At 34.7% G+C, this 72,089-nt stretch overlaps 3 protein-coding genes across 3 annotated transcripts; 2 read left to right on the top strand and 1 right to left on the bottom strand.

The window, feature by feature from the left end:
- Positions 1 to 2,988: 2,988 nt before the first annotated feature.
- LOC117332691 lies at positions 2,989 to 15,930 on the top strand. Its single transcript, XM_033891689.1, has 8 exons — positions 2,989 to 3,198; positions 6,825 to 6,982; positions 8,543 to 8,662; positions 9,055 to 9,273; positions 9,625 to 9,903; positions 12,289 to 12,930; positions 13,692 to 13,862; positions 14,339 to 15,930. Exons 2-8 carry the CDS (start codon positions 6,832 to 6,834, stop codon positions 14,455 to 14,457), a joined length of 1,701 nt encoding a protein of 566 aa, XP_033747580.1. The 5' UTR covers positions 2,989 to 3,198; positions 6,825 to 6,831; the 3' UTR covers positions 14,458 to 15,930.
- An 8,110-nt stretch (positions 15,931 to 24,040) lies between these two features.
- LOC117332171 lies at positions 24,041 to 27,872 on the top strand. The gene is made up of 9 exons (XM_033891055.1): positions 24,041 to 24,135; positions 24,341 to 24,479; positions 24,666 to 24,830; positions 25,040 to 25,222; positions 25,416 to 25,537; positions 25,710 to 25,848; positions 26,028 to 26,097; positions 26,257 to 26,610; positions 26,798 to 27,872. The coding sequence occupies exons 1-9, from the start codon at positions 24,041 to 24,043 to the stop codon at positions 27,052 to 27,054; spliced, it is 1,524 nt and encodes a 507-aa protein (XP_033746946.1). The 3' UTR covers positions 27,055 to 27,872.
- A 7,715-nt stretch (positions 27,873 to 35,587) lies between these two features.
- Positions 35,588 to 43,034, bottom strand: LOC117332172. Its single transcript, XM_033891056.1, has 10 exons — positions 42,908 to 43,034; positions 42,538 to 42,566; positions 40,997 to 41,145; positions 40,215 to 40,455; positions 39,775 to 39,903; positions 39,167 to 39,385; positions 38,145 to 38,253; positions 37,731 to 37,851; positions 36,770 to 36,812; positions 35,588 to 35,766 (listed from the first exon to the last, which is right to left on the bottom strand). The coding sequence occupies exons 1-10, from the start codon at positions 43,032 to 43,034 to the stop codon at positions 35,704 to 35,706; spliced, it is 1,230 nt and encodes a 409-aa protein (XP_033746947.1). The 3' UTR covers positions 35,588 to 35,703.
- Positions 43,035 to 72,089: the final 29,055 nt, after the last annotated feature.

The raw sequence follows: 72,089 nt of genomic DNA on the forward strand, positions 1-72,089 counted from the left end.
TTATGTTCTCTCTCATTACATTCATCCGAACATAAAATAATTAAATTCAAATGAATAACAAACCATAATGGGATTACAGCTCGTTGCTCATTTATTCACATAAAACAACAATGCCAACACCCTCTTACACAGAACAAACACAATCTTATAACCCTGCTAACCAGATTCCCCTGTGTTTCTTTGCCAGTCCTCCCGACGGCGATTAAAAGGCTATATTGTTGCTTCGTTGATTTTAAACGTGCTTTTGACTACATAGATATATATAAGTTATGGTGTAAGTTATCTCAACTTGTTTTCAGAAGAAAATTACTTAAAACAATAAAATCAATGTACATGTATAGTCAGGTGAAATCATGTGTCACCTTAATGGGAGATGTACTGATGTTTTTGTTAATAACATGGGCCTAGCCCAAGGCGAAATTATGTCGCCAATTATGTTTTCCTTATGCGTAAAGGATTTTGAAAATTATTTTATCGAATCTGAAGCGAAAGATTACCAGTTTGGAGAGTTAAGACTTTTTCTAATGATGTATGCTGATGATTTGGTCTAGCTTGCTGAATCTGCGAGTGACTTATATGTTGGATAAACTTGGAAACTATTCCCAAACATGGAGCATAACTGTAAATGTAGAAAAAACAAAAGAGTTGTTTTTAGAAAAAGTGGCAAATTACATAAAGATGATAAGTGGTTTTATAATGGTGAGCAGCTCCAAGTCGTAAACCAGTTTACATATTTGGGAGTTGTTTTCAGATTCCACAGTAAGTTTAATCCACTACAAAAACAGCTATCTGATCAAGGGTGAATAGCTGTATTTGCACTGTTTTCAAAATGTAATTCTATGCAATTGAACTATGTTACACCTGTTTGATCCATATTTGAAATGTATTCTATGCTATGCATCTGAAGTATGGGATGCCTGCAATGCTAATGCCATTGAACAGATACAACTTGAATTTTGTAAAAGGATATTACATGTTAAAAAATCAACATGCACTATTTATTTTGAACTGGGTAGATTTCCAATTGTATATACCCAGCAATATAATTTGATTAAGTATTGGGTTAAGCTATCAAACACCAAGAACTGTATTCTCAAAGCTGCATACGAGGAACTAATGCGTGCTGTTCTTATCACTCGATTTCTTAGCTGGGCAGCTATAACTTACAATAAACCTTACTAGTGGAATGTACGAGAGGCATTGTAAGGGTGAAGATATAGTACCTTAATATACAATATACACATTGTATGAATACTAGGAAACAAAATTGCAAAATATATGTGAATAAGTCTGAATATAGAATATTAATTAACATAATTGCATAATATCTGTTTTGTCAATCTATGACTCATTAGCGATGCTAGGGATGGATACTATATATTGGTTTAGTAGGTTTTAAAGACCTTTAGTACACTCCTCGGTTGTCACCACCCTAGTTCACATTTGGAGGATGTGGCTTAATTCGGATCTGACCTAAGTTTGCATGACGGATGTCCTTCTTGAAATCCTGGTTTCAATGTTTGATTGATTTTGAGTTATAATTATGGTTTCGTTGGTATCTCATGTTTTATTCTTAAAACTTTTTCATTCCTCCGGCATTAACACATTCTTTACTAGTTATTTCACCAATATATATAGATAACAACTCCATCACTAACAATGCCTTGTAGCGTTGACTATAAACAGGAATCACTCTAGGGTAAGGCTTAAGGATCTTCACCCATGTTTTGTGCTGGATATATCATTCATTGAAATTCTCATAATGTGCTTTACTATAAAAGAAAATCCCATTCACTTTCTTCAACAAATACCAACAGATGCTTTTAGATTCAATATACTCCATCAAGGTTCAGTGATATTTTACAATTTACCTCAATATCTGCGGTTGAACTATGTTACCTAAAAACAGGCTTCTTGCTATGTTCTCACAGGGTCTAATAAGAGCAATTTTGATGATTGAAATGCCTCCCTATATGCCATATTTGTTTGATATTATTCACAAACGTCATTTGCATTTATGCTTTCATAAAGTCAAAGCCGGTCAAAAAATGTTCCCACTACCTGCTGTATACACTTGTGAGCTTTACGACATGGCTATTTTGTGCAATATACGTGATCCACATTAACATAATCCTGTAGTTTACACATGTTTTGCCGAAATTTACAGGCAGCTTAACAAATGACATGTCAACAGCAAGACTCATGGTTAGTCATAATACAATAGACTCAGTTACGTCTGTTTAATTGGACCAGAATAGTGATTTATAGGCTTGTGAAATATCACTGGATTTTCTATTTACACGAACCTTAAATTTGAAACCTTAATTTTGTGTGTATAAATATATTTATATGAGAAATTGTGCCTGAGATTTGTACAAATGTGAACAAGTAAACTAATAGGTGGTAGCAATCATATACTTGCTGGTAGTTAAAACATCGCAACTTGTTTGGTCTCATATAGTATATATATGTTATACGCTTATTAGAATATGATACCATCTCGAAAAATATGAAAGGAATATAGAATTCTCTGACATTCATTTTTTATCTGATAAACCGCAATCATCGAGTAGTATTAGCCTCTTCGTTTTACAATCTTTTGAACTGGGGAAAGTGAATTTGCGACGCTCAATATGATACATGTATACATTTATTGTATGTGTTTATTTGTTTGTACGTTGTAATATGTAAAGTATTTCCAATTTTGAACCATAGTAATAGATACACTGCTAATTTTACATAACTATTCTCCGAAAATGAAATCGAAAGTGAAAGTAAACATCTATCTCTATCAACCAAAATTAGATAGCTCTACCACAACTCTACTATTCCTCATTTCAGGACAAGGCGTGCAATGTGATCTTGAGTAGATTTAGATGTCGACTCGTTTTTCAAAAAAAATAAAAATCAGACTAAGGAAAACACAATGTATACGTACTTCCTGCAGATACATGTATATGAGCATGCGTACAACAAACATTCCACATTCCAAGGCGCGATATTAATTCCGGTTATAAATTGAAGCGATTGCAAATACCAATTTATGATATATATACATATATATATATAAGTACGGTTATATATATATGTATATATATCCTAAATTTGTCTTTGGAATGAATTTTATTTGGGGGGAAAGAAAATTATATTCAAGACGTCAAGCTTAGCGAAGTGTTTTAAACGTATCTGGATAACAAGGTGAGTAAACTGAACATGCTGGCGTGATCAGTAACGTAGTTCAGTATTAAGTATTTATTTTTTCTCTATGAAACGTGAATATACGTAAAAGGAATATAAGCAGAAGAGAACCATGTTAACATGTTTTGAATTTACGTATTGTATTAAGATATCTTCTATAAAAAATACCATTGAACCACGACGGCCTCGCCAGTGTTACACAATCACTGTGTGAATCATGGTAGAAAATATCTCAAAACAAAGGGTTTTTGTTTGGTTGAAATATCAACATGGTTCTACCGCCCTATTTGAATATATGTATTGTTACCAGCGAAGTTTAAAGAATTAAGAAATATTCAGTGAAAATACAAAACAAAAGCTATTTTCAGATTAAAAAAAATAACACTTTAACAGCCAAACATAAAATCAACACGGAATAGAAATGACTGTATGCAATTGACCAATCAGAAACGTGGATACAAAAGCAAACTGATCTTATCTGTAGTGAGAATTTTTAAACACACTCGTGACATATAGATGTTTATAAAGAACACGACCCTTTGGGGCAGAGGGTTAGTGGGTTAGTACAATCCAGCTCAAGGAATTGTCTGTTAATTTGGATGAATTAATCAACATATTTGCTATTTTACTACTCGTATAGCCTTAGGATAATATTCAAGATTTTGCTATAAAACATTGAATGCATACATGTGGTAACGAAGTAAAGGTCAATACAGAAATCGTATTAAAATACATGTGTCATCAAGATTCTTTATCCCATAAAGACGCGATTTTTGTGCAAATGCACGTAACTTCACTTGCATTCAATTTAGATATGATTTAGAGTGAATATTGCTATGATAATGCCAATCTATCATGAGAGAAAAATGTCGATTTCTTTAACCCCATCATTTAATTTTTTTTATACAATACATGTATAAACTGTCAGTTATATATCCAGAATACCATACCCTAACCATATTTCTACTGTGTGATTGTAGTCCTCAAAATATGTATCTGAAATGCTTAACATGTCGAAAAGACGTAGGAAGAGTGCCAATTTGGGCTATTCCGTGGTCCCTCATGCAGTCATCATCATCATCTCTTTTATTCCTCAAATTAAAGATATATATAAAAGATTACAATAATATCTGAAAAAAATAATAGTGTTTGGCATTTTCTGCTTAAGAAATTGATTTATCAAGTATTTTAAAAGTTCAGTTGACAAAATGTCAAAAACTGAAAAGGGAGTCACCGTGACCTAGTTTTAGGTATCTTTTGATATCAAATGTTTTAGAAAAAATGACCGGAAATTTGCATTTTGAAAATAACTTTGTGTGTACAACAGGGGAATATTGAAACCCTGATCCTTCTTTAGCAGAAATTGTTTAAAATATCCTCTATACTTTAACATTGAATGTGTATGATTTTTAACAATAGCATTTTCAAATTTAATACCTCCCCCACAATGTTAACATACCATGTGTAGCTGACCTTTAAATATCATTGAGTGGCACCCCTTTTTATAATCCTAAATCTTATTTTTTTGCATGATTAAGATAAACAAGCCCGCTGAACCGAAATATAGTCACCATAAATATCAACTCGTTGAACTTATATTTTGAGACTCTATTATTACTTCAATGTCTCCGCTAAGGATTGAACCCAGGACCCCTGACATACTTGTCTTATACATAACCGATCGAGCTAAAGAGAAGTTGTCCCTAGTCGAGCAGTATAATGCGGCTACTATTTACCAGGGTTAAACTATCAAAAATAGAGATAAAATATTCAATTTTGATATTATAAACATTTTATTTATCTACTCTAACTAGCCCTCCAACTCTGGGTTGCAAGTTCGTAACCTACGTGGGACAGTTGCCAGGTACTGACCGTAGGCCGGTGGTTTTTCTCCGGATACTTCGGCTTTCATTTAATTTTAATTTAATTTATCTACTCTAACGACAAAATTCATGGGTGAACTTGGGTTGTGTGGATCTTGATTTATATTGATCCAAACACGGAAATTACATAAAATAAAATTAACATGTTTAGTCCTTGTATGTAATCAGTCAAAATCTGATATTTTTATTAGTTCATCAACCTTATGCCAGTATCTTAACTACCGAAAACATACGCAGTTACGAAATTACTTCTATCTCAAGCCTATTCAGCAAATGATAGCCACGTCATGAAAAACTTGAATGCAACTAGAGTAGTTCGGGGACGTAATGCTTCTTTGGGTGGTTAACAGTTACATTTGCACAAGTTGTAATTGCAATGATTTTTCGGCGATGTTTATAGAATATCTTATTACAATAAAAAAAAACAGCTTCTGATAGGAATTTTGTTTATTTGTAAAGTTAGGACGCAGTTCAAATTTACAAACTTTAAATATATCAATAGGTAAACATTATGTTTCATATATCAAAATGTGACCACAGGTTAAGTCCAATAACTAATTATGGTAAAGTAGGAAATTGTTTACTTGAAATAATTAGCATCATCAATATGAATCATAATTGAATATAAAACACTTTAAACGGGAAAATATAATTGCGATAATTGTAATGAAGATGTGATATTCATCGGTATACCAAGCGTGAGATATCATACTTTGTAAGCCAGGAAAAAAGTATTTTCTTCCTAGCAATAAACAAAATTGTACACTGTAATTTCATATATCATGCTAGCGCTGAATTTTTCGGTGAGTTGACTTCTAACTCCATGTCTCGGAGACAGATCTTTTTCGAATTTCGATAGGCCATGTATATATATCAACTTGGATTAATTTAAGATTTTAAAAGCATTTTGGCTAGTTTTTACAGTTTATTTAGAGGCCAAAACATGTCATATTCAAATATCAATTTTGTATTAAAGGATATCTCATCAAACCCTCGAAAAATTCGGAACTAGTAATTGATGACCCAACTGCATTTTTTTTTCATAAATAGAAGTAATGTATTTTTAGAGCATTAGACTCTAACGAGTTCATATTTCTTGCGCACTCCAGCCCAAAAGCTAGTGAACTGGAGTCCATATTTTTGTACACTATAGTACACTAGACTACAGCGTTTAGTTTGCTTCCAACTGTACCTTAACTCGCGCTTATGTCTATATACAAAGCTACTACATATTAGCTGTATGCAAAGACCGAAATTCGTATTCGAGAAGACAGAGGTACCCAGTGAATTGCGAAAGACTGGCAATGCGGCAGTTCTCCGTAAAGAGTCGATACTCCTGGTATTATTTTAACTTTAGCTCTGCACCATGTTAATATATCATGGCGAAATCGAAGGGAGAATTATAACCAGATATCTAAAATATATATTTACAGGTGAAAAAATCCAAACGCCTACCACAATATCGCAAATAGAAGCAACATCGAAACTTATGAGTCAAAATCTGATATTTTTATTAGTTCATCAACCTTATGCCAGTATCTTAACTACCGAAAATGAATGACAAGCATTCCAAATTCATTTCTTGTTTAGCCCTATGCAGTTTTTGGGAAGCGTTAACCATATATTCGGAAGCTTGTTGTCTACCGCAGCCAATGCTGCAACGTATTATGTACAATACTTCGTGAGATGTATCATTTTAAATGACATATAAAACCCATGTTTAATATATTTTAATCCGTACAGCCTGACGATGCCTAAAGACAAAACACACACGTCAACAAAAATGAGAGCCGTGCCATATGAAAAAGTGCCCCGTAAGGAATCAACATCAAATGGAGCAAGCTCTTATCAAGCCCGGACAGAAGTGAAGTCGATTGAGCAGAACTATCAGCATGTTCAAGGTTTTAATATCACTTTAAAATAGCTCTTAGTCGTATCAATCTTATACTGTATAGTTTTGGTACATTTCATAGGTATTAAAGTTCAACCATGCCTTGTAATCTTTCTGTTGTAAACACTTCTATACATTTCGTAACTCATATAAACTGTCTCTATGTATTTATTTCCGCGCAATACTAAATGACCGCGAATAAAGTGAAATTATAACCTCCGCGAGTATTATCGATTTTACAGACAGATATTTGCCAGTTAAAAACGTCTCCATCGTTATGAAGGAAATGCAGTTACGTGACTAATAATCCGGACCAGGAATTCAGGAATGCAAAAAAAAAATTTTTTTTTTTTTTTTTTTTTTGTAAATGTATCCGGCACTGGAAATAATCAAATTAGCCATTCAAACTCTTTGATTATTTTTTGTATTAAAAAAAATATTATTGTAATATGCTAAAAGAATTTAAATAGACCCTATATATATATTAATGAAAATAAAAGAAACTGAATTAAATTGATAAAAATAAACATTGTACTACATATGTAGAAATGGGGATATTTTTATATATTGTCCATTATTATAAGCATTTTATTTCATTAAGTGAATAGTGATTTTTCTTTTTTTTTTTCTCTTTCGCTTTCCTCAAGAGGTCTCTTACAGATTTGATTATATTCATAATCTTAATTGATGACTGAGGTAATTCCTTTTCATATATGTACTAATACTTGTAGCTGATAGATTACTTATTTATTTGTAACTGAGCAAGATCAGGTTACTTTATCACGAGTTAACATATGATGAAGCACTCCATATTTGACTTTACCTTAGTGGGATCATGTTATGAAATGACCACTTTGCTACCAGGTATTTTTTTTTATACTTTATGCAAAACATACTGTCTTAAAACACCGTTACATGTTAAATTTAAGATGTTTCCTCTTTCTTCTAGTATGGTGATACTAGGGACCAAAAGTGTGGAAGCCCAGGGGAAAAATTAGAAAAATGCAAATTGAACCAAAACACGTTTTCAAATATAAAAAGGGAGGCGTTGTACCTTATAGTTTAGATTGGGCTAGGATAGATTGGTGTGTTCAGAACACGCTTTGTTCAATTGAAAATACGTGATGTGTTTTGCTCAGGGTTAGCTTTGCGTTTGAAATATATCGAATAGTCTCTATAAGCAACAAATAGAGTTATTTTTCGACCTGTAGATCTAGTTCAGCTCTGGATGACGAAAGGGGTAAATGTCAAAAATTATTTTGAGTATTTAAGAAAAGTGCTGACGATTTCGTTAACTATTATTAGTATCGGCGAGTGTTATTTTGCGATTTTTGTTTCGCCGATGAAAGGTTCTGAAAATAAGACGGTCTCACAAATAAGCCTTACTCGCCTTACAGGATACATGACTTCGAAAATAAGACGGCCTTGAAAATAGGTCTGCTTCGAAAATAAGCCTTTGATTCTTTACCAATAAAAAGAAAATAAGCCGCGGCTTATTATCGAGATTTTAGGGTATATATCCAGATCCAGGATGATGTCTTATTCGTTATTTTCTTTTAAACAATTTCAGAATCCAACATGGACGACGACTTAGTCATATCGACCGAGTGGAAATTGAATGTACTATTAGACAAAATTTCTCAGTCCCTTAAGGAGGAGGACTTACCAAGAATGAAATTTTACTGCAGAGGTGAGACAAAACAAAAACATGATTAATTTCTATAGATTTACATAGATATATGTGTCAATATATATATCACCAAAACCTGGCACGTCCTTAAATGACCCTGGCTATTAATAGGACGTTAAACAAAAACAAACAAACAAACAAAGTATCAAAAGTACAAAAGAAGATAGATCAATTATGTTAATCAATTTAAATTGTTGTCTATAAATGTTGTGGAACATATTCATTAGATGTATATAAAAGACATTATCGGTTAACTTACGTTTCTTTCATTTTTTTAATCAATAGCACATACACTAATATTTGCTCCTTAAGTTCTTTTTCTTAGCAGGAAATGATGAATGACGATGGATTACGTAACGCATGTATACATATAACCATGCTTTCAATTGAAGCCGGAACTATTGGACGAAAAGCATTGAGCGAAGCAGTGAATCCACTCATGTTCTTCCAGTTGCTGATGGATAACGAGTTTTTAAATTGCAACAATCTTCTACACTTGCAAGCAATGATTTGGCATATCGGCAGGAAAGATCTATACAAAGATATGGTAGCATTTGCGAGAGAGTGTCGTCGACAGCCATTGTATTTTTTCACACCCAAGATAAAGCCAGGTATTGTATGCAATTTTTAATTTGCGTAGTCGGTCCGGATTTGGTAGTTATATACGACACAAAAAGCGTATCGGCGTCGTTGTGTACAAATAACTGAAGTTGGCGATAAAGTTCGAATCTTGAGTATTGCTGCAATGTTGAAATAGCAGTGGCGTGAATAAACAACGCCGCGAAAATAACTAGGTATACAGAATGTTTTTCTGTTTCAATTAATTCTAGTGCACGAAAATAACGTAATCTACAAAAGACGAGGGAGGATATCAAAACACATTGGTGAATGCACCTTTAGTTCGCAAGTTTATTAATACAAAATTATGGCACATCTTTCAAAGAATCTCATTAATGTTTCAGTCAATGGGTACAAACACGTGAAATTCCATATCGGAGGGTCAGAAACAAACAGGCGAGAAGTAGAAAATCTGAGAGGCGTTGTAGCAGAGCTACTTTGCGTACAACACGAAGATGTGATGCTGGTTGGCTTTGAACCTTCAAACAGCATCATCATTACCTTTATGGTACCTGAAGAAGCGATTGAAACGTTGTATGACTTAGAACCAGAAGACAGGAGTGTGCTTAAATCCATGAAAGTTGATTACATATTTCAAGATGAACAAGAGATACCCTTAATTGGTACGTATGATTATGATATAATTAATATAAATTTATAACTTTAGCTTCATAAGAACAATGCAGCAAAGAAAAGAAAAAAAAGAAGGAAAGAATAATTATTGTAACATAGATCAAATTCAAAATGCCAAAAGATATTGAACCCTTGAATAATCAGAACATACATGTATAGGGTAAACCTGGACAGGTTTTCTTGCAGTTTTGATCAAACTAAACTCTGTATCTTTGTTAAAAGGCAGTGTACTAGACTAAACATTGTAGTGCACTACGGTGTTAACTTCAGTGCACCACGGTGTTAACTACAGTGCACTACGATGTTGTTCATTTCAGTACACATTCATGGTGTTATGAGATTACTAATCCGAGTGAAGATTTGTATCATACAAGGTTACCCAAATCCATATAAATGTAAGAATAATAAAATGTGACCATTATATGGACAATACACATTATACTTTGTGTAAATAAATACAAGCATTTTTTAATTCTGTTTAAAAAGAAGCTGATTTTATACATCTGTACCCATATATATTACACATATATTAATTTCTTTCAATTCATCTAATTATTGTGGTTATGGTAAATACTCTTTACATATCTACTGCAGTTATCTGTAATATGAATGTGTCTGCGATGGTATTTTGATAAAATGTTCTGAATAACAAAGTCTCCTTTAGGAATGTAATGACAGAAGCATTTATAATATGGTTTACAGTCGGCGATCAGTGGCTAGTTGTTCAAAAGGTGATTAGTTTAAAGATTTTTTTAGTGAAAATGTCATTTCTCCTTTACTTCAAATCATATGTGAGTGTATCATTCAAATCAAAATCAGCATGTAAGAAGAGACTGGTAGGTGTTATATTTAAAAAAAAGTTTTACCAGAAACCATTTTATCAGGATTTTCAGGATTTTAATATTGTTGGTTAACTATGATTAGCCTAGCTAATCACCATTGGAACAACTGGGCGCAGACAAAAATACTTAACAATTGATATATTAATAAGTGAATTCGTTTATAGGCCTGGTGTGTATATTTCATTTTATCATTGTAACATAAACACAACTCTATATTGAAGTAGAGGACTGAATAGCATAATAATAAGATATATGTCTGCTATTGAAGGCTATATTATTTTATTGACAAATTTCAGCAACTGAAATTTTAACTCATCTAATTGGAATATTTTCTACAAATTATACATACGCAGTTACGAAATTACTTCTATCTCAAGCCTATTCAGCAGATGATAGCCACGTCATGAAAAGCTTGAATGCAACTAGGGTAGTTCGGGGACGTAATGCTTCCTTGGGTGGTTAACAGTTACGTTTGCACAAGCTGTAATTGTAATGATTTTTCGGCGATGTTTATAGAATATCTTATTACAATAAAAAACCGCTTCTGATATGAATATTATTTATTTGTAAAGTTAGGACGCAGTTCAAATTTACAAACTTTAAATATATCAATAGGTAAACATTATGTTTCATATATTAAAATGTGACCATAGGTAAATTCCAATAACTAATTATGGTAAATCAGGAAATGGTTTACTTGAAATAATTATCATTATCAATATGAATCATAATTGAAAAAAAAAAAACACTTTAAAAGGGTAATGAAGATGTGATATTCATCGGTAAGCGTCAGATATCATACTTTGTAAGCCAGGAAAAAAAGTATTTTCTTCCTAGCAATAAACAATATTTTACACTGTAATTTCATACATCATGCTAGCGCTGAATATATTGGTGAGTTGACCTCTAACTCCATGTCTCAGAGACCGAACTTTTCCGAATTTCGATAGGCCATGTATATCAACATGGATTATTTTAAGATTTGAAAGTATTTTGACTAGTTTATACAGTTTATTTAGAGGCCAAAATATGTCATATTCAAATATCAATTTGGTATAAAGGATATCTCATCAATGCCTTGAAAAATTCGGAACTAGTGATTGATGACCAAACTGCAATTGTTTTTTAATAATTAGAAGTAATGTATTTTTACAGCATTAGACTCTAACTGGAGTTCATATGTCTTGCGCACTCCAGCCCACAAGCTAGTGAACTGGAGTTCATATTTCTTGTACACTATAGTACACTAGACTACAACGTTTAGTTTGCTCCCAACTGTACCTTAACTCGCGTTTTCTTAAAAAAAATGTCTATTTAAAAAGCTGCTACATATTAGATGTATGCAAAGATCGAAATTCGTATTCGAGAAGACAGAGTTACCCAGTGAATTGCGAAAGACTGGCAATGCGGAAGTTCTCCGTAAAGAGTCGATACTTTTGGGATTATTTTCACTTTAGCTCTTCACCATGTTAATATATCATGGCAAAATCGAAGGAACAATTATAACCAGATATTTAAAATATATATTTACAGGTGAAAAAATGCAAAAGCCTACCACAATATCGCAAATAGAAGCAACATCGAAACTTTTGAGAGATCGAGATCAGTTGACTTCCAAGTTAGGGAAACTGCAATCTTTACTTCAGAAAAGAAATGAGGAGTTACGTCAGGCAAAAGTGAATGAAAAACTTTTGCAACAGAGTAGGGACCAAGCTTTCATTGCTTTTATGACTCTCCTGAACAACCATCGACCGACTACGACGGCTATCGATTCTCTTGTTAACAAGAGTGGCATGGTATACTTCCGACATAGCCTTCAAACGTTTAGGTCGAAATTTCCAGACGAAATGGATGCCATTGAAACATTATTAGAAGCAAAGGAGCTACTTGCTTGCAAGGCTGAAAGAGATGCATGGAGGCAACATACTGAATCTATACGACTTTTGAATCAACTTGAGACAAATTCATTAAGGATTCAACACACAATGGCCATCACCAAGCTTCAAGGTATAAGCTACAATCAGAAACCACCAGTACTGTATCCCAATGGACATGTAACCACACAGAACAGAACCATTCAAGTTGATGTAGCAATGGTGACAGAACAGGTTCAGACAGGAGACTTACCAAAAGACATGCAAATTGAACCAGCCAAAAAAGTATTTAACTCAAAAGGTAATTTTATTTTTCTGTCTTTACAATTTTAACTATCAATGCCATTATAATAACTATTAAAGTATATGGAACTTAACGATGTACATCATAAAAATAAATGCACATACAAGTGAAGCCTTGGATAAGAAAGGAGATATCGATTCATGATGATAACACGAGAGAGATATCTCATTAACAAAAAACATTCCGTGTACGTTCAGAATGAGGATTTGCCTTGATTTGAGTATAACCCGGTTATATCATTTCTGAAATAATTATAGGGAGACCTATGATTACAATAGGGACATTTTGGAACTATTACACAATAAAATAATCAATAAATCGGTAATTTGATGTGTCCAACTTAAAAACATGTTCGTATTGTGAGGAACCACAACATAAAACATCTCCATTGTTATGTTGTTTATACCTTGCGTCGTAAACTTTTGACAATGACAGTAAACTGGTTGATATTTGCTCTATAAGTACATTTACAAAACATAATTTTATATACAATAGTTTCATTTCTAACAAATATGTAACAAGTGATAGTCGAAACAACGAGCATTATACACGTCCAACTTTATATCTTATATATATGTGATTTTTTAATGAATTTTCATTTCATATGAGATTCCATGAAACGACGTGTCTTGAAAGTTATTTTTGCGAGTCTTAGCGAGCTGAAATTACAACCTGAGACGAGATTTACTACGCTATTGGCATATATTTACTGTATAATAGGCCGATTGTGCGCTGAAATGTCTTTTTATTTATTTTAGTCATTAGAGCTTTTGAAGACATATCCAATATGCTGAATCTTGCACAAAAGAAGAGCCTACTCAGACAGTCGGGGATAAGCGAGTCGGACGAACATAAATATTTGAAGAACAATGGGCAGTTCATGCAACACTTGTATCGTGCGAAACCAGCCGAACAAGTGATAGATGAATGTAAGTTAATTATTACTGTTGATTTCTGTATATATCAGTATTCCCTGAGAAAACACTACATTAGTACTTTTGTTTTATATAAATTCGGGTATATATCCATTTTATATGAATAAAGAGTCAATAAATTATAATTATCAATCTATTAACAATCGCAAAATATAGTTATTTAAATATTTCTGTAGAAATAATTCGGGGTAATATTCATATAATCATTAAAGTCGAAAGGAAAAATTTAACTTGTATATCACGATAGGTCTTGTTCGTTTCGGTTCCTTTTCGGTGAGTATCTGTCCTTCGTCGTACGAAAAGTATTTGAGCCCGAGCATAAATATGTATTCGAGTACGACCCAGCTCTCAATGAGGTTGAAGGATAAATGATAAACATTTTCCTTTGATGAACAATTCCCTTTTAGTTCAGTTTTTTGTGATTTTCTTTTACTGTAAATGTTTCCATCTTTTGTTTTTCATGACATCAGTGGAATTTGCTCTGAAAACGTGTCGTCAATTGGACGATAAGAAGCTAGACGAAGGAGTCTACAAGGTTGTGATGAGTGTTGTCAAATATCGCGACGAGCAATGTGCCATGTTACAGTGAAAAAACGCTACCTGTATAGTCGTCGCGTAGATACTCTTCAGAGGAACAACTATCGAAACCTGGCCTATAGACAATGAATAAATAAATCTAACATTAGGAAGTATCGGTACATGTAACAGAAATTCAATCATCATCATTCGAGTAAAAGTCATTCATATGGAGGTCTGGAATATTCAAGATCAGGAATTTTAAAAACGACAGATCTTAACAGAACATGATAACCTTATCATTTTCATATTAACGGCGCCAATGTAACTATAGAATATCATAGAGGATTTCTTATGATAATATGTTATACGTTTAGAGAGGTTTGGGTAAGAGTTTGAACTCATACTAGAGTTCTCAATGGATTTGTCTCGGGATACAATACATGATAACAAAACTGATTATAACACTATAATGTAGAACTAACTAATCTATATCAGCTACCGATCATATTTTGGGTGATGTATAACATTTCGTTATTTCCGATCGTCTCATTTTTTTTCGCTCCACTAAACAGCGTATTTTCCTGGCAATCACATCCAAAACCAAAGGAACGAAAGCTTTCTATTTTTCCTCTGTAGTCAACACTGAAATCGTGATGATAAATCATTCAATATCAAATCACCGTAAAAAGGGGAAAGCAAGGATGTTACTATCCAGAAATGGAAAACGATTGGGAAATTGGAATCATCACGTTTATCATACAGCTTAGTCGTAAGCTGTTCCTAATGTTTACGTTGTAAATAAAGATCGAGGCGATACCCTAAGTATGAAGTTCCAGTGACAAGCTGTGTAGGAGATAGAAACCTTATTTTGGTGTTGTCCAAAAGGTCAGAATGAGAAACTTTTGATATATGACACACTGCCTCATTAAGGTAAACCCATATACTGAGTATGAAGTTCCATTGTCAAGTAGTGTAGGAGATAAACGTCAAGACAAAATGTTTGATGTTAGCCTTACGTCAAAATGTAGGTCAGAGTGACCTTATTTTGACCCACGACTCACACCTTACCTAAGAGAACCCATGTCCAATGTATGAAGTGGCCAAGGCAAGTAGTACATGTAGGAGATACAGCCAGGACATGTTTTCCTTTGATGTACAGGTCAAAGGTCAACTGTGGTCACAGTGACCTAATTTTGACACGACACAGCGCCTCACTTCGGTAAATCCATGACCCCAAGTATGAAGTGCAAGTGTCAAGAAGGTCAAAGGTCAAAATGCAGAGTGACATAATTTTGAGGCGTGTTTATTATCTACTTATGTTAATAATGAGTTATTTAGACACAGGGTAATGAATTGAGATTTGTATTTTGTAATATTAGTAAAGCTTTTGATAGGGTATGGTGGCCGCCAATTTAAATAAGAACCATATGGTACCAATGGAAACAACTGTCATCATTTAAAGACAATCTTTCTGAAAGAAAACAAAAAGTATTCACTAAGGTCACTATTCAAGTTTTAATAAATGTAAATTGATACACCAAAACGATTTTTTTTACATTGTGTTCCTTGATTGAATGTGGTTCTGTACATGTCACGCCAGCATCTGCCTTTGGCCCACGAATGCCGAAGGATTCATGTTTTTTTTCTCCAAATACTATATAGATTACTCTAACTGTATCTTATTAGTACTGGACCATCAATGACCTTGACTCTGTATGGTACACGTGGAGTAATCATGTGTTCTGCACATCAACATTTGTATATCAAATGACCATTGCTTTTAATATAATATAACTTAACTTAAATAAAAATAAAAACTCATCATATACAAAATATTTTCGTAAATAATTTAGGTAATGCAATGCATATAATTATATATTTATACAAAAATATGTAATACAGCATATGCAAGAATCAACACTTTAAGAAACTTCAAAACTGTAGAAGTAGAAAGAAAAATTTCTCTTATCATTATGCATTGTAGCAGTTATTATCTTAGGTCAGCCCTGGAATATACTAGGGAAGTATATATATATGTATCATTTACAATGGTGAACAAAAGCTGTAGAAAATGACGCATGTTATTTATATTTATTCTAATGCATAAAATATATCACATTTTGACTTTGTAATGCATTTATGAGATATCATTAGCCTATTTATTAATGATATTTCAAATACTCCATAACAGTTAAAGGAAAATAAAATATTATCAAATCCATCTCTCTATCAAACAGATAGTTATATGAACAGGTTTTCCTCTTCTAAATTCAATGAATTTAATCAATTATACTCCACTATTTCCAACTCCCAATCTCAACACTGGTAGTTAGTGATGCCAAAAATGATTTGACGGATGAAAAAACGAGATAGGCAGTCAAAGATGATGGACGGGTGGATAAAGAACTTGGACAGGTAGCAGGTAGTTAAGGAAGAGAGGCGAATGTTGGACAGGTAGCAGGTAGTTAAGGAAGAGAGGCGAATGTTGGACAGGTAGCAGGTAGTTAAGGAAGAGAGGTGAATGTTGGACAGGTAGCAGGTAGTTAAGGAAGAGAGGCGGATGTTGGACAGGTAGCAGGTAGTTAAGGAAGAGAGGCGGATGTTGGACAGGTAGCAGGTAGTTAAGGAAGAGAGGCGGATGTTGGACAGGTAGCAGGTAGTTAAGGAAGAGAGGCGGATGTTGGACAGGTAGCAGGTAGTTAAGGAAGAGAGGCGGATGTTGGACAGGTAGCAGGTAGTTAAGGAGAAGAGGCGGATGTTGGACAGGTAGCAGGTAGTTAAGGAAGAGAGGCGGATGTTGGACAGGTAGCAGTAGTTAAGGAAGAGAGGCGGATGTTGGGACAGGTAGCAGGTAGTTAAGGAAGAGAGCTGATGTGGACAGGTAGCAGGTAGTTAAGGAAGAGATGCGAATGTTGGACAGGTAGCAGGTAGTTAAGGAAGAGAGGCGGAATGTTGGACAGGTAAGCAGGTAGTTAAGGAAGAGAGGCCGGATGTTGGGACAGGTAGCAGGTAGGTTGAGGAAGAGAGGGGATGTTGGACAGGTAGCAGGTAGTTAAGGAAGAGAGGGAGGATGTTGACAGGTAGCCAGGTAGTTTGAGGAAGAGAGGCGGATGTTGGACAGGTAGCAGGTGTTTAGGGAAGAGAGGCGGATGTTGGACAGGTAGCAGGTAGTTAGGCAGTAGAGGCGGATGTTGGACAGGTAGCAGGTAGTTAAGGAAGAGAGGCGGATGTTGGACAGGTAGCAGGTAGTTAAGGAAGAGAGGCGGATGTTGGACAGGTAGCAGGTAGTTGAGGAAGAGAGGCGGATGTTGGACAGGTAGCAGGTAGTTAAGGAAGAGAGGTGAATGTTGGACAGGTAGCAGGTAGTTAAGGAAGAGAGGCGGATGTTGGACAGGTAGCAGGTAGTTAAGGAAGAGAGGCGGATTTTGGACAGGTAGCAGGTAGTTAAGGAAGAGAGGCGGATGTTGGACAGGTAGCAGGTAGTTAAGGAAGAGAGGCGGATGTTGGACAGGTAGCAGGTAGTTAAGGAAGAGAGGCGGATGTTGGACAGGTAGCAGGTAGTTAAGGAAGAGAGGCGAATGTTGGACAGGTAGCAGGTAGTTAAGGAAGAGAGGCGGATGTTGGACAGGTAGCAGATAGCTAAGGAAGAGAGGCGGATGTTGGACAGGTAGCAGGTAGTTAAGGAAGAGAGATGAATGTTGGACAGGTAGCAGGTAGTTAAGGAAGAGAGGCGGATGTTGGACAGGTAGCAGGTAGTTAAGGAAGAGAGGCGGATGTTGGACAGGTAGCAGGTAGTTGAGGAAGAGAGGCGGGTGTTGGACAGGTAGCAGGTAGTTAAGGAAGAGAGGCGGATGTTGGACAGGTAGCAGGTAGTTAAGGAAGAGAGGGAGATGTAAGGAGTTGAGCGTTTTCCCATCACTTCAGATGAAATATTGTTTGCTAGTTTTCAAGTCAATATTTTAAAATATTTGCTAAATTTTTGGCATGTACATTCAGCTGTATATAACAAAATCAAGGTAAACTACAGCTGCTTGGATACATTTGTGCTGTTACTTAAACTCTAAAAAGTACAGTTAATTTAACATGACATGTAAATACATAATGCTAATCGTATCATAAAAACACCGTTTATCGTATCATTGTAAACGTGAAAATTTACACGAGGGGGGAATTTATGCTAATTACACAGAGTTCTTTTGATCGTGAAAAATTCCCCCACATGTATCATTTTGATATCAATTTGCATACTCTTGAACTACAAATGAGTGGATCGAATGGGAAAATTACTCCCACACCTATAGTATACATATCGAAGTTGCAAAATTACCCCCCCCCCCCCCCCCCAATGAAAATAACCATGTTTGCAGTATAATAGCACCATCATATTTCATTCGATATCTTTTAAGACCTTTCATTTCAACATCTTTTATTGTATAACATTTATACAAATTGGTTAGACAGCAGGCTTGGCCTAAATAAGTCTTCCCCAATACAAACATAACAATAGTAGAATTAAACTAAAACAATTGAAAGTGAAAAAGTATAAGAAATGTGTGTATAAATTAAGTCAATGGAGATGAAATATCTATGGAGATGATTTTTGTTTTATGAATATATTGATTTTTATATATGGTCAAAGGGAGGTAATTAAAAAAAGAACTAACAATTAGTGGAAAAGGGAGGTAATAAGGTTCTATCTAGTATATCCTTTGTCAAATTATGATCATGTTACAGAGTTATAAAAAGATTTTGTTCTCAGTTAATAGCTATTGCTTAGATACAGGATTGGCACCCAGCCTTAAATCCAGCAGCACTATAGATGTTCAGGCATAAAATGTCTTACTCCTCCTTCTGTAGCCATCCATCTTAGTGTGCTAGATTCAGACTGAATGCCCCTGCATCCAAGCAAAGCTTTCATATGTTAGATATAACAAACTGTGTAATTATACTCTGGAATAAAAAGATTCTAGTTGAATATACTAGTTTTGAATTAAATAAATCAATCAGAGATATTCAGGGATCAGCTGACTTTTGAAGCAGGTCGCAGATTCACCACATTCTTATATCAAGAATATGAACAATATAGAATATATGTAAATACAGGTAAAATAATAATCAAAAACTAATTGAGCGAGTATGGGTCTAGAAAATAACATTTGAATAAGTATGGTTAATTTTGAGTTTAATCAAATCTCTTACTATCTTTAATGTATTTTTGAACGGCATTCAGAATGTTGATATTAATTTCATCAGACAACAAGTAATTTCCATGTGTTAATATTATAGTGGTTAGATGATGCTGGTTATTGATATTTTGTTTCAACTCTTGCCTTTGCTGTTCATATAAGCAGCATTCAAAAAAGTAATGGTATGAAGTTTCATCCCCTTGATTACATCTGCATAATGGTGAATCTATGAGATGATCATTAAAACGGTCAAAATTTAAATTACTTGCATTGTTTCTAAGTTGACATAATATAATATTTTCTTTTCTATTACCTTTATTTTTAAAAATGTACGTTGTACGGATTAGACCCTGGTCTAAATTGACGGGAGTGATAAGTTTCTTAAAAACACCTAGGGATGGTGAATTTAGAAGTTTAGTGTCAATGGAATTAAATTCACGTAGCATAGTTGGGAAAAAGCTGTTATAATAATTTTCTGATCTACATAGTGGCTGATTGAATAATCGTTGCCTACGGAGATTATGTACTGTGTCTTCATTGTCATTTAAGTATTGAGTGACTATATCAATTAGGTATTGGGGTGCATTATTATGTAAGATATGGTACATTAGTATAAGTTTATGTTTTTTTCGACGACTTTCTAAAGTTTCCAGTCCAAGTTCTCTGTATAATATATTATGTGGAGTTCCTTTCCTAAGTCCAGTGATAATATGTGTAGCTTCTAACTGTATTGATTCTATCAATTGTTTACATGTATTATTGCAATTATCCCAAACTACAGATGAATATTCTAGTATTGGTCTTATAAATGCTACGTACATAGTTATTAATGTTTCTCTATTTAATTTGTATTTTAAACTTTTTAGAATGTTCAATCGTTTGTAGGATTTTTCAAAGATATTTTGTATATGCTCAGACCAAGAACCATCTGAATTAAATGTTAGACCTAATTGCTTATGAGTATGTGAGTTATCTATTGGTGTGTCCAGGAAAAATAACTGGGGAATAATTTGTGTTTTTTTCCTGGAGAAAAGAACAGACTTTGTTTTATTAGGGTTGAATTTGACATCCCATTTATTGGCCCAAAAACTAAGACCTTGAGAGTATCAATTTCCTACTTTAGCCATTTATCAGCTCATTCACTTGAAGGGAGGGTTGGATTTCCAATGTCTCCCATCTTCAAATTGTTTTCATAAAAAATCAGTTTTGACCTTGCCTGGGCGAAAAAATCTGCTTTCTTTTCTGGGGCTTGCATTGCCTTTGTTAGGCCACTACACAAGTACTTATAATTTATAACCAACCAGGAAACAAGCCCAGCATGAAAATTGATCTTTTTTCTCCCACACGTCCAACAAAAAGTGATATTTTAGAACTTTCCAAAAGAACATCAAGTGTTGAATCATAAAAGTAGAAAACTAAATCAGTCTTTGAAACCGCAATACAAGGAAACAGGAAATGGACAATATCTGGATGACGGTGCTTCTGGAGAAATGAAAATACAATGGTCTCTGCGATTAATTGTTCCCGTTTCAAATTAAAAGGCAGCTAATTAATTAGCTTAATTTATGCTTGCGAGAACTTATTAATAATTTCGTTTGAAAAGTTAAATATTAAATTTCGATTTTAAATATTGGCCTGATGTCAGTCCGTATGTAATTTTGTTGAGTTGCGATAAGTAATGGGTAAGCATGAGAATAGTGGTACTATGTAAGGGGTAAGCATCTTTAACTGGGTAAGCATGAGAATAGTGGCACTATGTAAGGGGTAAGCATCTTTAACTTTGTTAGTGTTTGTAAACAAAGAGGTATATATTTCTGGACAATTTGATTGGTTGAAATTCTAAGTTAAATATAAAAATCATCTTGCGCATGCGCACTGCATATCAAGAAAAGAAAATCCTTTGTTCGCGCCAGTTCTTTTTCGTTATTCTTAGTGCTTTCTAGATAATTTTGAATTACCCACCCACTTTCCAACCCCATTACTTAGAACTTACATTGTACATTGTTATGTACGTGTTTAGAATTTATTTAACTTGTTTAGATGTTACTGGCGGATTTTTACATCCCCACTAGGGCGAAATGTTGTATAACCTACTTGTAGGGGAAAACATTGTACTTTGAATTTATAATGTGTTATGTAATTGATATAAGTTGTTCTATGAATATTATTAAATGTCACCTAGGGTGGCCATTTTCAATGTCAGGGAAAACATTGTACTTTGAATTTATAATGTGTTATGTAATTGAAATAAGTTGTTCTATGAATATTATTAAATGTCACCTAGGGTGGCCATTTTCAATGTCAGGGAAAACATTGTACTTTGAATTTATAATGTGTTATGTAATTGATATAAGTTGTTCTATGAATATTATTAAATGTCACCTAGGGTGGCCATTTTCAATGTCTATATGTATTGTGTTATTTTTAAGTTTGAGGAACATAAAAGGTTTTACTTTAATTTCTTCTGGTGATTTTACACCTGGACTATCATCGTGCTCGAGATTCTCTTCAACAGACTCACCAACATATTCAACAATAACGGCATTGTTGAAGAGGATATCCAATTTTCCATGCCAGACTTCTTCATTCCCTGCAAAAAACAAATGTATACAAACAATGCTTATATGGTTTTATATATTGTATAGTCAAACTTGGTAATCTTGAACTCTGATAGCTCAATGACTCTGCTTCACTCAAAAGTTAAAAATACTATTTCTGCAGTAAAAATTGTATATAAAATAGTTTTGGTTACTCAAATAAGCGGGATATCTCAAAGTTTTGTATGACCCCACTGCCTCGATATAACAAAATTTAAATGTATTTATATAGTCTTTCAACATTTTATCTATTGCTAGACAGCTTATATCAATTGCTAAAAATATATAGAAAGTTTAGCGCAGTCAAATCATGGTCAGTATGTTTTTTGGGAAATACAAACAAAATTTCACATTTAATGAGAAATATTTCTGCCCTACTTCAGATCTGTTCCCTGATTTAAACACCCTTTAATGTTAATATGCAAAATATGAGGGGTAACTTATCAGAATTAATATCCAAATTCAGAACAGCTATCTTTCTATCTCCTGATCATGAGAGTCAACCCTCTATTTAAGCACAGACTTGTCGACAGGCGTTGCGCTCCACCTTTCTCAAAACCGGCATTGGACCAGCTATGGTGGAGTTCAGTAGTTCAGTATAAGATATACACTACAGCAAGCCCAACTCAGAGTTTCTTTCAATGGTTTGACTATTTTTGTTTTAAATCAAAGATCGGACCATCGAAAGAACCTTTGTATTGGGCTTGCTGTTTTATGCACACATTACCTTATGCTTGTGTACACCTGTTTCCATGGCAGATTCATCTGGATTTCTATGAGTCATTACCTTCTGGGATGTTATATGTCCATCCCCCCCCCCCCCCCCCCCCCCCATAATAACAGACCTCAGGGACGTTTAATTAACTAATGGTCCACATGTATCTTTCATTCATACCCATACTTGTGTCTCCATAATGCCCCTTTAATATGCATCCAACAATATGGCATGGGCAGTCAGTGGACATATTCTTTGAGCCTTTATCTAGTAAGGTGAAGTTCAGAGATGATGTCAGCATACCAAATAGGTGATTTGCCAAAATAACAGCTAGTTCAGACTCTGAAGCGGTCATTGCATTTTCCACCACAGCTTGTGACTCTGAAACAAAAATAAAACAATTCCTGTAATTGTATTTAATTTAGTTGGTAATCAATAACACAAACAACAGATTTGAAAAGAAAGATTCAACACACAGAATATTGACCCCTAATACCTTTTAAAACAATGGTTTCCATGGAGCTTATGGACCCCATTGGAAATGAACTTTACAGTATATAGGCTTTATGGGTAATCCAGGGCCAATGGAAATAACACTGATCCCTGTAAAACATGTTTGATATACATGTATTTGATTATTTGTGTCCTTATGTCAGGTGTCAACACACTCAATTTGAAACTTTTTTCACTGTTTACCCATTATATACTGTAGCTTAACCAACAAAAATAAGGCAAAAAAAGTGTTTTCACTAATGTGCCAAAAAAATGTGGGAGGTAGATAGGAAATACTTTTTATTTTATTTTGCTTTTTTTTGTATCTTAAATTTGGTTAAACACTGGGATATGATGTTATATATGCATAATGTAACATGTCAATGTACATTTTATATTTATATTTAGACTGCTTCCCCCCATGATTGTTTTACACGATCTAAGTAACTAAAGACGCTTGAATCGCATATATGGGCCGTTTTATACAAGTACAAAGCGTCCAGATGATACTTTTACTGGCATTGTCTAAATCTCTCAAATAGGATCTGGATTTCCTGACTGGATTCATTCTTTATGTATTTTAGTCAATAAAATCTACAGAGTTGGGGGTTAAAAGAGGGAGGGTTGGGTTACCGGAAACAAAGCTATATTGTTGTAGGCCTAATGCAGAGGTGTCAGCTCCAGGTTACCAACTTTAATATCCTTGAAGATTCCTTTGACATGTCCGATGGGGAGAGACCGGAGGAAGCAACGGAGCCGCAAGAGGAATAAGTTAAAAACATATTTAAGTTCAATTCAATAATAAATTCATTAATAATGAAAATACATTTTGAATGATGTTGTTATATGCTTTCTTTAAGATATTGTGCTCACATCGAATGATCCAAATGACTTATCACATTTTTTAAAATTTAATTTTATAACCTTTTTAAACAATTTCATAAATACAATTTTGCTTAATAGGTCATTTGATGCACATGGGGAGCCAGCAGAGGACAGCATCCTGGACGACCAGCCCACCACATACGAGGTACTTGCCAAAGGAACTACCCGCGGGAAGCCTCTACTGGTGTCAAGTGATGGGTATACATATACAGTAAAGGTAAGAGTCAATAGGTGTTCATATCATCATGATTACTTATATTAATTTTACATGTATGTGAACTTTATTTCATCATGTAATATACATTGTACATCATACATGTACATGCAGTATTTTAATGAAGCCACTTAATTTATTGTTCCTTTATTTATAAACACAAATTTAACAATATATATTGGTTTTCAGAGGACCAACAAGTCGACGACCATATGGACTTGCAGCATTAGATCAAAGAATATTCGTTGTTATGCCTCCATTGTTGCAAAGGGCACCCAGTTCAACCGAGGACCACAAGAACATGTTCACCCACCGGAGCCCAGGAAAACAGCAAAGGCTAAGGTTACCATGAAGGTGAGATGAATGAAATGATACGATGCATTGACTAGCATTAATGATGAAAACATTTATTTTATTCATTAAACATAACGGTATATTATAATAAAAGTATTAGTATAGATGATTAGTCAAGATATATTGAACATCTAAATAACATTTTTATCTCAATATTCTTTGTAGTCATTCTTATATCATGAATATAATGCAAAGTTATCTATTTACAGGCCAAGCAGGTAGCTGAGGATAATCTTTTCCGGGCGTCTATGACGATAGTAGAATCAACCATAACGGAAGAGCTGGAAGCACAGCATCGTTTCTTGGCGCCCAAGAGGAGCAACCTGAAGAGAGTTGTGAACCTCTACAGAGCCAGGCGAAGACCAGAGGAACCAGCAGATTTGGCCTTCGTAGTAAATAATGGTTGACATCGTCACTTGATGTTAGTAAACTAATAGTTGTAATTCTTTTTAGTGGTAATGTTACAGATGTCAATAATGTATTATGACACTCTATTATGGTGAAATAAATTACTATCATGATCATTTAAATGTTAAAATCTGTAGTGATTTAGTTTATTCATTTTGTTACTTTATGTTAAAACAGTTGAACAGGGAATTCCTCCAATGCGACGACTTCATATTAGCAGATATCACCTCCGATGGCCAGAGGCATTTGGTGTTTGCATCGCCTTTCCAGCTCCGGATTCTACGACAGGCTAAACAGTGGTTCTTGGATGGCACATTCAAGGTAAGTTCAGCTAATAGTTAAATACATACCTTATAATGATAGTTAACAATAATTTTGTGATAGCTTGACAACCGATATGGGTTAGATAATGACAATAGCAATCATAAAAAATACAAAGATAATGTATTATTATGGTGTTGTGGTATAAAGTATTATTAGATTCAGTTCAATTATTAATGTGTTTCAATTAACGTCTATTCACGACTTTGTCATCATCGATGGAAAGAAGAAACAGTTTCCGCTTGTGTTTGTGTTGATGTCTTGTCGACGGAAGTCAGACTACGTTCGGGTATGTAATAGCCTGTGTATTTGAATTAAATGATGTGTTAATCTGACAAATATATAAATGTACCCATTATTTTAAGAATTAACAAAATATAGTGGTAAAGTTAATAAAAAATGGACAGGTTATTATGTAAACTTAGTACTATTGGAAACAGTCCCTTTAAACTTATTCATTATTTACAGGTTTTGACGGCTATCAGAGATAGATTGGGTGACTGCCAGGTTGAGCAATGTATGCTCGACTTTGAGCAAGGTAAGAAAAACTATCAAATTTATTGAATGAAATGCTGTGATTTTTATTTAGGATCATCATTGAAATGATAACTGGTAACAATATAACTACTTGCTTGCAATAATGCTATGATTCATTTTATAACAAACTATGCATTAACAACACATTTTTATGTTACAGCTGCTTGGCAGGCCATTAGAGAGGTTTTACCTGGTGTGACTCTTCGCGGCTGCATTTTTCATCTGACACAAGAATTGTGGCGACACATCCAGGAACTTGGACTGTCACGCACATACAGAGAAAGGGGAGCCACCCACAACTTCATCTGGATGATCCTGGCCTTACCATTTCTGCCATCTCATCAGATCCGCCCCACATTTGATGCTTTCAGAGCACGTTGCCCTGCAGAGCCTGGTCACCCTCTTAGCCAGTTTGTAGAGTACGTGAGGAGCCAGTGGATTGACTCTGCCACTTTCCCGCCGACAACTTGGTCAGCCTTTGAATCATCGGTCCGAACCAACAATGACGTTGAAGGTAATTATAATTCATAATAGCGATAATCAATATAATCCTGTCAATCAACATGTTAAACTGTAAGAGCTATAATTACATTTCTAATTACATGTACCTAAACTTGATGGTATATATAAAAAAAAATATGAATGAACAACATTGTGCTATTTCAGAGAATGTACTCACTATATTTTCTTCTAACTTTCAGGCTGGCACAACCGATTGAACAGGAAGACAGACAACCACCCAGCTATGTATGTCCTGATTCCACTACTCCAGAAGGAAGCCGCAGCAGTGGAGGCCCAGATCGTGTCAGAGGACATCGAGCGTGATAACAGACGGGCATACACTGCTATTGAGAAGAAGCTGAGGGGTGCCACAGAGAAGTACATGAACAACACATTGTCAACGACAGGCTTTCTAAAGGCGGTGGCAGCAGTTTATGTTTGTGGTAGGGACATGTAGGTAGAACTTTGTGAGAAATGCTTATTGAACTGTATATAATCCTATACAAGAACAATATTGCTGTTTTAGATGTAAGAATAACTATTTCTGTGTGAAAATGCAAAATGTAAGATGTGTGAAAATGCAAAATGTAAGAATTACTGATCTGATAGTAATTTTAACTTAATGTAGTGCTGTGAGAAAATGTACGAATTATTAGTGCTGTGTGAAAATGAAAATGTAAGAATTACTTATAGAGCAATTTTAACTTAATGTAGTGCTGTGAGAAAATGTACGAATTATTAGTGCTGTGTGAAAATGAAAATGTAAGAATTACTTATAGAGCAATTTTAACTTAATGTAGTACTGTGAGAAAAATGAGAGAATTATTATAGTGCTTTATGAAAATGTAGGAATTAATTGTGAGAAAGGAATTGTTATACTTAATGTGGTGTTGTATGAAAAAAAGTTATAATTACTTATCTGGTAAGAAATATGTTATTTTTGTATTTACAGTGTAAATGTAATTTTATATTGATGTCTGTACACAACTGTTTCAATGTGTCCATACTATAAATGCATGTTTCCAGTGATGAGAATGATATATAATGAAATAAGTACATATCTGTTCCAATTTGTCCTTATTATAATTATATAAAATGTTTCCAATGAAGAGAATGATATAAAATAAAATGTTATCTAACCACGTTAATGATCATTCAAGGTTTGAGTGTACATAACGGTTGAGTACATAATGGTTTCAATGTGTCCTTGTTATTTATAGATGTATATGTTTCCAGTGATGAGAATGATATATGATAAAATGTTATCTAATTATCTATCAAGGTTTGAGTGTTTTTTCCCCATCATGTCTACTACGGTACCCAGTGACAGAAATAATACGTAAAAGACATTATATAGCAGTTTTGATGAGGATAAATAATAAAATATCACTTTCATAAGTAAAATTTACTGGTGAAATCCTTAGTGTTCAGGTATCTTTGATTATCTCAATTAAAACGATCATAGTATACGCACCAAGGCATGAATTCAACAGACAAATGACGGTTTGTTGAATAATATTTAGCCTGACTGACCTAGACACGCGCCTGCGAGCAGTGAAGCGTGAACGCGACAGTCACGATTTCAACACATAGAAATCCAACAAAATCCTAAATGAGAAATGTGAATAAGAATGGATCTGAAAATTATCGAATTATGAGTTATTAGTACGAAACTACCCGGACGAAAATTCCCAGGTACGAAAATGACAGTGGTACGAAAATGGATCGGTACGAAAATTCCGGATATTCAACAAACTTCCTCAAAAGAAGTTGCTTATGTACATCTTCAGGTATCTTCTCCGAGTGCAAGTACTGTAACTATATATCCACTCCTTCCTCGAACAAACTCCCAAACATATGTGCGGGTGATATGGGAACAATACTTCAATGCGCACTAGAAAACGAGTTGCCCTTTTCGATATCCCCTGCGTTGCAATTGCATATTTTCAACGGTGTAAGTGTGTAACAGGCATCGAATGCCGCTATTATTCGATATAAAGAGGACGTTGTTTTGTTTAAGAGTCTTTCTGGAAATTTGGGGAAATCACTATCAGTTGTTAACCGGCTTTTCTTTGACGATTCGCCGAAATTCCGAGAGCCGTGATCTTTCACTCGCTTTGACGCCATGTTTGTTGTTTGTGTGTGTACTTCCGGAACTCCTCAAGACGTATCACGTATTTTGACCACAATACCCGATGAGTTCGAATTCGGTACTGTTTTGTTTGAAGCGCGTAGGCTGCTGCCTCTGTGAATTTTTGTACGTTGAACCCGAACCCGGACCAGTCTCCATTAGCCGGATTATGGACATTTTCTGCAAAAAGGGCTGGATGGATATGATCAACATTATATGCACAATTTCAAATAAAGATTTTAAAAATTCCCAACCTTGAATGAAAATGTAACAATTTTGAGTACTTTAGAAATAGTAGAATTGCAGATTTCAGGGTATGAATTATTTTACCATTTTTGTTTTGCAAATTGTACTTACTGGGCGACAGGTACAGTGACTATCTTCCATGCTATAAAATCATAATGTTTATTCAAGAAGATGGTATGCACACAGTGATTATTCAGTCTGTGAGTGCAGGTTTAGGCAAGAATTAAAAACAATAAAACGGACAATTAACAGATCTAGCTGTCTCTTTTATCGAACACTGCGACAACACCCAATGATGAAACAGTAATCCCTTGGAGGTGTAAAAACGTAAATGTTGCATTTTTTATCGGGACTTCACTGTCAGAGTTTTTATCATTATATTGTAGTTTAACTAGAGGGCACAGGGTAAATCATGGTCGCTATATCAATGGTCATTAGTGTGACGGGGATATATAAAAACCCAACAAATATTTAAAATAAAAAACAAAAGAGAGAGAAAAGGTTTTGGAATGTTAATAAGATTGCATAATATTCGCGAGGGATTTAACTTTCCTTTAAACGCGATGTGACGCAGCAGTATAAACTGCGGGTATTTCTGGCTAGGCGATTGGGTGCCGTAGACCGTGAGTTCGAGTCAAAAAGTTGTCTTCATTCGTCATTTGTGTTGCTATGTTATATGCTTACAATACACATATATACAAACAAAACTATGAGATGGTCATCGTCCAATACAACAAGGCGAATAAACGCGAATTAGTGAAACCGCAAAATATTATCCAGTTAAACAAATGATAACTATATAGCATGTTAGATATGTTAGTAGCTGCTAACGTCTATATACCAATATCATTAGCAAGTTGCTCTCGATAATTATCTAATCAGTCTTTAGTATGTATACATTTTTGTAATTATCAACTCTTAATTCATGTACAGTTCTTGCGTTGACACTAAATAAATATATAATTGTTGAATCGTATTTTCTGATTAATTCTTGAAATCCTGTTGACTTGGAGACGTAAGCTATTAACAATTCTCGAGTATAATTTGCTTGATAATTCCTGATGTATTGTCGTTTTTTGCATAATTTGCAAGAAGACCATTGATGTCTTGTTACTACTTTAATGAACTTAGCTATTTAGAATTATATGATATAATTTGCAGTGCAGTTTTTGTTTTGATTTTGCAATATTGACACTGAAGATATATTTTTTAGAAGCTTCTTAATTTGCTTTTTTTAAAACTTCAATTTGATCAAGCAGCTTATAACAGTTAGTGAAAAGGGCAATAGGAAGCGGAAGAATATGTCAGAGACACTTATGTTAATGTTCATAGATACTTATTTAAAGTTTCAGGGACACTTATGTAAATCTTGCACCTCTTGTTCACAGTGTAAATTGACGATATCCTGCCAAAATGGCGATTGTTAACTTGAAGGTTATGACACTGAATTTAATTTGCGACACATAAACTTAGCTACTTATATAACAATCAAGAGTCATCATCGTAAATTAGCAATGACCTCCGTACACTCCAGCTTAAAGTCGAATTTGACCACGTGAGTCATTTGTACGAGGGTTTGAAAATGCTTGATATATATTCTTTTATAAAGGCGCTAAAATTATCATGGATTAGAAGGTTATACTCTAAAGCGAGTAAATGGCACCTAATCTTAGGCAGAAGTATTGATATAGGTATGTTAGCTAATTGCGGATCAGGATACATAAGAAAATGTGAAATGAAATGCAAAAACAAATTTTGGAATTATGTGTTCAAATCCTGGGGATGCCTTAAAGAGAAAGAAGAGACAATGTTTAGTAAATATGAATTTTTCAATAATGAAAACACCCATCTGGTTTCATAAAAACTTAACAGTAAATAATAAAATGGTGTTTTATAAGAAATGGTATCAGAAGGGAATTGTTATATTCAATGATTTATTTAAATTGCCAAATTTAAATACTTTTTATACTTTTCAGGAATTTAAAGATAAATACAATATCAATACCAACTTTCTTACATACCATGGTATAATAAACTCTATTAGGAAATACACTGCCCACAAGCATATAGAAAATGAAAATCTAACTTATCCATTAGTACCCATTCATTTAGAATGTTTTCTTTAAACAACAATAATGTTTGAATTAGATGATGAAACTTGGAAGAAAGAATATATTTATGATCCCTTTCGAAGTTACTAAAAGTTCTAAATTACAGTGGCTCCAATATAGAATAAACCAACATATATTAACCACTAATTCATATTTATTCACAATCGGATTGACTGGTAGTCCAATCTGCTTCTTCTGTAAAACAGAATCAGAAACAATTGTACATCTATTATGGGAATGCAAAGAAGTACAGTCATTTTTTGATAACTTTGAATTTTTGCTAGATACGCTAATGATTCCATTTACTTTCAATAAACAAACTTTCATTTTTGGCATGAGAAACAAGAAAAATATATATTATAAAACAGATAATCTTATATTACTCATTATGAAGCAGTACATCTATAGAACAAGTGTTTACAACAAATTCTCCACCCTTTGTAAACAGACAAATTAAATATGATCTAATGTTGATATGCTCGGTGGTATGGTCGTCTCCACCCCTCCTTTTTTGTGGACGTCACTTGTTAATGTCGTCGAAGAAGCAAAAGACATTTTTCCTTTCAGAGGTATCTGGTCTATTTATTATGTGTCAGACTACATTTCATTTCTATATGTTACGAATTACAGTTCCATTTACATATTTTCTTTCTGTTTTAAGTTGTAGTATGCTAAGATTTGCAGATATCGAATGCATTCCAGAATGTCTTAACGGGGGCCATTGCCGAGCTCGAACTTGTCACTGTGCTGCAGAAGAATTTTGCCTGACAGGAAATACTTTTATCACATTTTTATTCCAGATAGTTCGCCAGTATACAAATGATGTGCAATGGTTTTAATGACATGCTATTTTGTTTTAACTGGATAGGGCTTGTTCATGCAAGTACTAGCTAGAACAACATTTCCATCATGTTGATGAGTCCCACAAATAAGAGAAATAGTGCGTACTTAACATTTGAGTGAGTCCCAAGGGAAAAATACATGAATCCAGAACTCTAATGTCCTAATCTCAAAAATCACTTTACAGTCAGAGGTTAAAGTTTGATGGTGAGATCATAGACGAAATTTAATTTACTTAGGACCAAATGTCCCCGCAAATGGTACTTGGAGGACGATAGTTGCTCAGGGATTGCACGTTGAAGCACTTGAGAAATTACGGACAGCGGATTCGTTATCGGATCTCTAATCATATATCAAAAGGAAACATATCAATCGAACACATATGTAACTGATTCCTCAAACCGCTGTTGGCAACGGATTCGTTATTAGAATCTCCGATCATATTTAATAAGAAAAATATCAATTGAACGTAAGAAACTGAATCCCCAATCCGCTGCTGCAGCGGATTCGTTGTTTGAATCTTACATGAAAATCTCAATGATAAGAATTATCAATTAAACTTAAAAAACTGAATCCCCAACCCGCTGTTGGCAGCGGATTTTATAAGAAAAACTACCAATTGAACGTAAGAAACTGAATCCCCAACCCGCTGCTCCAGTGGATTCGTTATTTAAATCCCAAGGTCAAAATGTCAATAAAAAGAAATATCAATTAAACACAAAGGACTAAATCCCAAATCCGCTGCTGGCAGTTGATACGGTACACGATGAAAGAGAAAGTATATACATAATCTAGATTCAAAAAGAAATCTTGTTAGAATACGTTACCTTTCCTCTATACGGCAGACCAATCAAAAGATTTGCCGTTTAGAATATTAGCTGATTACCATTATCAAAATAACTTTGAAACCAAGGTAACAATTTTTCACTAAAGTCAAATCTAGATAATTTTCTTAATAATTTACAGTATCATAACATGTCAAAAGTCTTATACTGAAAAAGACCATCCTAATTTGTTTACCATAAGGAAGAGCTTGATTGATTTACTGTGTAATTTCCAAAACTAAAATCTGATTGGTTCGAATATGAAAAGACACGCCCAAGGAGATAGCTGTGCAGGTAATTAAAGCTGAGTATAAGCTTTTGGCTTGTTTTCCAATCCTATATGTATATATGATTTGTATTGTGATGTGTGCATTTGAATGTTGATAAAAATATTGTTTAAACTAATTAAAGCTGCCGTTGCAGGTATGTGGATCACAATCTATCACCTTGGGACGATTCTTAATAAAAACACTACGAGATTGTGCAAGTCCATAAATTTATTAAAGAGAAATATATTAAATCATTATATACAAATAACACACGTAGCCTTCATTTTAGTCAATCTACTCTCAAAGTCGTTAGTATAGTTGGAGATCAGCTGCCGATAGCTTTACAACATTATAAAGAAATATATCGGCTGCGGTGACTGGTCAAATGCACCACCTCAGTACCTTCGAATGTTGATATACATGTAGACTTTTATACTCAGATATGGACATTTATAATGTAGTCCCCTTATTCATATAATTCCTTAAAATAAAAATAAGATAAATTGAATATCACAAAATCCTCAGTCATTTTGACCAGCCTAATAACATTGGACGAGCTATAAAAGAGCTCAAGCTAGCTGAGGAGCAAATCTGAATAAGGCGGTAAAACTCATGCTCACGTGATCATATCTGACCAATCGATGCTTGCCGCTATTCATCGGACAATAAAGTTGTCGTCATAATAAAATACTACAATAATTGCCCGACGGTTAAATCCTTTCGGCGAATAAATCAACTTCACAAATAATTAGTTTACAGTATTTTATTACCGTTGACTCCACCCGCTCCATCGTTCAAATGATGAAAATTTATGTCACGAAATTTTTAGTTTTTTTGCTACTTGAGAAACGATTTTAATTGCTTAAATGGAATATAAGAGCAAATTGTTACTCTAAATACAGTAAGCCTCATATTGAAAATACTCATATAGGATTTTATATATATTTTTTTTTCTTCAAAAGGACATTTGTATACTCTATATTCTCGAATATAGGAAGTACATATTATATTTGTTACTCAAGGAAATAGCTACAAACCCGAGAAATACATTTTTTGGAACTTGGTTCGTGTGAAACAGCAGCTGACTTGGCTGAATTTCCCTGTGTGAGTAATACATATTTATGCTAATTCCCCCTTGAAATGCTCCCAAATAATTAAGTTAACTATAGAATGTTTATCATGATTCGTTTTTGATTATACAGCCGATAGCATCACTCTGTTCATTAACAAAGATGGTGACCGCCCGCAGAACCATTTCTATTGCATACAATTGCATAGCTTTTCCATCGTAGTCCAAAGATGAAATTCGCAAGTAACAAAAAGTTTACAAATATTTATGGCAGATTATAAAGCATTTTTCATTTGATGTACATTTGAAAAACATCTTACATTCATAGACTTTCCCTCTGGTTACCAAAGACCGAATTCCATATTGCTATCTCCGCCTCATCTATGATGAACCAAGTTCATATAGAGGATATTGAATGGTTTCCCGTTTAATATAACATATATTTTACGAGTTTGGCAGAATATCGATATTTTCACGAGTGCGAAGCACGAGTGAAAAATATCGAAATATTCTGTCATTCTCTATATATTTAACTGGCAAAAATGCAATAGAATTAAATATAACTCTAATATATACCCAGATGATGAAACACTATTCTCTGGATATATCAAGCAGTTCCAATGTACAATATCAATATCTTGCAAACTTAGACATAGTTACAGATGTTTAACCCTGTTAAAATACCTACATCTTATAAGTAGTTTTGATGCAGACAAGTGAAGTAAGGGACTAAGTTGTACATTCCTTTTACTACGATTCTGCGTCTTACCATGCATATGCTTGTTGGTGTTTTACTATCCAATAAGACCTCCAGATCTTTCTGGTCGTCGTTCGTCTCCTTTTATTACCATTTGGAATTTTCTAGATGACAATCACATAAAATTCTAATAAATTGATCAAACTACATTGTAGTTTAATCAAATATAGAAGAAATAGAACGAATCATTTAGTACTGTATTGCCTGTATATTTCATCAGCCAATAATGCAATACTCAAGAAATAAATTTCAAGGTTTTCTCGGGGTTTCTTTGCTGTTTTTCTATTAGAAAGAGGTCCATCTCAGAACTAAACAGTACATGGTAGAATAGAAATAATCAACTTTGAATCGTGTATTGTTGCAGGATATACAACTCGGACTCGGATATTTTGCAATTTTAATTAATAACTCAGGCCTGCGGCCTTCGTTATTAATTTAATTGCAAAATTTCCTCGTCCTCGTTGTATATCCTGCAACAATACACGAATCATCGTTAATTATTTCTTAAATAAACCAGTGCATTGTCCACCAGACGGGTGAAGCTACTTGTCCACCGGCACCCCGGTAGGGCTGAACGGTGACTGTCTTTTTGGTTATTCTTATTACAAAATATTTTATTACTTTAATAATTTAAGACATTGGGTTTTCCTGACATTTACGACATTTTTTTAAAATTGCCGATAAAAAAAAAAAAAAAAAAAAAAGAAAAAAAATATTGTATAAAAACAAAGTCTTAAGTCACATCCAGGTCTCGCGTATTTCCTGGAAAACAATGCAAGTCTTTGTCTCCTGTGACCTATGTTTCTTCTTTTCGATTTGCGTCAGTCTCTGTTGTGAAAATCCAAGTTTGCAACCGACGTTACGCCAATGCTGCGTAGGGATTTTTTTCTGTACTCGCCGACAGGGATTCTCTTCTCATGTTCTAAAATGACATCATTGTATTATCAAAAATGATTCAAATTTCATATTGTTTGAGAAATAAAATACTTATTTTACAGCTTGGCAAAATATATCATGTTCATAACGGAATCTAAAAACCAAAAGCCGCAAAATAGATTAAGAATAATAAAAATGATTTGTAAATGATCTGTATTTTCGTAACAAAATTACTGCTATATACATTGTATATATATTTGTTTATAAACGTATGTCGTAAAAAAATGGAGAATTCCGTCAACACTTTTTACTAAAGGGACCCCGAAAGACTAGTCTACATCTTCTGCTCTGCTGCATCCATAATGTTCCAATAATAATAATAGTTTTTTTTCTATTCATTTTTTCGGGGTTTTTTTCGGGAACTTATTTTGAAACGTTGGCCGTGTTTTCATTTAGTGACCTGATCATTATTCGACAAAACCGTTTTTATATCATATGTGTGTCATGATATGTTTCTATACCGTATAGCGCTGTATGTTTGAAAGTATGTATATCTTTACATATTAGCATATGATCAACTTCGCAAGCTAAGGGTGTTCAATACGATACTCTCCTTTTGAGGACACCCTTGGCTTGCGAAGTTGGCATATGATATGCTCAACATTTGCTAACTATTATGTGTATGCAGTTACATTAATGGAGGATACTGCAAAAGAATGTCTTATAATTTCCGATTGTTTTTTTTCTCGATAAGACACCTTCTTTTACCTACGCTGTCATGATATACTCTAATTCGATTAACGTTTTTTTTCATTTGATATTTGTAGGTTGATATGTAAGTTGAGCGAAGGTGAGTTTCAAATTCAAACGTTTTATGTCTTTTATAGTTATGAATTGATATCGACATTTGTTCCGACATAATTTAATTTACTTTTATAACAAAATGTCTTATTTCGTATATCTGTTGATGTTTTAGTGACGTTGAAATAGAAATATATCCTTTCTTCATCCATTGATAATTGTACATTTATAATCACTGATGTACTTACGAAGACGTAGTTGGACTTACAGGCAGTGATGGATGTCTTTACACTGTAATAGAAATCAAAAATAATATTGAAAACTAAAACTGTCATTTTTAGGATAGCCGACACTATCAGGTTTTTCTTTCGGGGAAATGGTACTTCTTTCGACGATCATTTTGTCAATGTAAATGATTATACTTCAGATATGTTTTACATAACTGTGAGATATAATGCATAATTTAAGTGTTCGATATATTGATTATGATATATATTCATATTTGTTGCTGGTTTGTTGGATATATCGCCCCGTAAAGAACAAGCGTGAGTTCGGGGGAGGTCTCCTAACTAGATGCCGCGACGCCATTACATTATATAGCTAAGATGCGGGGACATGTCAATTATTAATTATTAATCCATAGTATACTATTGTGATATGTTAATTATAGTATAAAGCATACGTGTGAGATGTTAAAGTATCAGTACACGTGTTTGATTTGTTAATTATAGTACTAAGTACACGTGTGTGATATATTTAGTATAATATAAGTTATACCAGTGCGGTAGATCACGATAGCATAATATCTACAGTTAACACGTTCGATATCATTTGAAACGGTTGTTATTTTTAAAATTATTTGCAAAACTCTAGATTGAATTGAACCAGCTACAGCCAACGATGCTATGCTTTTCTCATTCTTTTCTCGATATCCAACATTTATTTTTATTTTATTGATACTTTTTTCATAATTTTTATTCACTCTGTTATTGATTTTACCGTGATGTTGTGACAATAGGAATTTTACAATATAACATATGGCTGTTTGTGTGATAAATGAGCTGTTTAAGCTAAGAAATGTCATTGAAACGGTGCGTGATGATAGTCTGTCTGTAGCCTATGTGTTCCCAATACATTTTGTTTGAATTCTAATAATATAACTTTTTTGTAAAAGTTCTTTTGTCTTAGTGATGTTGCCACATATCTCACCCTTTCCGAAGACAATTTATCTGAATGCTCAAGTCACTTAGATAGGTCTGTGCCCCTGGATTTCCTGCCTTCCATTCCAGATCTCCTTCCTTTGTTAGAAGCTGAATTTCCGGGACATCGCCTGTCGACATAATTTATTCATGATTGTGATAAGACGATACATATACGTTTCTTTCCTGATTACGTACTCAAATAAAACTACTATAACACAACATTCTCTGCTGTTGCGTGCATTTTTTTTTCAGTTTTGAATTAAAAGAGTGAGAATTAACATAATTGGTCTATCGGTGTATTGAAAATTGGGGTTTGCTGTCTTAACATTTATCAAATACTGGTTAAATCAGTGTTTGTAACTGATTTAGAGGTACCACATGTAAAACACATAATGCCAGAGAGTATTGTCTGGAGACTAACCAGTTTGGGATTGGTAGTGCCTTTTTCTCTTGAACTGAACTGTGATTGGTCCTGACACGTCGCGAGTAGCCAAGACATGTACCATGGGAAATGTCTTTCCAGGCTCCAGCTAAAAACACAATATAGACACATTCAACGACCAATGTAGTGTTAACCTTATGGGTAATCGTATTTAGCCCTTTTTGCACACAAAGCTTTCCCCTGAATTAAAACTGCGCTAGTCGCAGTATCTGTATTTTTTTTTCTATAATTCATGATTGTGCTTATGTGTTTAGATTCAGTTACGATTTTAGTGCGCCAAATTATGTTTTTGATATTTTAGCATTACTTAATTGTGTTCAAAGTCAAATGGTATTCTTAAACCAAACACTAAGAGAAATAGAACTGTTAGATTTTGCATCTCATATGAGTTTTCACTGTGATGTATGGAACAAAATCTAAGAATCTTTCGCTTAAAGTCTCAGGAACATGAACAATGACAGACATCGTAAATCCCGCTCATTATGGCAATGATTTGATATGCTTTATTTTGTGGTCAGAATATGATGTCGATGTTGAAGAAAACGTAAATCTAAGACTTGAAGTCATTTAGGTTCTATATGGACTGACGCTATTGTGACGACAATCCCAAATATTGCAAACGTCATCTTATCAATAAACATATTATAACGTCACAGTGTGATGTAGTATTATTCCATAAAAAAATCTTATCAATCTAAATGTGGATTATGTTGATAATAATGTAACTGGTCTTCATAGGCTAATAATATATTATACAAATTATGAATGATTTATAACATGATCTTGATAACAGAAACATATACTGTAAATATATATTTTCTTATTTTGGAGTTATGATGTTGTAGCTTACACTTTACACATACATTTTTTAATCAATTATTCCAGTTTTTCTTTGTGGTATTCTTTCAAACTTTAGTAAAGCGCGAAAATGCGAGAGCGCGAAAATTAGAGCGTTTATAGTGACAGATATCGTGACCATGGTAAACTACAATACACATTACCAATATCGTGATTTTCGTATCTATCGTGACACAGTCCTCTGGAAACATAAATACTATTTTCTTGCACAGTCCAGGAAGGTAGAAGACATCTCCCTTTTTAGTGAGGACGTATTCTATGGCATTCTCCTGTTGGATGGCAGGTGGAATGCCAGGCCAACGGTCAGATGTTACAGCCAAAACGTACTGTGGGCAACACGAGATGGTAGCGGACAAATATACCTGTAAAATAATATGAGCAGCTCAACAGTTTACCTACAAATAAAATATAATAAAAAATATAAAAAAAATTTGAAGGTTGAAGAAAATGAAAGTATTAGTTTTGTATCACTAAAGAAAACTTGCAAACAGCCAATAGCTATATACAATTTATATATATATACCATTAATGATATAGTGTATGTAATCATCTCAAGGAGACTGGTAATTGCTTTTAATGTTAAAACAATAAGGTAATGCATTGATATCAATATGGTTGTATCAATTATTAACGTGCATTTACGTTATCTGTAAAATTTGTTTAAAATCTTAGATTTAAAATAACGTACTTGCATTGCATCAGTAAACAAAATAATGAATGAATACTGCTTTCAGTAGTTGATGGTAGTTACCTCCCCTTCTTTTTTAATGGCATGACTGGCTGTATATTGGCACCAGTCACCAGGGTTACCACTGCGAGTGATGAGGAACGTAGGTCGACAGGACAACAGGGTGATCGGTACTTTGATCATCACATTGCACTTCAAAATAAATTGATTGTTATATCATCTAACTATGCAGTGTAACAGCTTTAAGTTATTCTCAGTAAAATCAGGCATTTTTGTCCAAATCTTCTATTCAGAAAATTTTGGCGAAGCTACAGATATACATTTTGTTACTTTTTAGCGATGAGTTATCGACACTAACATGATTGATGTTATATCATTTTATATGTTCCGACTTAAGAGTCAGAGTTAAAATAATCAGCATCTCGTGGTTTAGATGTCTGAAACTGATACAAAATTATCTATTAACATTTTTGTTTATTTCCATGATGTTAGTGTGCACCTACCAACCAGTGTCTGCCAATCGTGACCTCAGTGTCATGTGTATATGTACGTCCATGTCCTCTGTTAGACAGGTTGATTCTAAACAGCATGCTGAGAGGCTTGGTGGCGTTTCCGTACGGCATAAGTCCATGTCGGCTGGCATCCGATATTGTTTGCCGATCCACGTCCATTTCACAGTTTACCATGCCACGAAGGAACTCAACGATCAACGTGTCATCTTCCTTTGGCCAGTCAACAGAATATCTGAAAACAACTTTGTTAGATACTGTGACGTTTTCCGGATTTAACCTAGACTTATACGATGGGTGTCGTCAATTAAGCAAAAGACGGGACACCTGGTCGTCTCATAGTACTATTTTAAAGAGTTTCTAAGTAGGCTATGTTTCTTCTTTATAATTCGTGTTGTCGATTGTTAGTTAGAATGACAGTTTCGCTGTAATGTAACTTTTCTCGGATTTTTAAAAACATGGAAGAATATTAACGCCAATCAACGACAGACAAAATAGGTGCTAATTTGTTGTATAATTTATTGTATATTGAGACAATCGACCATATGATATCGTCAGGTTTCTAGATAAACCAACTGCAGCAAAAATAGGTGCTAAAATTCCTGTAACCCATTCTCGTACTGCAATTTTTATGACCCTCTGATTAGGCTGATAGAGGACAGATTACTGGACTACAAAAACAACTGATACTGAAGTCTTTGTTACTCATTGTCGTTTTTTATCAACACTCTCATAAGGACGACTGTACTAAATTTAAGTGTTACCATGGCAAGTACCTGTATTGTGTTCCGTTAGGTGTCGCCCTGCGTCTACATCTACGTTTAAGATGTAGCAGGACCAGATGTAGGGCTGCTCTTTCTAATTCGATGTCTTCTCCAAACCGTCCCATAACTTTTGATAGGAATCTGCAGAAGCTTAATTCTCCCTTAATGAATATTGAAATAAAACATGTATACTTGTAATATATCGAATCACTTGAACAAAAAAAAAAACAAAAGCAAAAACAAAAACAAAACACTCAAAGCGAGCGAGACTTTAACAACACTTATGTAGCGGGACTGGACTGGGTCGATCATCGGTGACCAGGTAGCTCAAATGGTAGAGCATCCGGCTAGTGTTCGGAGGTCCCGGGTTCGAACCCCGGTCTGGCCGCTACATTTTCTCCTCTCCTGTTACAAAATTGGCGCCCAACTAAAATACCCACGGTGGTGGTATAAGGGTCTCGTGTGTCTTCGAGGGCGAAGACTTGGAAAAAAGGAGGGAGGTGTGTAGCGGGACTGGACTGGGTCGATCATCGGTGACCAGGTAGCTCAAATGGTAGAGCATCCGGCTAGTGTTCGGAGGTCCCGGGTTCGAACCCCGGTCTGGCCGCTACATTTTCTCCTCTCCTGTTACACTTATGGAAGCAGTGTTACGACGCAATACGGTACAAACGCAAAGTAAACAAAAATTAAACCTAAATGTTTTATGTTGTATCCTGAAATGGACATGATTTCGTGAACATAGCGATATTTCTATAACACATTATGTAAATAAAGCAATTACAAATTAATTAATGACATGACCAACTCATATTTTTAGAATATCTGTGTCTTACAAGTAATGTTGCAATTTTAGAAAGAAGCCTGGATATGACATTCATTCTTAATGATAATGTTATGATACCTCTAGATACGAGATGAACATATTTTGGTAAAATCGGAGAGAAAAACAAATCGCAATTTTAGAGAAACTGTGTTCATAATGATGGTGTTAAAATACACAAAGCGACAATTTTCTACAGTTTTTCCTATTGTCTCACGCTCTATAGTACATAAAATACAAGAACTCCAAGTGGTTTAATCTGTGAGCGAATACATACCAGAATTGGTCAGTATTTAATTTATAATCCAGTAACGGCGGACAAAGATGTCCATTTTGTAAAAATCAGGAAACTTAAATAATGTTTTAATTTCACAACACACATACATGCAAATGTTGAAAGGAATTATACAAAATTAAATAAAATGTGTAAAATTTCATAACCTAAAATAAAAAGTCATTATCCAGAGGGGAACAAAGTCATGGGATAACCCTTGTTTTAATCTTGCTATCGATATTGTTGGTTGAGTTCACCAGGGTCGCAAATATAGGTTTGAAGAAGAAAAACAAATCCGACTACTTCTATAGTGTTATAATGTGCCGCATCATATTTTTTTTAATATTTTTTGAAGCAAAAGTAAAAACTAATGATAATTGATTACGGACAGCGGACGACAACAGACAAAATTATATCACAAACATCTAAATGGATGCTAAATTTATAAAATTGCGTTACCTTTTGTAGATCAATTCCACTTTCATGTCCTGAAATGAGGATAACAAGTTGTTTTGAAATTGCTATTTTAGATCACAACAAATAGGATATTTTAAACTTTCGTCTAAGTTTTCATTAAAGACAGCACTATTCATATCTGAATTTTTTATTTAATAAGAAACTTTCATAACGAGGCATACCGTATATCGTGTTTTTTAGCGGATGCCAAATTTCGCGTTTTCTATACAAATTACATGTATCATGTTATATTTTTAGCGTATTTCATTTTTAGCGTTTTAGGTATTTCCTGGGGTTTTGTTTGTTTGCTGTTCCACGAAAACGTTTTGCCACCACATCGATAAAATGTGTTTTAATATTAATTAGAACAAACCTTTCTTTGTTTGTTTGTTTGGTCTTCTAGCTCCACATACTGTAAAAAGGTTGTCCAGTCTATTCCAGAAGTGACCACTGAGATGCCAGTCGAAAGTTGTCAACCCGTCTTTGATAAGCTGCTTCATGTTTGTAAATTCATTATCCAGTGAACTAATGAAAAAGTTGACAAAGACAATGGTGGCGACTGACGCGTATACCGCAAATGCAATTAATATACCTATAACTGATACCTGAATGTCATTACGAAATTTTATCATTCCGATTGTCATTCGAAACAGAGTCAGGATCGCGGTTGGTATGCTTCTGAAGCCACTCTCCGTATGACCATACATCAGGTTGATCAGACACGCGAAACCCACTATCAGAACTGAAAGAGTTATTGTAAAATACAAAAGCTCAGAGCGAAATGTCAAGATTGTTTTGTACACCAGGAAGATGTGGTAGTTGAATGACAAGTGTTTGAGTAGATCGAGGATGGTGATAAACATGGCCATGCCCAGTGATATAGAGTAATATTCATCCCATTTGAAGACCGATCCAAAGGACGTGTAAAATCCTGTCAATAACAAATGATGAAAATGATTTTAAAATCCATATGTATGTATGTATGTATGTATGTATGTATGTATGTATGTTTTCATACTTACACAATAAATTGCCCTATGTCATGACAGGATTTTTTTTTTCATATTTCAGTATATAATCTAAAATTAGACGAGACAACAACTATTACTAGTATGGCTAGGAAAGAAAACGCCTTAACAATCGAATTCTCAGTTTAATCCGAGAAATAGTTAACACGACCCTAATTGTCTTGTCAGTCACATGAGTTCTGATATGTTTACTTATAGATGGCGATTTGCTTTAAAACTAAATTCTATACATTTCACACCTGTGACCTGACCTTGAAAGCAGATTAATGTTTATTCACTTAAATTAGAACACAGAAAGGTCAGAAAGGATCACGTCGTGGGGATATATACATGTATCACCAATAAGCATTAACAAGTCATCTGCCAATATCGTTGCGCAAGAAAAATATACATTTACTATTTGCATGTTCCATGATCGACTTTTGTTTCTTTTCACCTCCATTTTTAACTGGGCTTACAGACATGTAAATACCATAATGCTCATTTGTTGGCTTAAATTCGTTTTCTCTAAATCATAAAATCTACAACCAGGGTTATCAATAGAGATCAAATTTCATTTTGATATTTAATCCAAATGACCTTGACTTTTGCCCCAGTGACAATGCCTTTTGATCAGTTGTCTCCTCGCTTAATCATGAACAACTTTGCTTGATAATATCATAAAATATTCATGTCAAAGTTACGAAATTGGACAACTCATTAGTTGATGAACTTTGCTCCACAATGTCATAGCAAAATACTGATAATTTAATAGATATACCACTTTACCTTGACCTTTGGTCAGTTGAATATCTGTATCATTCTGCCGAACTTAACTTTATGATGTCTTTCCAAAATGATCATCAGCGAAAAGATTCCCTTACTCCTTTGACCCAGTGATCTTAATCTTAGGTCACGTAAATCCTTGTACATAGTTATAATTACTTACCCATATCCAGTCTAAGTTTATTGAGAACGGCGATCGTGCTGGTCAATCTCATGACAAGACACACAATGGCGGTGACAGAAACTCCCAGATGTAATATATCAATGACTTGGCTTGCTGTTATTAGGGAATGACCTCTGGTCTTTATAACCTTCACCACCACAAACACGAACCTCACAAAGATAGTGATTACGAACAATACCTGTATGAACAGAATGATAAAGTCAAAGGTGTCTGTATATGGGTAGAGATTTGACGATACGACTGTTATTTCCATGAATATTCCACCTGTGCTTGGAAATTCGAACACGATTTTAACTTGGGTAAACAACATGTTGTTTCTGTTCACGAGACATGCTTCTATAAAAAGGGCACGGGTTCTTTTATCAAGCCAATCACCATTTTTCAAACTATTCACGTGAGTGGTTGTCTTAGAAGGCACAATATCAAGATCAGTGAGATAACCACCGCCACCATATGTTCCGAATTGTCCTGAGTATGTGGGCGTTTCCTGGTCATCATTGTGATGATATCGATAAGGTGTCGTGACGTCATTTAGCGAGTCAGTCGTGTTTGCAGGGATCCAACCTGAAATAAAATGTTTGTAAAAGTAGGAATTCATACATATTCATAACATAATGAAAGAAAAAAAAACAAAAAACAAAAAACAAAATCCAAAAACAAAACAAAAACAGACGACGATGAATTTAAATACATGACCCGACAATGAGTATGTTAAAAACTATCGAAGATGTAAGTGTCCCATACCGTAATTGTAGTCCTTTGTATCTTCTGTGTCTGTATCGTAGTCAGGAACACACGTTATACCATGGATCCGGATAAATGATGGAGCTACACAGCCGCCTTTAGCACGGAAAGATAATAATGACAAAAGCATAAAACAAGAGTTCCATTGGTCTTAACGGTCACATGAGTCTCAAACAACTCACCGTGTTAACGTTCTTATGTATACAAAATGTAATAGTGCATTATGTACAGGAATGATACAATTTTACTTTCGATATCAAAGCATATTTTCAACAGAAAATAAAAATAAAAATCACTCCTCTTCCTAGAGGCAAGCCTTAGGGTAAGCATTGCGTACGGGATTAATACAATTTTATTTTCGATATTGAAGCACATCTTTACCCTAAAGTATAAGATCTTTGATAACCACTACCTGTGGTTTATAAGATCATTGCTTGCACCACACTACCGTCACATTATTATAATTCTACTCCAGTTTAAAGGATTTTTTCCGATGTAAAAATATGCCAAAAATGTGATTTTTCAACATAACTAAAGTATAGTAAAACCTAGAGGTCAAGAAATAAATAATAATGTTTTTATTCAGCACGATCCATATTGACAGTTTGAGTCTACTATATATGGGTCTCGAGGAGATTTTTGAAATTTCAGTTATTTTGACCCCCTTTTTTGCAACGCCCCTTGGGCCAGTAGGACAAGGAGGAAATATAATCTACAATATAAGTAGACCTGCAGTCCAGGTAGGCTTCTTCAAAATTTCATTAAATTTGATTCAGGTGTTTATGAGAAGTTGGAAATGGGAAAATGTTAACGAATGCCAGACGACATACGACGCACGGCTACGGACCTAGACGGATCATGTCTCCTGAGTGAAGCTACTAATACTGACCGGACAACAAGACACCTGGTGTGTGGCTATATATCCCCATTATCATCAAGAATGTATCAGTCCATACTGGGATCCAATTTGTCCTTGACTTTTTGACCCAATTACCGTGGTTAGTCATAACTTTGGTTCATATCAAAATGACAACTAACCTTTGGACCCAGCTTGGTACATGAATTAGCAAGAATATGGCAAATACCTTGTCATTTGATACAAATATTGATTTACTGTCATGGATTTATTATAACCAGTTGAACTTACCTGAAACTCGAACCTGGCGTAGACGGAGAGGTCCCATTTTTAAGTTTTCTTCAGCAAACCGCAGATCATCGAATGATTTCATTTCACCATTGTAAGATTCCAAAGGATAGAATCGCCGAAGCACTACAGTGTGGATGTACTCCCAGACTCCCTCAGTCGTTTTTATCTGATTTAGAAATTATTGTGAAAATGTCGTTATCGTTATATGAGATTACAAGAATATGGCAGGGATAGATAGCCTTGATATAATGGTAAACGTATTGTAGACTATGTACATATTTGTACATTTCTATAGTTGTCCCTTATGTAATTCTCAATACATAATCCGGGACTGGCCTGTCCATGTGTGCATGTTGATGTCATCTGACTGAGAGAGAGGAATGTATGAGCACCAAACACACGTGACCTCGAAAGCGCATGCACAGCCACATGCCTTAACACACTGAATCCCTTGCACTCTCACTTGTAGCTATGACAAGGAGCCGGGCAGTTGACTGGTAATCCTTAGAACCTTGTAAGGCAGACTAACCAGGATACTGTTGTAACATGTAGAAATATTATGATAGTTAAATAATACAAAATGTACATAATGTATATTTAAATTCTTATAATAGCTATTGATACATCTATTAATCTCCTACAACTATCCTGTCCAATTGACATAGTATTTTATTCATAGTTTTTTTTATTGTAATTGTAGGCTTCTATTCAACGCTAAATAACCACACTCGGAACTAGTTCACTGGTGTAGAGGATTCCAAATGGTTGCAATATTATGTTTCTCAAAGAAGTGTACTATTTCACTGCGACGGATAACTATCATCATAATTAAAATTAGCATTAGGGGGAAACTGGTTTTGATACGGATTCAATATCTATACACTAACAGTAATCAAAAATTGTTTTATTTAATAGATGGCTACCTCTTGTGTTGATTTCAAAATCTCTTTCAAGTGCATGTTTTGTCTGCATACATCGGTAACTCTCTGATGTGAACCGATCATTAAAAGCATACAAATGTATGTCAGTCCAAATACGAATTTCCTCAGTAATCTGTTCAGTTTTCTGTCCATACGTAGTGTATAACGACGGTGCATCTGGTCCGTGGTTTCAGGCTTATCACATGGACAATCATCTTCTCGTCTGGTGACGATACCTGGGGAAAATATATACAATTATGTCACCTTAATAAGTTTGATATATGGTGTCATTAAAACAAAAACAAAACGACCGAGGATGAAGCAACATTTTGAACAGGATAAGAAGAGAAAAAAATAAACTGACCGAGGATGAACAGGATAAGACAATGCTAAGGAACTTAATGCAGAACATACGAGAAGTCATGTGACTTTAAATCAGTCAAGCAAATCTAAAATTCTGGTGGCGAAGTTTTTAGTTTGGTTAACGTAAATATAAGGATTGATTGTCAATTTTGTTGCTTGCATGGACCGATGAAGGGAAGTGAACCTCGTGCAAATGAAGTGAACTGCGATATCTATAATATTGTATAATAAGAACTTAGCAATACCCATATAAATATTTAAAGTACATTATTGACAGTATAGTATGTGTGTGATTTGGTCACTCGAGACACAGAGACTCGGTTAAAAAAATGATGTGATGCAGTCTAATAGCCGGGATATTCAGAGCTCGACAAAAAGTGTAACAATGTGGATTTTAGTCGCAGGTTAGCTGGTGATGTACATAGTGTTCTTGAAATATTGGATTTCATTGTCGCACTGGCGGTATTCGACGGCCGGAAACTTGTGTCCTCCATATGTTTAGATTGAGTCAAATTACGACAATAATGTGTCCCTGTGTTCGATATAGCATACTGCTGTATGTTTTGTGTTGTTAAATAGTGTTAAAATTGAGGTTTATTTTCTGTGACCACTAAAATGGTATCAAGCAAGGCATTCGAGATACAGCTAACGTTAGACCTACTGCGCTACGTAGGTCATGAGCTCGGTGCTATCGAGAGTGTCAGTGTTCTGTCGGATCCTGTTTTCTAAACTGTCTACATTATACTGGCATTTTTATTAGCACATAAAGCGTCTATTCCACTTGTGTTCATATACGTTTATAGCAATGCTACACAATTCACAAAATGAAAGTACATTCAAGTCTGAGTCGGTAGAGAACTCGATCGCCATGTAAACTCAGTGAATGTATTCACACGCCGGCAAGAAAGTGATTCGTCTCTCAGAACAGAAGCACGCGACCCAAAATCTTCAACGGAAAATGAAGTGATCTGAGTTGACTATGTTCATTGAGGCGGAGCGAAGTGAAAATGTAAATATATAATGCTTACAGGCGATTCATTGCAGATGGATTTAAACAAAAATGCGTTTGAATATCCCGCTTATCGTATAAGGAACCAACCAACCAATTGTTTTCCCATAGACTTTAGTGTTAATGTTTTGGAGTATTTCATTCAAATTCTTGAATTCAATATGACAATTATGGTTTATAACAAAAGTTTAGAGTCTGATATAACACCTAATCAAAAAAAAGTTCCTTCAGCTCAAATTTTCTCCAGGGTAGCCATTTAGAAAATGGGTGAATTTCGCAGTAAAAAATCTCAAAAATCTTAAATGTTTACCTGTTAATTATTATTACCTGATTTTTTTGAGGAAAAAACAATCGGACTTACGAAATTTATATCAAAATTTCTTATTGATAGTTACCTATCAGGCTACATATCTATTTTCTCGCTTCATAACATACTGGCCAATCAGTGGCTGCCAAACATTTTATCCTTGGCTCAACTTTCTATACACAGGGGCTGTTTCAAAATATATCTTTTCAATTGGTTGGTTGTTCCCTATAAGCAAAACAATAGTTGAATTTCCCACAAAAAAATATATAGTCTCTCGTATCGAAGTAAACGACACGCTCATAAAATATTTTCAACACAAATTTAGCTTCATTATACATTTAAATAAGTGTGCATATATCGTTAAATTGTTCAAAATTGCAGAATTTCTGATTCCATGAAGTTAAAGCCACTTTTCTGCGCAATGATATACCGTTATAATTTAGGTGTTGAGCTCGTATTGCACTGGATAGACTCGATAGTTTCCTCGGAAATGCTTATGTTTTTATCAATTGGATTTACGTTTTTTTTCAAAAGAATATCAGCTTACAAATTCTTAATGAAGGTCGTCTTGACAGTAGGCGAAAACAATTCCAAGGATATTTCGTTCGAAACAGATTCCATGTCTTACTAGTCAGACACATGTAAGTGTCGTTAACTTAGCAAACAATGTTCAACATTACAGGGTTTCGAATTTTGGAGAAAGGTAGGCCAGTGAGTAACCACCACCAACCAAGTAATTGGAAGCCATTCATTTTTTAACCTACAACATATTGAGCTATATTGTACAATGACCGTATCATTGTTAATTTTAGTATACAGAGTCATTTCTACAATTAATTAATAGTAATTGATCAGATATATGCAGTAAATAAGCTTTTACTCTAAATAAAACATCATTTCATAATTATTACTTATATACAGGGAAAACAATGATAAATGATATTAAACATAGTTTAACTACTTGATACAGGCATTAGTATATTATGAATATTGTGGGTAACGTGTAATAACGCTTTTGTGCAATACTCAATTATAGCGTCTATATGGTCTCCCGATTGTCTCTGTAAATAAACAACATACCGCTCGAGTCGAAAAGCGCCTGTCTAGACTTAATTTGAGATTTCCCCGTTATGTCATGCAGATGAGATATTTGATTAATATAATCTAACACGGGTCTATTACGTGGACAGGGATATCTCAACCCGAGTGTAAGAGTTCGGCCAGTCAGCACGAGGATTGCCGAGTGCTGACCAGCCAAGCTCTTAAACGAGGGATTGAGGGTTCAAGTCGTAACGAAGTTTATAGTATACTAAGCTTGAAAGGTAAAACCATGCAACTCAGGTCCGACATTGTTTGAGGAACAACGATAAACCTTGGCAGGATGACGTTCGTTGTCTTCGGACTAAATATTCGGTAGAATATACCACATACCTTGATTGTAGATGTCTTGTTTCTTCTGGTTTACGGAGATAGGTGGTAGGTAAAAGTCATGTTTGCTAGTTTTCTCTGAACACAGACAAACAAGAAGGACAGCGAGTACGATGGCCTAAAATGATAACCAGCTTGTTAAAATCTTCAACATTTAATATTTTGTACATAGCTAGACATTCTGATGTATCTGAGTTACTTCTATTCGTTTCACTGACGGTATAGCGATACACTTGATAACCAAAGGGACCAGGAACGATAAGTTTGTAACTCGATTTTGTTGCTATTTTCTGTCGTTTGAACTTTTCACTAAATTAAGTAAATACACGATAACTCCAGAAAATGAAGTTGATGTAGATGGCAGAGTTCTCCTGTTAAGTTTCTGAAGTGCCGGAAAAAGTCGTCATCAACCAAAATTAAAGAAAAGCAATTAAACCGCTTGTGTTTCTTGTCGCATTCAAATAAACGTTACTATGTATGTATCAGTCAAATAATCATCTCAATAATGGAGCAATTTGTGGATTTTTTAAATAATAATTGTTTGTATGAACTAACCTTTGTTGGTTCGATCAAAATTACACTTTCTGTTGTGCCGAGGAAAAATGCTGACATCCATTTAATGGTAAGAGACGGCCCCCATTCCAACGAATACAAAAGCGTGAAAAAAGAACCTGAGATGATGCAGATTAAAAGCACTAGGTATCCGATGAATATTGACCACCAAGGCAGACTTCCAGTGGGACGAAAGGTATCACCGTCATGTAAGACAGTTAATGGGTTCTCACCACGTATTTTTCTTTTTCTGAAAATGTAGGTCATAATCAAGGATGGAACCACTGTTATGACACTCGACATCAACCCGGTGTATATTTCTTTATAACCTATTTCGAAATGCGACGTCTTTACAAGAGGTAGAGCGTCATCTGGTGTATCATAAAACATGGCTGAGGCGACCATTGACAGGAACAATAACGATGTTAAGCTCCACAATCTCTGGACTCTTGTGAATCTGCTGTAAGTTGGACGGAATAGCAATGAAAACCATAGATTGTCGTCAAAGATGTTTCGGGTACTGACTTCAGAAATGCTGCTGACGTTATCTTTAGTTCGTCCAACTTTCAATGTACACCAAGTCTGACCCGTTCCCTTTTCTAGCGAAAGCCATTTGTTGCATGTCAGCTTAGTTCTAAACATAACAAAATTGACAGAGACTATTTAATTGTTAATATACAATTGTATATTTGTTTTTTGTATACATAATATATAATGATATTTTACGATATGAATATTTGATCTTTATTTTTGTGCCTTGGTCAAAGTTTACGAATAAGGAAAACTAAATTCCCGGGGTATGTTACAAAATCTAAAGTATCTGAAGTATGAACTTATACACGACACTCATCATCATCTTGGAATAACACATACCAAGTATCAGGGACAGATTTTAGCACATTGTGATTGATGTATATGAGGACTTACCTCATCTTCTTATCTATGCCAAATAAATAACACATGTGCAATGGAATCATACGACCATGTGCTTGCATAGGATAACATATCGCTAACCCCTGATAAATGAAGCTATGTTTCATAAAGAAATGAATAAATAAAGAAATGAATAAATAAAGAAATGAATAAGTATTCTTTCGCGTTTCTGCATAATGACTCAATTAACTGGATTCTAAGTACATTTAAGATTTTCAAACATTTCTGGGAGATTAGATGATTAAGTAAAACATAGCTTCAACACATAGACTTGAAGGTTTATATACCTATCTATAAATACCCAAAAGACAAATACCTATAAGTCACTGACTCAGGTGCACAGATAAAATGTAACAGGCTTAAAGTACATAACGGAATGATATACATTTGTAGAAATAAAAAGCAGTTAGACCCATGTACTTACGCATTTCTTGTCTTCCTATCTATAATGACAATTTTCTTCAAATACCAGGATTTTAATTCACCACTTTGGTCCAGCCAGATAAGGACGGTTTTAATATTCCCAAGATAGACATCAGTCGTCAAACAGAAATGGGACGAGGTTCCGTTGCTGAAGTTCTGGAAAGATACATAAAATGTAACAGATGTGGTATGGAATAAGGATTCCGGAGGTTCCGGACACATGGCATGTTAAAACGTTAGACTATGGAGTTACAATGTTCCATTAACTTAAAGTGAAATCCATTGTCATGTTGCTGAAATATACAAAACATATAACACGTAACATATGACCTATGGTAAATGGTGTTGTGTAATGTATATTTTTGCAGTAAAATCATTGGTATTGCTAATGAAACATGACCGCCAAGAACAGAGTGCAATCGACTAATACAAAATAACAACCATTTTCTTGAAAACATTAAGTATACATGTTTTGATCCAGACTGATCTTTTTCCATACGTTATTTAATATCAATAATCAAATTATGTAATCCTAAAACACACCCATTGTATCATAGTGAATCATTAATGATAGAAATCGAAATCGACGATTCCATAGATTGAACTATAATGCAACCTGTGTAACTACTATGCATAAATGTAATTGTGTAACTCGTGATTTGTGAAAGTTCTTTCTCCAAAGGAAATATCAATACAAATCATTATTGTGACAAAAGACACTCACAACCAATGTCTGTAATAGAAAGGAGGTGGTGCATGGCGGCCCACGGCCGAATCTTATTTTATGTATGATATTATGATAGACTTTTACCAAATACATGTCATTTTAGACACTAAAACGAAAATTGGCAAATGCTGTATACGCACCGCCACCTAACATGATTTCTGTAAAAAATGTGTACCCTCCCTTTTAAATTCAATATATTTCTCGTACAAAAGTACTTGATGAATTTCATATTGCATTGATAGTCTCATGTGATGTTATATTTTATAAAAACATGTGTGTTTAGTATGAATTTGTATAATAGAAATTGTAATTACAGCTTTTTTAACAAAATTATATCCAGTAATTCACCAAATAAATTTGTTTCATTGAATGTTTATGAATATCCATAGATTATTTCTAACCGGAAATTTTGATAGTACTGCATTAATAACTTTGTGACATTAGACTTTAAATGAAAAGTTAAAAACAATGATTTTCACAAAGAAGACATCAAATTAGGCTGAAATTTAATTTTAGTGTCACGGAGCGTGATGATTCATATACAAAATCAAACCTTAAACAAATGGGGTGAATTTGTTTTACAAATAGGAAATAAAAATGTGTTCTATAATAATTAGTGGTCAAAACATTTGCTTCTTATGCAGTTTGATGGGGAAATAATGAAATCACCAAAAAAAGAATATATACATTGAGGAATGGAAATTAATTCCTCCCACATAATCGAGGATATTATGCTTTTTACAAAAATATGTCTCCGGGAAAAAAATCGCCGTGGGCCGATTTAGCCCTCCTATGCACCACCTCCTTTGTGTAGAATTGAGTACAAGACACGTGCAACGGTTTGTTTGTCCATTGAAAGAATTAACATTGCACAAAGAGGAAACCAATAATTGCCAGCATTGCTTTTAAACTTGATCAAATACTGGAGGGATCCAAGGAATACTGTATTGACTAACATCTTGTTGAGTACATGAGTGTTCTTTATAGTACTCAGTGCCACTCTGTTGCAGCACCCCATACCTTTCTGTTGTCTCCTGTCAACAATCGTGCTCTGGTCTCGGCTATGGTCCCGATAATATTGATGTACACTGATGACTCCATTTGCCTTTTGGACCTTACTCCAGTTGATACACAGATGTAATAATGGAAGGCAGAACTGGCTTTGTTGTCTTTGAGATACTGGTATGACCACTGTCAAGATCACATTATTCTTAATACAATAATGAGTTAGAATTATTTACTGGTTGTACGTGTTATGGTATAGTTACAAATCAAACAATTTAGTGTCATTATCATGAAAATGATCAAGAAAATCATTAGCAGAAAGGTACATTGCTTACTTACTAGAGCAGAGTCGATTTTATCACGTCTTCGCAGTATTGGAGTGGTGAGGACAAGAATGATAAGAACGGTTATCACTGTACCCAAGACGTATGGCGTGTCACTAAGCTTCTCAGAGAAATTCAAAAAGACCGACTGGAAATCTATCATATCAGGGGATATTATTTGTACGCCTGCTGTAAATGTCCCAAAGAAGTATGACTTGAGAGTAATCTCAGACGTTCTTCCTCCAATCAACTACAACAAACCAACAATGCCTTATTATAACAATGTGTATTATATATAAATCTGATTCTAATTGCATGTTTCCAGTACGAGTGTCACGTGACTGAATATTGCCGTTATGATGTGACCAGTAAGGAGTGACGATGATTTGCCTCAACATAAATTCTTCTCATTGGAAGCTTTTGACAAATACACGGTTGCCTCTTTCAGCTTATAGTATGTTCAGTGAGTGGCGTAAGACATATACGTAGGTCATTTGATTTGAAAATACATCAATATTAATAAATAGTCGTATACCTTAAAACCGGGTTATCACGTAAGTGGAAATTATAATGCTGCTAAAATCAAATCGATAGAAATAAACGTTTAAGAAAAAGGAAACAAAAACTTCAATCTCGGAAAGATCTCCTTCAAAAACACAGAAGTAGATACAAGAACTCCACGGAAGTGGATGAGTCGCCTCCGCAGAAAGATGGGTGGTTACAAGAGTTATCACGAGGAAACACATTTTCTATTTTTAGTAACAGTGACCTTGACCTTAGACCTTTGGACCTTAATAAGCAAGTAATTTGGGTAAGGAAGATTTGCATGAAGTTTGAGTTTGATCGGCCAAAGGAAACTTGAATTATCGCATTTTCCATTTCAGTAACAGTGACCTTGACCTTTGACCTGGAAGCCTCTGTGCAGACGCCGCCACCTTTGACACTGACACCGACATAGTGATACCTGTATGTCGCCTGCTTTTTGAAGACGACACAAAAATCTTGATCCTGGAAATAGTTGCATGATATTTTTCTTTAATACCATAAGAAATGTAGTTCATTTTGTTTGAAATATACATATTGTAAACCATTTATGAATTAATGATATAAAGCTACAGATGTTGGAAGAGAGAGAGAGAGAGAGAGAGAGAGAGAGAGAGAGAGAGAGAGAGAGAGAGCATTAAGTCATCACTTGAATAATCACGCAACGATATATGCAAGATAGAGTAGAGGAAGCTACAACTAAAACGTAATAATGATTTTGTTACCTGAACGTTTCTTGCAGGTTTCCATTCATGGGAATTTCGGTCAACAAAGTGTGGTGAAATTTGGCGAACCCGTATTTTCGGACCGTCTCCAAGTTTGGTAAATTTGTTCGCTACAACAGAATAAACTAATGACAATAGCTGCTTGTCATAAAATTACCGACATTAAAGGGATATTTCTTCGTTCGGACATCAGAAACGTGCACAATTTTCATTGATAAAATCTATTCCTGAATGAAGATTATACGAGATCGTGTGCCTACCAGTAATAAATTAACACCGAAATGTACAGAGAAATCACGTTTCGTACACAAATATCGTCTGTAGTTACGGTAATTAGTAATACTTCAGGTCAAAATGAGGATTTGTAGGATTTAATACTTGAATCACTTTGGTTTTCTTGAGAGTAAAACTGCTGTATTGATGTAAAGATTATTACTTTTACTATTTGGGGAAAATACACATTTCAAATTAAGTTTCATTTGGCGACCTACATTTATTAAACGAAAGAATATCCCTTTAAATGTGTTATGGTGCAGCACGATACTTTTTCCTAAGAATGTAAATGTGCATATGTATATATCTAAAAGTAATCTTATTTTTTCTGTGGAAGCATTGCGCTAAAGAATGATTGCGCTAACTACAACTCCTATAAAAGTTAAATTGTTTATTATATAATTTTAAAAGTAATACATATGGGTGTACATATTCATAATTAAGCTAATTAGACAAAATTTAATAATGCGCTAGAGAATGAGTTCGGCAAAATGAGTAAATTTTCAGTGGTGATTTCATATCTAAAGTTGGCATTGATTTGACCGGTATTTGATACAGTCCTGTAATGATGCGTTTGAGGTAACAAAATTATTAATTAATCTTAATACCTACCCTGACATTTAGCTATGATAATGACTGGTGTTCGATAAATGGGAAGCTGTATAATCCCTGCTATAAATGAATACATGAAGTTGTAAGGTTGGAATTGTGTAACCGACATCCGCTCATTCGTTTGTAGATAGAAATCAAAATTCTCATGACTAGGTAATGTTGTTCCGTATTTTCCATAGGTACGACAGGATCCCATCATAGAAATGTTTACATGCAACATAGCTGGAGAATTGTTGAAAAACCCTTCAGGGAAGGCGGCCAAGTACTGGGTACCGGTTGGTAGCATGTCTATTGCGTTGTCACTAGGGGTGAGTTTAGATGACGTAGGGAATCCCATCACGAAAGGTAACGTCAGATACATCCTCTCCGTCGTCATCGAAAACAAAGGTTGTCATGGCGGTGACATGATCCGGTGAATAGTAGTATTCGAATGGGTTCTCTTTGTATGATATCGACTGAAATGTGACTTAATCAATTGATCAGATTCGTTTGGACAGATAAAAGTTATGAAGAAAAACACACGACAAATCATATTTGAAACCAAGTGATTTAAATTAAAACAGGGTTATTGTAAATTTCAAATACGTTTAAAAATTACTTAATACGTATATTTTTCATTAGTTGAACAAAATATATCTCTACCATTACTTACAAGAAGCATCCGCTTCGTATTGGCTAGGGTCCGTCTTGAGGAATATTTGTTTTGTACCACTACCCTACCATAAGACGTTGAGTATTCTCCTTGAAGCTCACTCCATTTTCCTACAGCTATTGACACAGATGTCCCAGCATTTTCAAACGTTTTATTGATGTTCTCTAGGTTCAGGTTTAGCTTGGAATTCATGATAAAAGAACCCTGAAGCTCTAGCAGATCAGACTAGAAAAAAAGAACATGTCCTTGGATAACGCTGTTATTTCCGCAGTTATATTACAGGTTTTGATAAGAATCAGGCGACATGTTCCTAAGAGGTATATTTTGACAAAATACTGAAAAATATAACAACCTTAATATAACTCTCCTTGACTTGCTAATGCTTTATCTTGAACTCCGCTGAAATTTACTGCTTCTTTGAATTTTTTTTTTTTTTTTAGCAATTATACTTTAGACAAAAAGCTTTATTTGCCACATTACACGAAATACACCACAAACACTACACGCGTTTTTGTATTTCCTTCAATAAATTATTACACAAGTCAGCAGAGTGTATCATTAGCTGATGAGATATAGGATAATGACTGAAGCATGAAATATGAAATTGTCTTTAAGATTAGTATGAAAAAGCAAAATAAATTTTCTTTTCATATGAATATTTTTTCACCTTTTGACCTACTTGCAGGATAAGATGATTTAAAAGAAATATTTCTTCATGTCCATATTGGATTATGTATCTGTAATACATTCACTTCCATCTTAATGTGCTGATTACACAATTAAATGGGCCATCAGAGAGTATTACTATTTTTAATAAGTTGATATTTGGCTTACTGATTGGCCGATAGATCGACATCCCGAAACATTGCCTTCCAATCCGTACACCAGGTTCATGATGCGGAGATACACTGTACAAATGAAAATGGAAATAGTCTTTAAACAATACCAACATCAGTTGTAAAACCAACACTATACTCCTCATTTTATCTCTTTAATTACATCATGTGCATGTAATTAATAAATAAATAAAAATTCACACAATCTGTGACCGTTGATCAATGGATATAATTTACCATGAGTCAAACAATAAACAAAATGTACAAAATCTTTGACCGTTGAAGAAAAGATACAATTTACCATGGTTAGAAAATAAACAAAATATAAAAATTCTGTAATTGTCGAGAAATAGATACATTTGCGATGGTAAGAAAATAAACAAAATTAAAAAGTTTGTGACTCGATAAATAGATACAACTGACCACCAATCAGAAAATAATCAAAATGTACGAAATTTGTGACAATTGATAAATAAACGCAATTGATACATACAATTTGAATCAATGATATGTTACAGATTCCGAAATGTTCAGCAAAATATATAAAGCATAGCATATGTGACCATGGGAAATATTGATACAATACTACCACCAATTTCAAAACAAGCATCAAGATGACAAAAATGATTAAATACAACAGTTCATAATAATCTCAGGAAGCTGAGGAAGCTCAATAATACCAGTTTTGCATATTGCGTAAGTTAGTTATATCAGAGTTGTTTCCCTTACACAACATTATTCAATGTAGTACAATGTAATACTATGTTGAGGAAAAGCTTTTCCTTTTTTCATTGTTTTTGGGTTTATAGCCCCGCGAACAGCCAGAGTCATTTTAAGGCGGATTCACCTTGTAGTAGATTGTGGCTACCTTATTGAACAACATACGATAGGGCCACTGTATGCTACCAAGAGCACTGGGTTTAAAGCTCATTTGCATAACATTTTGGAATATGTTACATGTTTTTAACTAAGCGCGTGCTAGATTGTTTCTAATGTCAATATGAACGAAGTTTTCATGACATATAGATAGACTGGCGCCCGTTATTTATCTGCTACCAATATTGCATTCATATGGACTATGTTTACAATCTATAATAAGCATTAAATATGTACATGCTTTATTTCTACCCTTTCCCCTAGTATCTTTATTCTACATCATCTGTGGTTGATTCGCAACCAATCTGCCACTCAATACAAGGCCTTAACATGATGAAGATCAGCAGAGCGTCGAATAACGTCATAATAACTCAATATTTCTCTGTCAGAATCCTCTCTGCTTTTGATTCATCCGTAATACAATCCGAAGCATTTCCGTGACGTTGACCAAATTGGCGTTACAATCACGTAATTTGATTCATAGCTGTTACACTGCATTACATTGCTATTTGAACCATTCTTACAGAAAAAAGGTATGTTGTCACACTCACAATAAACATATACCTGTATACATAAAACTATTATTCGAAATACCCTTATACTTACCATCCATGGTGGTGTCAATGTCAAGATCGATTGAAGGCAATGTCGCCATTTTCTGTGTGATATTATCTTCAATCTGCTTTATTTCAACCTGAAGTTAAGAATTTGCAAACAGATTGTTATGAACAATACGGACAGAAAACAATGCCGTTCTTTGCTTATATATGTTTGTGATGTGTGTGTAGTATACAATTGACACATTACATATGTCTGAATTTATTTGTGTCGATCAATCGTAATTCCATGTCTTCTGTGATAAATTAAAGTTATAGTTAACTCGAATTTAACATTTTTGTAATGACTTGTCTTTCTAAGTTTTCTTCTTCATGTAGTAATAAAATAAGACTCACATTCGACAAATCTTTGCTATATTTTGGTTTCCTTAAAATGCTATCCTTGCTAAAGCGCGAGCATAGCCTCGCTGGCCGTCATGTTATGAGTAGGGTATGATTTGGAAAACAAAATCATCCGGAAAAAGGGACCAAAGCAAATATTATCATGTTTTTGATAAGCGCCGTTCAGGTTCATACTTTTTTAATCATCGCTGTGTCACTAAAAAGGTGCGGTGAAAATGTAACATATTTTTAATCTTCCAAATCGTTGTCACAGAACGAAGAGATACTTTCAGATATGGTTCAATGTATTAGTTAGGCATAAAACATACAGCACATTTTGCTAGTGACATTTTTAATGAACGTCATTTTTATTTTTCTGTTAGTGATATCATAACAAGAGCCCCAGAGGTCCTGTATCGCTCACCTGGATAGTTAAAGCACTATCGCAAAACATTTTACAGAAGAAGGATTTCAAAGAGTATGCTATTTTTCCTATGGTGCTCCGCCCGAAAGCCCAGGGACAATCCCATCTTGTTTACCAAATTGATTAACTACATCGAAGGATGTTTTACATAAAATTTGGAATTCATATGTTAAAAGAGGAGGAATTTGAAGAATTTCCTATGTTTCCCATATTAGGCTTTGGACACCTGGGGGCCAGACCAACCGTTATACAAAAGAATATAATAATACTAATTCGATTAAGGTGTCAGATATCAAGACTAGATTAACTTGCCAATAACATACTCACATTTGATTTATCTTAGACGTATGAAAAAGACAACACTGCATTTTTCTACCTAGCTTTGAAATATAATGACAACAACTTTTCTCTATTCAATTATGCAACAGTAATTTGAGAAATAATACCAAACAAATGTACATGGAAATGTGATACCCTGAGAAGAGAAGAAGGAGAACATTGAAATGGACACAAGAAAGAAGAAGAACAAGAGGAAAACCAAAATCCACAATGAGGAAACAACAGAAACAGAAAGAAACCATAAAGGCATAGGAAGATGGTTTATAGCAAGAAATTCGGCACAGGGGAGGACATGAAGCGTGCAGGCCTAACAAAACATTAAGGAAGATATAAGATGCTCAGTAATGTTACTTCCCAGTTTATATTACCCAATGCATTAATGTAAATAATCTAGCTACAAGTAGTAAATTTCCTTAGAATTATTTTCAACAATAACTGCTTTATGGGTGCTAACAAATTCAGTACAATGGCTGCATTTCAAGCGCATGAATTAGTTTCCGAAAGTGAAAATGAATAAATATGGACAAACTCTGAAAATAATTATGTTTGTGACATATTAATATCTTTCTGAAAAAAGGAATAATGATAATAATAATCCGTCCTGAATAACAATATAAACAACTTTAATAACAATGTTATCATCGTGTAGCCTCCGCATTCAATTGTTTCATATTAAATTGCCATGATCAAATTATACAGCAAACGTGTTACGGAAAGAAAAAGTTGTTTTCGACGCCCAAATGTACTCATTCCTGAAACAAAAAATAAAAACTTACCAGATTTGAGCACATTAGGTCTGGATGATCCAAAACGTGCTGATATAGTTCTTCACTGAAAACTGCCAGTTGACTCATGTTAGTTGTTCCTGTCTGTCCAACTTTGTCAGAAAGAGTCTGTAAGTCAGCTTCTAAAACCAGACGATTCAATCTATACACCTCCATATTAATTTGTTTTGAAAGATTTAATTATTATAATAATTAGATAGATAATTGAACTTTGTTATTTCGAATTCTGATAACTCGATAACTGTGCTTCACTAAAAGTGAAAAATCCGATAGAAAAAAAAATTCTTGATAAATATAAGTAAATCATGTACCTTAAAATCAATAGTCGACAGTTTTTATTGTTATCAATTTTTAATCGACTAATACCATTTTGGGGCTTTTATCTCTTAGATCAACCTTCCGTCAGTACATATAATGAACAAGTCACTAAGAGTACAAACGATAAACATGTCACTGACAGTATACACAATAAACATGTCACTAACAGTACACACAATAAACATGTCACTTACAGTATACACAATAAACATGTCACTAACAGTACACACAATAAACATGTCACTAACAGTACACACAATAAACATGTCACTAACAATACACACAATAAACATGTCACTAACAGTACACACAATAAACATGTCACTAACAGAACACACAATAAACATGTCACTAACAGTACACACAATAAACATGTCACTAACAGTACACAATAAACATGTCACTAACAGTACACACAATAAACATGTCACGAACAGTACACACAATAAACATGTCACTAACAGTACACACAATAAACATGTCACTAACAGTACACACAATAAACATGTCACTAACAGTACACAATAAACATGTCACTAACAGTACACACAATAAACATGTCACTAACAGTACACACAATAAACATATCACTAACAGTACACACAATAAACATGTCACTAACAGTACACACAATAACCATGTCACTAACAGTACACACAATAAACATGTCACTAACAGAACACACAATAAACATGTCACTAACAGTACACACAATAAACATGTCACTAACAGTACACAATAAACATGTTACTAACAGTACACAATAAACATGTCACTAACAGTACACAATAAACATGTTACTTACAGTACACACAATAAACATGTTACTTACAGTACACACAATAAACATGTCACTAACAGTACACACAATAAACATGTCACTAACAGTACACAATAAACATGTTACTTACAGTACACACAATAAACATGTTACTTACAGTACACACAATAAACATGTCACTAACAGTACACACAATAAACATGTCACTAACAGAACACACAATAAACATGTCACTAACAGTACACACAATAAACATGTCACTAACAGTACACACAATAAACATGTCACTAACAGTACACACAATAAACATGTCACTGACAATACACACAATAAACATGTCACAAACAGTACACACAATAAACATGTCACTGACAGTACACACAATAAACTTGCACTAACAGTACACACAATAAACATGTCACTAACACTACACACAATAAACATATCACTAACAGTACACACAATAAACACGTCACTAACAGTACACACAATAAACACGTCACTAACAGTACACACAATAAACACGTCACTAACAGTACACACAATAAACATGTCACTAACAGTACACACAATAAACATGTCACTTACAGTACACACAATAAACATGTCACTAACAGTAAACACAATAAACATGTCACTAACAGTACACAATAAACATGTCACTAACAGTAAACACAATAAACATGTCACTAACAGTACACAATAAACACGTCACTAACAGTACACACAATAAACACGTCACTAACAGTACACACAATAAACATGTCACTAACAGTACACACAATAAACATGTCACTTACAGTACACACAATAAACATGTCACTAACAGTAAACACAATAAACATGTCACTAACAGTACACAATAAACATGTCACTAACAGAACACACAATAAACATGTCACTAACAGTACACAATAAACATGTCACTAACAGTACACACAATAAACATGTCACTAACAGTACACACAATAAACATGTCACTAACAGTACACACAATAAACATGTCACTAACAGTACACAATAAACATGTCACTAACAGTACACAATAAACATGTCACTAACAGTACACACAATAAACATGTCACTAACAGTACACAATAAACATGTCACTAACAGTACACACAATAAACATGTCACTAACAGTACACACAATAAACATGTCACTAACAGAACACACAATAAACATGTCACTAACAGTACACACAATAAACATGTCACTAACAGTACACACAATAAACATGTCACTAACAGTACACACAATAAACATGTCACTGACAATACACACAATAAACATGTCACAAACAGTACACACAATAAACATGTCACTGACAGTACACACAATAAACTTGCACTAACAGTACACACAATAAACATGTCACTAACACTACACACAATAAACATATCACTAACAGTACACACAATAAACACGTCACTAACAGTAATCACAATAAACATGTCAATAACAGTACACACAATAAACATGTCACTTACAGTACACACAATAAACATGTCACTAACAGTAAACACAATAAACATGTCACTAACAGTACACAATAAACATGTCACTAACAGTACACAATAAACATGTCACTAACAGTACACACAATAAACATGTCACTGACAGTACACAATACACATGTCACTAACAGTACACAATAAACATGTCACTGACAGTACACAATAAACATGTCACTAACAGTACACAATAAACATGTCAATAACAGTACACACAATAAACATGTCACTAACAGTACACACAATAAACATGTCACTAACAGTACACACAATCAACATGTCACTAACAGTACACAATAAACATGTCACTAACAGTACACACAATAAACATGTCACTAACAGTACACACAATAAACATGTTACTAACAGTACACACAATAAACATGTCACTAACAGTACACACAATAAACATGTCACTAACAGTACACACAATAAACATGTCACTAACAGTACACAATAAACATGTCACTAACAGTACACACAATAAACATGTCACTAACAGTACACACAATAAACATGTCACTAACACTACACACAATAAACATGTCACTAACATTGCACACAATAAACATGTCACTAACAGTACACACAATAAACATGCCACTAACAGTACACACAATAAACATGTTACTAACAGTACACACAATAAACATGTCACTAACAGTACACACAATAACCATGTCACTACCAGTACACACAATAAACATGTCACTAACAGTACACAATAAACATGTCACTAACAGTACACACAATAAACATATCACTAACAGTACACACAATAACCATGTCACTACCAGTACACACAATAAACATGTCACTAACAGTACACACAATAACCATGCCACTAACATAAAGTTTAAACAGCTATTAGTGGCAGCGTTTTATGTACATATTACAACTAGAATAATTGGTACAAAAATGTTGTTGCTAATGAAATTTTGAACGTAATCATTTAAACACAATTAAGTACAAAACGCTGCAAGTGACATTTTTGGTACATAATATACATTCAACAATTAGGTTCAAAAACAGCTGCGTGTCCCCCTCCTATCTAAATACTAGCTGTGTCCCGTTTCCTCCGGTGTGTCATTGGTAATCCTGATATGTGGAATTTAGCCACGAAAACTGTGTTGGTACACTAACCAGATGCGTAATTTATGACAACATATAGAAAACTAAGTAAGTTTCCCTGCATATAGAAAAATGTTTTATCATTATTACTGCTCTTGATGATTATGTACTTATCAAACATCACACAAGTCTACTACGTTCTAAATTAGAGGGTTATTTTCGTAAAAATTATTTAAAAAAAAAAAAAAAAAAAATTAAAGGGACTGCTGGATTAATTGGAGGTTAAGTGTTTATAAGTTTTTGTAAGAACCCTTCTCTAGAATATTTTCGATAATACTCTCTTTTTAAACACAGTTTTTGCGGCTCAATTCCCTATTCCGAATTCTTTATCCTTATCAGGATTATTAATGACACACAGACATTTATCCGTTATTATTGTATTTTTAATTTGAACGTTATTTTAATGAGTAAATAAACATATCACACCTGGAGATGATGTACTGTTCGAAAATCCACTTTGTGATGTTATTGACTGAGGTGTCGACGTCATTTGCAAAGGGGTACTAGTCTGATCTTGAGCAGAATATGTTGACATAATTGTTCCCGTCGTAGGAGGCTGCACGCTTTCAGTGCCTGTGCTGAGATCAGTTGTGTTTTGCGATACGGCTGGAAAACGAGGGGAAAGTGTATCAATAATAACCCTTAAACATATAATTTATCAGGTTAACTCTAATATAGTCTGAACAGGAGATGAGGTATTGTTATCATGCGATTCAAGAAGAAAACATTGCAATAAAAATCAAGGCACGACAAAACTACAAACATGCCCCATTCTTTCTTAAACCCATCCCCTAACTCTTGCATACGTGTCTGCAAATCGTTCTCATGACTAGTATACCTACACTACCTGTCTGTCACTGTAGCCCCTAACTAGTATATATAACTACCTGTCCGTCACACCACCCCTATCTAGTATATATAACTACCTGTCCGTCACACCAACCCCTAACTAGTATATATAACTACCTGTCCGTCACACCAACCCCTATCTAGTATATATAACTACCTGTCCGTCACACCACCCCTATCTAGTATATATAACTACCTGTTCGTCACACCACCCCTATCTAGTATATATAACTACCTGTTCGTCACACCACCCCCTATCTAGTATATATAACTACCTGTTCGTCACACCAACCCCTATCTAGTATATATAACTACCTGTCCGTTTAACCATCCCCTATCTAGTATATATAAATACCTGTCCGTTTAACCATCCTCTATCTAGTATATATAACTACCTGTCCTTTTAACCATCCCTATCTAGTATATATAACTACCTGTCCGTCACACCAACCCCTTACTAGTATATATAACTACCTGTCCGTCACACCAATCCCTATCTAGTATACATAACTACCTGTTCGTCACACCATCCCCTATCTAGTATATATAACTACCTGTCCGTCACATCATCCCCTAAATAGTATACATAAATACCTGTCCGTTTAACCATCCCCTATTTAGTATATATAACTACCTGTTCGTCACACCACCCCCTATCTAGTATACTTAAATACCTGTCCGTTTAATCATCCCCTATTTAGTATATATAACTACCTGTCCGTCACACCACCCCCTATCTAGTATATATAACTACCTTTTCGTCACACCACCCCTATCTAGTATACATAAATACCTGTCCGTTTAATCATCAATCCCTATTTAGTATATATAACTACCTGTCCGTCACACCACCCCCTATCTAGTATATATAACTATCTTTTCGTCACACCACCCCTATCTAGTATACATAAATACCTGTCCGTTTAACCATTCCCTATTTAGTATATATAACTACCTGTTCGTCACACCACCCCTATCTAGTATACATAAATACCTGTCCGTTTAACCATCCCCTATTTAGTATATATAACTACCTGTTCGTCACACCACCCCCTATCTAGTATATATAACTACCTGTTCGTCACACCACCCCCTATCTAGTATATATAACTACCTGTTCGTCACACCACCCCTATCTAGTATATATAACTACCTGTCCGTTTAACCGTCCTCTATCCAGTATATATAACTACCTGTTCGTCACACCACCCCTATCTAGTATACATAAATACCTGTCCGTTTAACCATCCCCTATTTAGTATATATAACTACCTGTTCGTCACACCACCCCCTATCTAGTATATATAACTACCTGTTCGTCACACCACCCCCTATCTAGTATATATAACTACCTGTTCGTCACACCACCCCTATCTAGTATATATAACTACCTGTCCGTCACACCAATCCCTATCTAGTATATATAACTACCTGTCCGTCACACCAACCCCTATCTAGTATATATAGCTACCTGTCCGTCACACCACCCCTATCTAGTATATATAACTACCTGTCCGTCACACCACCCCCTATCTAGTATATATAACTACCTGTCCGTCACACCAACCCCTATCTAGTATATATAACTACCTGTCCGTCACACCACCCCTATCTAGTATATATAACTACCTGTCCGTCACACCAACCCCTATCTAGTATATATAGCTACCTGTCCGTCACACCACCCCTATCTAGTATATATAACTACCTGTCCGTCACACCACCCCCTATCTAGTATATATAACTACCTGTCCGTCACACCAACCCCTATCTAGTATATATAACTACCTGTCCGTCACACCACCCCTATCTAGTATATATAACTACCTGTCCGTCACACCACCCCTATCTAGTATATATAACTACCTGTCCGTCACACCACCCCTATCTAGTATATTTAACTACCTGTCCGTCACACCACCCCTATCTAGTATATATAACTACCTGTCCATCACACCACCCCCTATCTAGTATTTATAACTACCTGTCCGTTTAACCGTCCTCTATGTAGTATATATAACTACCTGTCCGTCTCACCACCCCCTATCTAGTATATATAACTACCTGTTCGTCACACCACCCCCTATCTAGTATATATAACTACCTTTTCGTCACACCACCCCCTATCTAGTATATATAACTACCTGTTCGTCACACCACCCCTATCTAGTATACATAAATACCTGTCCGTTTAACCATCCCCTATTTAGTATATATAACTACCTGTTCGTCACACCACCCCCTATCTAGTATATATAACTACCTGTTCGTCACACCACCCCCTATCTAGTATATATAACTACCTGTTCGTCACACCACCCCTATCTAGTATATATAGCTACCTGTCCGTCACACCACCCCTATCTAGTATATATAACTACCGGTCCGTCACAATACCCTCTAATTAGCATACCTACCAAATATCTACCTGTCTATCACCCTGCCCCCTAGCCAATATACCTATCACATTACTACCTGGCTAACACCCTATCCCGTAAGTAGTAAACCAACAATATAAGTACCTGCCTCTCACACTACCCTCTAACCGGTATAGGGAAGTCATTGGATTTTTTAAAATAGTTTTATTATTTTTTATAAGTGTAAAGGTACCTTCACTTACATATATGACGTCATCATTGTTTGAGATCAGTTAGGCCATAGCCGGAGACATTTACAAGGTAACAGTACTAAATTAAAAGTAGACATTTACCTTGGCTCAACGTCACTGTCTTGAAGAAGAAGATCACTGCCGTGTTGATGATATGGGACATCCGTAGACGAGCAGCCATCTAGAATAGTGAGTTTTCCTTAATCTCTTTCGTTAAATAATGCTCAAATTTTACTACTTCCTTTTTCGAGAACAATAGCATAACCAGTAACAAGATTTTGATAATAGTCAGCCGATTTCAGCTTAGATTAAAATAAATTTTATCTTTACAAAAACATGATAAACATAATAGATCCATTATATTACCTCAAGGTATGCGTCTATTAATTCTTTTTAAATTTCATTTCGCAAGGATTTGACCTGGGTTTGAATCGCAGATGTCGTCTATGGAAAAGACGCTTTCACTTCCGGAACACCTGGGTTTTTTTTTTTTATCTCCTTGTACTTACAAGTATATCCATAGTTCGTTCATATTTTGCCATTGTTTTATTGATTCTGATATTTAATTAAAGTGTCTTTAATATGTCAGTATTTTCTGTTTTTTCGGTGCTGTTCGCTTTATTTTGCAAGACTACCAGGAAATAGAAAAGAGATTTTGATGTATAATACAATGGTCTTAACTAGCGTTCAAAGTTATTGAAAGACGTTGTATCTATGCATAGATTCTAGGTACTGACAAAGCATTGACTCTAGGTCCATGTCAGCCATATCAAGGTTTAAGAGGAGGATACAGTGACATAAAAAAAAGTTTCACATTCATTGAATGTAACGCAGAATGTCTGGGCATGCACAAAGATTTTGTCGTAGGTGGCAAAGAAAATATACAAATTACATATTTTTCTAGATAAAAGAGATAAAACTTAAAACGATAATACAATACAAATTACTAGGTAAAAAAAAAAAAAAAAAAATAAATAAATAACGAAATGATCCAAAATAACAAAGAAGTCATTCTCTTTTAACATATCCTGGTTAGACGTCTGTCCTCGTGTATACAATGTCACCAACACTACATATTAATATAATTGGTATTAAGGATCTGAGATCTGACTGTGATCAAAAGTGATAGCTGTCACTCTGATAGATGCTGGTTGCAGACAAATAAATGATCATATAGCAAGAGGTTCAACATGCCTATAACATTCACCTGCTTCGACCAGCTGAATACGACATTATGCAAATAAAAAAGTATTGCGAAGTAACCATTTAAAAATTTCAATAAAACTGACCCCAGTGAACTTCAAAGTTGATCAGAATAATTAAATTGAATAAATTTACTAGCCCTCAGCAGACTTACGTTCCATATTAGGTCTCTTTTCCATCTTTCACTGATGAATACAAAAATCATCTCTCGAAAATAAGAATTATTGAAGATTTCTGGGGCAAGTTTATTGTTATTAAGTCATAAAGATTGAGCGTAATCAGATGACGTTTAAATATTTTACCATGTTTGACACGTGTCCATGAATGTAGGTCAAGGTCGTTAATTTAAATACGTTCAATAGCCCTTTATTCCTGCAAGCTACATGTCAAATATGAGATACATGTAGTTCTGTCTCTTGCATCGGGGAATACAGAAATCGTAATTAACTCTACCAAATGTGAAAGAAGCGGCAGAATGTAGCCGCGAAAGTACTAGGGAGACAGCAGATCTGTGTTTGGCTTTTTATTTTATTATTATTTACCGTCTTTTAGATTTTAGCATATTTTACCACTATGACCTTGAATGTAGGAAAAGGTAATTCATTTCAACACACTTGTAGGTACTCAAAACCATTGAATTATATATTTCAACAGGTAATACAAACGTATTTGGCTGTGATTCACATCCCCCGTTCTAGTTGTTATCGTAGCTTCTGGATCTTGTGTTGATAAATAAAAACCTTTTTGTTTTAACGATGTCGACACTTACTTGTAAGGAATGTGGTAAAGAAATAAGAATACTTAAAACAGATACCCGGTCTCTATCGCTGTGAATATGTTGGACATAGGTATTTCATAATATGATATGCAACTTTATTATAGACTATGTATATGACGTTTGTTTTTGTTTAACGTCCTATTAACAACAAGGGTCATTTATATACTGAAACGAAAAAGAAACGCAACATGGAAAATTGTGATTAATTTTGTATTAAATATACATATCTGTATAAAAATCGCGGAAATAAACATGCACCCTGCCTAACACCCATACCAATCTTCAAAATCACCCAAGTGTGACTAGAGACCTATGCACTTCCGGCGCGGTAAAAACATCAAAAACCGTGCCTGTACAAACATATGCGTTCTTTTTTCATTCAAACCAGTATCAATTCATCACTAACATTGAGCCACATCATCGCCAATACTTTTGCAAACAATAATTCCTTTTACAATTATGCCACGGTTATCAATGGTTGATAGAGGACGTGCTATAGCGATGCTTCTGGCAGGGAACACGCAACTTCACGTCGCTCGACAATTCAGAGTTCACAAATCGACTATTAGTCGATTAGTTTCACGTCTTAACGCAACAGGAAGAGTCGATGACCAGCCGAGATCAGGACGTCCACGCGTAACGTCGCGACGTCAAGACCGGGTTCTTAGGTTGGCACACCTGCGTAACAGGAGATTAACGGCCGCTGAAACGGCAAGGAATACGATTGGTAATCATAACCGTCGAATTCATCCCCAAACAGTGATCAACAGACTGCGTGAGGCTAATTTGCGTGCAAGGCGACAGTACGTTGGTTTACCACTAACACCGCAACGTCGAGCACGTCGTATGCAATGGGCAACGGCACATATGCCCAGACGTTTTCCTATGAGACGTTGGAGGTCTATGCTCTTCACCGATGAATCTCGATTCACGTTATTTCGAGCAGATGGCCGTCAACGTGTGTACCGGCGTCGAGGCGAACGTTTTGCTGACGCCTGTGTTTTGGAACACGACCGATTTGGGGGTGGATCAGTTATGGTTTGGGCGGGAATCTCCCATGGTTTGAAGACGCCTTTGGTGATAGTCAATGGGAATTTAACGGCCGTACGCTATCGGGATGAGATCCTTAGGCCCCATGTTGTGCCGTTTGTTAGGCAGCATCATCTAACCTTTCAGCAAGATAACGCGAGACCACACGTTGCAAGAGTCTGTAGAGACTTTCATGCGACACAGAACATTGTTCCTATAGATTGGCCTCCATATAGCCCCGACCTGTCCCCAATCGAGCATTTGTGGGATGAATTAGACAGAAGAATTCGAAATCGCCGTAACCCCCCAAATACCCTCCCTCAGTTAGCAAATGCACTCGTCCAAGAATGGAATAACATTCCAATACGGAAAGTCAATGCCCTGATGAACTCAATGCAACAAAGAATTAGAGATGTGATAACTGTTCGAGGAGGACACACACGATATTAGGGCACGGTTTCAAAACTGCTGCCATTTCAACT

Source organism: Pecten maximus, chromosome 8 (assembly GCF_902652985.1).
Source record: "Pecten maximus chromosome 8, xPecMax1.1, whole genome shotgun sequence".
Lineage (NCBI taxonomy): Eukaryota > Metazoa > Mollusca > Bivalvia > Pectinida > Pectinidae > Pecten > Pecten maximus.

Coding starts and splice junctions, on each gene's coding strand:
- LOC117332691 (XM_033891689.1), top strand. CDS start 6,832: ATGCCTAAAGACAAAACACACACGTCAACAAAAATGAGAGCCGTGCCA. Junction 9,274..9,624: donor CACACCCAAGATAAAGCCAG/GTATTGTATGCA, acceptor TTAATGTTTCAG/TCAATGGGTACAAACACGTG. Junction 13,863..14,338: donor CGAACAAGTGATAGATGAAT/GTAAGTTAATTA, acceptor TCATGACATCAG/TGGAATTTGCTCTGAAAACG.
- LOC117332171 (XM_033891055.1), top strand. CDS start 24,041: ATGCAGAGGTGTCAGCTCCAGGTTACCAACTTTAATATCCTTGAAGAT. Junction 25,538..25,709: donor CTACGACAGGCTAAACAGTG/GTTCTTGGATGG, acceptor TGTGGTATAAAG/TATTATTAGATTCAGTTCAA. Junction 26,611..26,797: donor AACCAACAATGACGTTGAAG/GTAATTATAATT, acceptor TCTAACTTTCAG/GCTGGCACAACCGATTGAAC.
- LOC117332172 (XM_033891056.1), bottom strand. CDS start 43,034: ATGAAGCAGCTTATCAAAGACGGGTTGACAACTTTCGACTGGCATCTC. Junction 40,456..40,996: donor CCTAACGGAACACAATACAG/GTACTTGCCATG, acceptor AGTTGTTTTCAG/ATATTCTGTTGACTGGCCAA. Junction 39,904..40,214: donor CGATTGGCAGACACTGGTTG/GTAGGTGCACAC, acceptor TTTATTTTGAAG/TGCAATGTGATGATCAAAGT.